Below are 65,611 nucleotides of genomic sequence, written 5' to 3'. Positions count from 1 at the left end.
AGCACGGGAGACCACCATTCTCCCCCAACCTGTGAATAGGTGATAAATAATGATTATGGGAAAAATCCTTTAAATCCGCAGTGAAGGAGTTTTTATGGAGCGGTGGTTGAGCATGCGCTCTACTGCTCCATACAAACTCCCACTCACCGTGGTCGTGTGGTAATGGGGGAATGGAGAGCTGAGTTCTAACAATCGTAACATGTCAACAAAATATTAGAATTGGGGAGGTTGCAGAGTCCAGTTAGGTCTCATGCACATGGCCGTGCCCGTAATCACGGCCCGCAATTGCGGACACGGCTGACCGCGGGCCACATTTTTGTGCCGTGCTCCCGTACAAAGTATGGGAGGACGGCCCGTAAAAATCGAAAATTAGGACATGCTCCATAATTCCCGGCACAGTTCTATGGCACGGACACCCTTCCGTAGCGATACAGAAAGGTGTCTGCGGCCAATAGAACCGGGCGGGTCCGTAATTGCGGACCGTATTGCGGTCCGCAATGACAGAGATTTTTCAGGGTCATGTGCATGGGGCCTTAGGGCTTTCAGAGCTTTCAATTTGTTCCCTTGTGCTCATTTTTGTAACCTCAATTTCATCATCTACAAAGTTTCAACACCTTTTATTGTGAGTGAAATAAACATACTGTAACTGACTGACTATAGAGTTGTGTAACTAAAGAAATACAGATTCCTGCTCATATCATCAGTCACCATATGCATTATATTACTAGTCCGGCCTGGAGAGAAGTTAAATAGCAGATCCAGTGTAAAAAGTATTGTGAATGACCAAAAAAAGTTCAGATAGTATACTATGAAGTGGCCTCCACGACTAGTTGATTGTAGGAATCCCACTTCCAGGCCCCTCCAGGGATCAGCTGTCATTGCTGGGGAAAGTACTAACTAGAAATTGCTTGGCCCCAAAGCAAACTTTGAATGCCCCCCGAGCATTTACCAGTTCCATGTATAAAAATTAGGGTGAGGGCACATTTTCAGGCTGACTCACTGTAAATAAGTACAACTCCCAGCATAGTCTGACAATTGATCATCATCCGACTATAATATCCCGGAGATATACTGTGCCATACATATGCTTCCAGGGATATACTGAGCTACAAAATGGGCCCCCAGAGATATACTATGTTGCCGTATGTGCCGAATATACTGTGCTGACAAGACCCCAAAATAAATTCAAACCTCAGACAAAACGTAAAAATGTATTTCGACCCCTAAATAAATTTAGACCAGAAACCAGACACTAAAATAATCCAGACTCCAGGTCAGTCCCCAAATTAATTCCGGCCCCAGAACAGACCCTAAAATTAATTCAAATTCCAAACAAGACTCCTGCAACCTCAAGACGCAGATACAAATGAATACTATAGGCTGCAAACCACATTAGGCCTGCAGCCTACAAGGCGCTGGGAAGACTCCCTGCATAGGCCGGTGTGATGACGTCACTGCATCACGCTGGTCTGCGCATACGTACCGCCTGGAGGATTGCGCAGCACTCCGTCCGTCGCGGGAACGGGACAAGGTAAGTACAATTTTTTTTGTTGGGGGGGGGACAATGTGGCAATATACAAGGGAGGGGCGCTGTGTGGCACTATGTACAAGGGGGGGCTGTGTGGCACTATGTACAAGGGGGGGGGGCAGTGTGGCACTATATAAAATGGAGGGGGGCTGTGTGGCACTCTATACAAGGGAGGAGGCTGTTTAGCACTATATACAAGGCAGGGGGCTGTGTGGCACTATATACAAGGGAGGGGGCTGTGTGGCACTATATACAAGGGAAGGGGCTGTGTGGCACTATATACAAGGGGGGCTGTTTGGCACTATATACAAGGGAGGGGGGCTGTGTGGCACTATATACATGGGAGGGGGGCTGTGTGACACTATATACAAGGGAGGGGGGCTGTGTGGCACTATATACAATGGGGAGGCTGTGTCGCAGTATTTACAAGAGGGGGAGTGCTGTGTGGTGCTATCTACAGGGGGTCTGTATGATGCTTTCCACAGAAGAGGCTGTGTGTGGCGCTATCTACAGGGGGGCTGTGTATAGCGCTATCTACAGGGGGCTGTGTGTGGCGCTATCTAGAGGGGGTGTGTGTGGCACTATCCACGGGGGTGGCGCTCTCTATGGGGGGGTTGTGTGGCGCTATCTATAGGGGGCTGTGTGTGATGCGGTCTACAGGTGGAGGTGTGTGGCGCTATCTACAGGAGCTGTGCGTGACACTATGTACATGGGGCTGTGTGTATGTGGTTGTTTACAGTGTTTGACAGATTTACATTAAGGGGCAAAATGTTTGGCACTATTTTATTCAGGGGCGCAGTGTTTGGTGCTATTATATTTAGGGGCACAGTGTGTGGCACCATGATAATTTTATCTTTGTTTATAGGTGTGGAAATGTTGAAAAAGTGAGGAGCGAAGACATCTGAGCAGCAAACTCTGCAGAAATGGGTCATGGCCGGGAGAAGTCCTCATGAAGTTTGGACCGGATGGAGAAGAGGAGAAAAAAAAACTACTAGAATATGAGAAGTTGTCACCTGTGGGTCACTAGATTTATAGAGAATCTGTCACTACTCCTGACATGTTTATTATAGGAAATCATAGTTGCATAGTTAGTACGGTTGAAAAAAGACACATGTCCATCAAGTTCAACCAAAGGATGGCAAAAAGGGAAGGGAAAAATGTCTACACATAGGAGCTAATATTTTTTTGTTCTAGGAAATTATCTAAGCCTTTTATAAAGCCATCTACTGTCCCTGCTGTGACGGCTCCTGCGGTAGACTGTTCCATAGATTCACAGTTCTCACAGTAAAGAAGGCTTGTTGTCTCTGCAGATTGAACCTTTTTTTCTCTAGACGGGGGGAGTGCCCCCTTGTTTTTTGAGTGGGTTTTACATGGAACAGGATTTCACCATATTTTTTGTATGTGCCATTAATATATTTATATAAGTTCATCATGTCCCCCCTTAGTCTTCTTTTTTCAAGGCTAAATAGGTTTAATTGTTTTCATCTTTCCTCATAACTTAGATTCTCCATGCCCCTTATTAGCTTCGTTGCTCTTCTTTGTATTTTTTCCAACTCCAGGGCATCCTTTCTATGAACTGGAGCCCAGAACTGAACTGCATATTCTCACTAATAGGCCTCACTAATGCTTTGTAAAGTGGTAATATTACATCCCTGTCCCGTGAGTTCATGCCTCTTTTAATACATGACAATATCTTGCTGGCCTTTGAAGCAGCTGATTGACATTGCATGCTGTTATTTAGTTTATGATCTACAAGTACACCCAGATCCTTCTCAACAAGTGACTCCCCCAGTATAGCTCCCCATAGGACATATGATGCATGCAGGTTGTTCGTACCCAGGTGCATAACTTTACATTTATCTACATGAAACTTCATTTGCCAAGTGGACGCCCAAACACTTGTTTGTTTAAATTTGCTTGCAATTTACGGACATCTTCCATAGACTGAACATTACTACATAGCTTGGTGTCATCTGCAAAAATAGAATTAGTGCTATTAATCCCATCCTCTATATCATTAATAAATAAGTTGAATAATAGCGTATTTCACAAAAAGTCCTTGTGCAGTCCAGGACTGATCAACAAATGGGAGTTACCATTCCCCTTGTGTCTCTGCACAGTGTGAAACTGTCAGCCGGGAGCGTAACTAGGAAACACTGGGCCCCATAGCAAACTTTTGACTGGGCCCCCCTTCCCTGGGTGCCACACACAGCCCGTCCTCGTAGATAGTGCCTCCTGTAGATAGTGCCACACAGTCCCCTCCTGTAGATTGTGCTATACAGCCCCCCCCCCGTAGACAGTGCTATACAGCCTCCTCCTGTAGACAGTGCTATACAGCCCCCCCTGTACACAGTACTATACCGCAAACCCTGTAGGCAGTGCTATACAGTGCACCCTGTAGACAGGGCTATACAGCCTCCCCATACAGTGCTATACAACCCTCCCTGTAGACAGTGCTATACTTTTAAGTATTACAAAGAGGAAGGCGCTTCATGGCAATTTTTTTTTCTTTTAAGCCACGCCTCTAATCCCTGCCCATACAAACCCCGATTCAGCCAACACAGTATCATGCTCCCATAGTGCCTCCCGCATAGTATAATGCCAAATAGCTGCCCCCACATAGTATAATGCCGTCTAGCTGCCACCATACAGTATAATGCCGCCATAGCTGCTGCCACCATAATTATACTGACCCATAGATGCCCCCATACAGTATAATGCCCACACAGATGCCCCATACAGTATAATGCCCACACAGATGCCCCCATACAGTTTAATTCCCACACAGATGCCTCCATGCAGCATAATGCCCCCATAGCTGCCCCATACAGTACAATGCCCACACAGATACCCCCATACAGCATAATGACACCATAGCTGCCCCATACAGCATAATACCCCCATAGCTGCCCCATAGGGTATATTGCCCCTAGCTGCCCTTTTACAGTATAATGCCACCTTAGCTTCCCGTAGTGCCAGTGCCCTTGTAGATAGTGACACAGTGCACATGTAGATAGTGCCCCTATATAGTGCAACTGTGTCTATGTAGATAGCGCCCCACCCCCCCTGTAGATAGCGCCATTGGGACTCCATCTAGGAGCGAAATCCCCAGCCAGAGCACAGGCCGGGGATTCCGATCCTGGAGGGAAGCCCTGATGTCACTGTCCATACACGGACAGAGACCTCAGAGGTTTCCTCTAGGAGCGGAATCCCCGGACAGATCGGCAATGGGGATTCCGCTCAAGGAGTAGCCACTGACATCACTGTCCATATATGGACAGTGACGTCAAGGGCTGCCCCGAGCACAGTGCTTAAAGTAGCGATGTGTCGGGGGAGTCCTTGGTGACCTAATTCTGAAGCAGGGAGCTGATGGTTCCCTGCTTCAGAACTGGGTTCAACTATATCTGTTCACAGCACGACATACCCCCGGCAACCCGGGACTGTCCCGTTGAATCTGGGCGGTATGTGTAGCCTATGGCAGAGCAGGGAGATACTAAGGACGCAGATACTATTGAATGTGGCGTCGCTACCGCTGTAGCAGCCATAGTGGCTGCTAGCTGAGCCTCCGGGCATGGGGGGGCCATGCCGGCTGGCAGCACGGGCCCTCATGCCGTGGACCCCGTAGCAGCAGCTATGGCTGCTACAGCGGTAGTTACGCCACTGACTGTCAGTATGTAGGGATACAGCCCTTTGACAAAGGAAATCATAACACCCAATTGTTAATGCTTGCACAAAAAGGTAGTGTTAACAATAGTTATGGTGCGATAGGGGGGCAGTGGAGAAGGGGAGCCCAAGTTTGGGTAACAGCCCAGGGCCGATGGTCTACTTAATCCGCCACTGAATTAAGGATACATCTTTTTGCCTTTGAACAGCCCAAAATGGTATTAAAACTTTATAATAAACCTTTTATTCAGTGTATCAATCAGAGAAAGGCACAAATACCAGACGCTCACCTATTGTATGTAGTTCTCTGTTATGTCTAGGCTCAATTTACATAACATCTGTGGTGTCCTGTTGGCGTATATAATAGGAAAATCTGTAGTATGCCCGAATGCCATACATTTAGCTGGGATATGTTAGGATCCTGACAATCATAAACACTAAAAATATAAAGATCCTGATAACTCCTTTATTTCTCATACATAGCTGACCTAGTAATGTGGAAGCCAATAATGGTTTAATTGTCCTTTCCGTAAAAGTGGCGAACATGCACTCCAGACACTCCAACTCAGCTCAACATAGAAAAAAGAAAATTGTTATCTTTTAGGATTTTTTTAAAATTTTATTTATATATATATATATGTGTGTGTGTGTGTGTGTTTTTTTTCCAACTGTTTTTATACCTACCATATATTCCCCCATAACTGTATGTGTATGTAAGGCTCTGTTCAAACCTGCGTCATTATTTCCATGTTTCTGTTCCGCCATAGGAACCAAAAAACTAAAATAATGGAAGTGCCGGATCGGTCACATGAATGACACCAGCGGCACCCTAGAAAACTCTTTTGACTTTTTGTGATCCCTTGGGTTTCCGTCATTATACCAGTAAAAATAATACTGCATGGGGGGGCCTCCAACGCAGATGTGAACACAGCCTGACATGGAGAAGGCAGAAATAGTAAAATACCAAGTTCCATTTAAAATAGAAAGGTGACAAGCCAACGTGAGGTAAGGTCAGAGGTGTAATTTAGATCTCCTGGGCCCTAACGTGAAATCTGTAATGGGTCCCACAACTACCATGTGCCATTTCTAATACTGATGTTTTATTATGTGGCTCGGGGGTGAATACTGTTTCTGCACCCACATAGCTGCGCTTCTAGATCAGGTTTATTGTCCCATCTATGAACGCAGCTGTCAGGCCTGTGGAGTTGTGGAGAAGCGTTGAGATCAGGCTCAGGCCAGGTATAGGTTGTATATGAGCAGCAGGTATAGGTGTATATGAGCAGCAGGTATAGGTGTATATGAGCAGCCTGCGCCTGACCGTGCGGGTGAGGAGGAAGGGGGAGCGAGCGCAGTGAGTGACGGTTGCCACAGCAACGGCCGGTCTTACATTCCAAAGTCCCCGCCCACCTCAGTTCCCCCAATGGTTCTCCCAGCTCCAGGCCAGGACGTTCCTGCCAGAGTTTGCAGTTGTGTAGTAGTCACATTGCTGCGATCCGTTTACACTTCAGGGGAGGGGGGGAAGTAATGATCGCTGCGTGGCCGATGGAAACCTGATCAGACTGGAGGGGTGGACTTTTTTTTTTTTAACAGAAGGGGGAAAAAATGTCTTCCCCTTCCAACGGGATCCCAAATGCAATAGAGATCAAGCAGGAAGATGCCTTGGACGCGGCTCCTTTCTCTATGGAGCATGCACAACAGCCCGGGACAGAGGAGGGGATCAAGAGCGAACTTGTGAGCGGCGGGGGGGCCCCGTACACCCTGGCGTTCTCCCCGGAGCATGTCGCCTGCGTGTGCGAGGCTCTGCAGCAAGGTGGGGACCTGGACAGGCTGGCCCGGTTCCTTTGGTCGCTACCCCAGAGTGACCTACTACGTGGCAACGAGAGTATCCTGAAAGCCCGGGCGCTGGTAGCATTTCACCAGGGCAGGTACCAGGAGCTCTTCTCGGTGCTGGAGAGTCATAACTTTGAGCCGTCCAACCACGCCGTGCTGCAGGACCTCTGGTACAAGGCTCGGTATAACGAGGCGGAAAAGGCCCGGGGGAGACCTCTGGGGGCGGTGGACAAGTACCGGTTAAGGAGAAAGTTCCCGCTGCCCCGGACCATCTGGGACGGAGAGGAGACCGTCTACTGCTTCAAGGAGAAGTCCCGCAACGCGCTCAAGGAGCTGTACAAACACAACCGCTACCCGTCCCCCGCCGCCAAGAGGAACCTGGCCAAAATCACCGGCCTGTCCCTCACCCAGGTCAGCAACTGGTTCAAGAACCGCAGGCAGCGCGACCGCAATCCGTCCGAGGCGCAATCCAAGAGGTGAGTGCGGAACTTCAGCGACTTTCTATTGTGCCTGCTGCAATATGGCGCTGCTGCAAACTTTTTTTTCCCCCCAACTGCACCCTAGGCTGTCTGTAGAAGCCCCAATGAGTCCATTTATTCAGTCAAACTGGGGACACCATGAAATATTGGTGCATGGGTGTCATTTATAGAGGGGTGGGTGGGTTGAAAAAGTTCTGCAATCTTAGTCCAATTGGGGGAACACTTTGTCTATGGCCAACCTGCTCAGAATGGAAAGATAAAGCATATCTCATCGATTGGTTGGTCTTTAGGTCTATAGCCAATCTATAGGACGGTCTCTTAAACAATCACATGTTATTTGGCGCAAATGTTGGTATCTGGGTTGTGTATTCTGTGTCTAATTTTAATTTTGACAGAGTAAATGATTTACAAAAAATTGATGTAACTGAGAGCATGGCAGATCAGGCTGCAGTGTTTTGAAATCTGATTCTAAACTCATTCGGCTCGGGTTTCATTGAAATCCTAGATGGGAGACGACTCCTTCTGTGCCAATGCCCTTTGATCGCCTTGCTCATTTGCATTGCCCATTTTATGATCTTGCTGTCATACTGATTCTTGCAGCTGCCAATACTTTTCCGGGGAAGTCTGGTTGTTTCGGTAAAGGATTGGTCATTTTCCCTTATGGACTGGGTTTAGATCATCTGCAAGGCGGCTACTTGTGCTGGTAAGGGGGGCGCTGATTTTCAGCCAGAGGGGGCTGAGATTGCTGCAAGCCCCTATGACTGCACAGGAGAGTGTTAGAACAGATGTGAGCTTGTTCCCCTTCTGCCACTCAGTAGTTTTTGCAGTGAGGAGGAAATCCAGGGGGCTTCACCGATGCACTTTTAACACCTTCATGCTACAGTGAATCCTTTTGTTACCTGGAAGAAGTTTTTTTTTTTTTCCTTTTTAAGGTGAAACATTTGAGCACCATATGGCTTGACGTAAAAAAGTTGTCACCCAACACAACCAATTCAAAGCCCCCATATCGATAATTGAGGCCTATGTTGTACTGAATCGATCGGATGTGATCAGCTGAGATCTTTAAAACCATGTGAAATTATTATTTTTTTAAAATATTTGTACTGACTTTATTGGCTCGTGGTAGATTATAAGGCTGGATTATGACGCAATTTACTGTCCATTTTACGGCTGCAGGAACTGGACCCCGGGTTTCTCGTTATGCGGTACTAGAGCTGGAAATTGTGGTTTCATAACAGCTGGAAAGCCGCAGGTTGTACGATAATCGATCCAATATTGTTAATTATAGTCCACATCTGATCAATATAAGGTTTAGATCCGGCTCCAAAAATTGCAGACCTTTGGTTAATTGTAAACAAATTAGCGTCCTATATTTTCCCTTTTTTTTTTTATTTTTTTATTTTTTTAAAATCTTCGACTTCATTTTTGCCGTTCTGTTTATTGCTATGGTTATATCTAGTATTGTGCATTATAAAACCGGTGGTTACATTGGACATGTAGCATACTTCGGTTTGGGAATGATCCAGCATGCATCACTTAAATTTTTTTCTACAGATGCCCAGTTTCTGTTGGTATTACAAATGACACTATTGATATGTAGGGTCCCGTAGGGTTTGTGACTTCTGTTAGCAATTTCCTGTCATTACAAACATACTCTCTTCATTATTACCCCTGATATATCTACAATTATCACCTATGGCTGAAAGATTGTCGAATATTAGATTGGTCATGTGACAATGATTATTTTTTTTTTCTTCCTATCCAGTTTCCCCCTGAGAGAAGTGGTGCCTGCAAGCTGCTTATCGCCTCTACTAAAATAACATGCTTGTTCCGCCTAGTTGTGTTAATGGGTAAATCGGGACTATAGACTTCCAGTTAAACAATAGTTTGTCCGCCACTTCTCCTGTGTCTATTCCTAGATTTGAGAGCAAGGTACAGGGTCGTAGAGTTGTCTCGGATGTCGAGTCTTTTCAGGGCTTAGTTTGTTGTCTTCAGAAATCCCTTATCTCTACAGGTTTGTGACTGGTTTGGCCTGCCAGGTGGAGGTGACCTGTTCTTCCAACAGAAAGTACAGCCCTTCCCTGTTCTGTCTCTTTACACCTCCCATTTGCAGAACTTTAATGAGAGAAGTTGCCCTGAGGTGTTTTTTTTTTCTTGAAAGGCGTGTATAATACTAACACCGTGTACTAGTTGCAGAATAATGTGGCGTTCTCCATATTTCTATATAATTATTCAGGACTTTGATCGAGGACGTTTACCACGGTTGTTCTGGCCTGAACACAGGTTATAACCTTGTCATTTACATTTTAGGCTAATGCAGACAAGATATTGCGGACCTTGACTTTATGGAGGGCCATCTAGTCCTATGGAGCCGATGCGTACATTGAAGTCTATAGACAGACTGTACGGGCAACCTCTGTACGGCTGTTCTCTCAGATCTTGCTGACATATGTCCATTGTGGTATATTTGGTCAAATGTTCTACAGCAGTACCGGAGGGACTATAAGATGTGTTGTCCGTGCAGTGCGGTTGTGTGTATTGCCATAGTGATAAAATGGATTTAATCCCATGATTTAAAGGCTTTTGCTGCTCAAGGGGGTCGGGTTCAAATATACTTTCACAAACTATTTATAAAATTGGCCCCTGGACTGATCAAACGGCCTCTAAATGTGTAGAATATTTTGGCCATCGCTGGGTGGAACCAATGCCCAATGGTTAAAACCCTCATTGCCGTGGACCGGAAGATTGACTTGACTAGTGTGAAAGGTAGAATAGTTTTTTTGCACCTGTAGGTTATGTTCACGTCTGCGTTAACGGAAACCGCGACGCAAGTGTGAACATAGCCTTGGACCTCATGCACATGGCTGCATCAAGAACCAGTAACCGCTTTTTTCAGATTCGAAAAATATCCCTATGGGTATGTTCACACAGGGCGTATACACTGCGTAAAGGTACGCGGCTAATCCGCCGGAGTGTCCACTGCAGGAAACCGCAGGTAAAAAATTTAAAAAAACTATACTTGCCTGTAGCCATGGCGATGCGTCCCTCTGACGTCCTGCAGGCCGGCCTCCTGGGATAACGTTTCAACCCTTGTAAACGCTGCAGCAGTCGCATAGGATGAAACCTCATCCCTGGAGGCCGGGCTGGACGCAGAAGCAGAGAGAGCTGGGTAAGTATAATTTTTCTGGTGGAATAACCACCACAAAAATCACAACATCTGCTATTTGTTGCGGGTTTTACCTCCCTATTGAATTCAGTGGGGAAACATGCAACCGAAAACCAGCGATTCTGCAACATAAATTGACATCCTGTGGATCAGAAAAAACACATTGCACGTCAATTTATGAACGTTTTTTTAGTCCGGTTCTATATGCAGAGTGTGGGTGAGATTTGTTCAAATCTCATCCACTCTGCTGCTCCTCTAATACGCTGCGGATTTAACCTAAGAATGGACAAACTGCACAAACTTATGGGACCGTCGTCCTTATCAATAGTTTTAAAGGAAAAAAAGGAGGTGACGTTCAGCCTCCATTGACTTCACAAAAACAACCTCCGTACAAACCTACACCAGCACATGGAGGTACATGAACGTCCATGGAAAAAACGTTACAACCATATTACCACTCAGAACTGATACAGAGCCAAAATATAGCTGGGCGTGTGGCCTCAAGATCGATCATATATTAATTAACATTACCTAGAAAATACCCAAGATAAACAAAGCTGCTTTACTTCATGCTGCGATATGTTCAGCAGTATCAATGGGAATGTCTGTCGTTCTTTAGTGATAGTATGTAGCATGCATGTTTCAAGTGCGGTATATGTCATAAATTAAACCTTTTCAGCTTGTAAAATATTCATGGGCTTTAAGTGCGCCGCTAGGCCTCTCCTTCAGATAAGACAACCCTGCACAATTTAGTTAATTGAGACCCTTTTCGACCATGTGCTGCAGAACAATTTGTGTCATTTGTGTTTGGTGTATGTGATTTCTAAGGCGAGATAACCATCTCTATAGCCCTGGTTTGCAGCATACAGATGTGGGGGCAGGGAAGCTTGATGGATGGGCAAACGTAGACAGGTAACATTCCTTGGGCTGTCTTAACTAATGCTTCCTGGTTAGACTAAAACCTCCCCCACTCCACGCTCTGAAGCTTTTCGCCATACATTCACACCTTTGGGGCATTTCAGCTTATTCTAGGCCTTTTGTGAATTGCAAGCCTGTGTGATCAGGAAGTATATAATTAAGGCAGAATACGGTCGCCCTTACTTCAGTAGGCTGGTTAGAATTATATGGTCCAAAATGACTTCTATTCTGCAATTCGGGATGAAGTAATTGTCGGAGAGAGAACTGGGTTCACTTTTCGTGCGTATGGTGTCCTGACGACACCGGCTTTTATAATCCTTGGTACGATGTGTTCTGCTGCATAACAACTGGTGTTCGTTTACAAATGCCACCCCTTGATTGGCATATGTTTGCCAAATGGCCCTTCTGTGTTTGCTTCTTGCCACTTCACAGGAGCTGAAGTGTCCATTAGTCTCATGACAAGAGGTTTGCTTAAAAATAATAAAGGGTAAAGCATACAGTATGTTGTGACACTTCCATTTAAATTGTACTTTCGTTAATAATTTCTCTTTTTATTTTCCATATTTAGTGAGTCGGATGGAAACCACAGCACTGAAGATGAATCGAGCAAAGGCCAAGATGACTTGTCTCCACATTCTCTTCCCAACTCAGATGGTGTCTCCAATATAAATCTTGCGGCTCACGCTGATGCAGTGTATATGCAGCACATTGGAAATAAGATCTCGCTAGGTTCCTCTGGAGTGCTGTTAAATGGAAGTTTGGTATCGTCCAATACTTCACCCGTCTTCTTAAACGGGGGCTCATTTATCCAGGGACCCAACGGCGTGCTCCTAAATGGTTTAAATTCGCAGACATTGACATTAAATTCTCCAAAAGTGGCCTCAACCATTGTAAGCAATGGTGCCCCGAACTCGGACATCTTAGTGTCCTCCTCTGAGGACGGAAAGGTTCTTCAAGCTGGTTTGACAGATTCTTCCTCAACGTACACTACAAATCTACAACCTTCTTTCCCAGGGTTAATACCTGCTTCAGAAGTCAAGAGTGAGACTCTCCATCCTGCTGTTTCTCAAGATGGCGGAACAGTTGTTACATTTACCACTCCCATACAAATAAACCCATATGGCATTGTCCAGATACCCAATTCAGGGACAAACGCCCAACTAATAAATGGAAGTATTGGATTCTCCACACTCCAGCTGCCTTCGGTTGCAGTGTCACAAGGTAAATACTATGTTTAGAGCGAAGCGTATGCGCATATAGCGGTCTTTGGCATCCTGTTACATTGTTTTCTGAAATGTTTCTTGGATTTTGACACCTAAACCTGATTTGTATTTGTTCTATGAGGTTATGTAAATCTGGATCTGTCGATTTAGTGTTTGAGCAGATGCCTAATAAACACTCAACATTTAAAGGGACTTTCTGTCCTTAAAAAATGGCTGTGGAACTATGTAAAATTGTTAAAAAAAAAAAAGAGAAACAGATATATGAAATAGTAGGGAAGTCAAGGAAAAAAATTTCGAATATGCTTACCTTAGAAATATGGTGCCGAAACAGGGCCCCGCCCCAATGTTTCCTGTTGTCCTTGCAGATCGTGGATGTGTCGGCCATCTCCATGTACTGTGGCCACTTGACTGTAGTATTCCCCACAGTATTGTCCATGAGGCTGTGTCTAGAGGTCAGTCCCGTTCAAGTGAATGGGGCTGAACTGCAGTACCAGACACCGCCATTGCCACTTACAGGCACTACAAAAAAGGGGCCATGGTTCTCCGGCAAGCACTGCGACCCTTTTGTTCGGCTGATTGGTGGGGATCTCAGGATTGGACGCCCATTGCTTATGTATTGATGGCCTATCCTGAGGATAGGTGAGTGTGAAAGCCCTTTAAAGGTAGTCCTGCAAGCCGGGCATTAATAAATACTTAACCTATCTTGTTGGAAGGACCTCGTTATACCGGTAAACATTTTAATAACTGAAAAAAGCGGAAGCCCCAGTTTCTCCCAGGTGATTTCTTGAGACATGTTGGGCAAAGTGGTACAATCTTTTATGACCTTACAGTAGTGTAGATGCATTGTCAGAATATCTCTTGGATCATAACTGTGCTGTCAACCGCGCAAAAACAATACTGGCTGTGGTGAGTTGCACTTGTATTCTGCAGCGGGGGAATTTGAAGTCCCCAGGGGGTTATTATCAGGAAAACTTCCATCCGTAATGGCAGCCAATAATATTATATTACAATTACTATTAAATTACGTTTAAGAAGATGCAATTGCAATGTATAAAGTAGCCCCACACCAGAGTTTCACGGTAATTTGTTTCTAATCTGCATGGTTGGTATATTATATTGTATATACTTTTAAAGCAAATTTCCTAAAACAAAATTTAGTCTTGCAAACTATGCCCATTCCATGTGTATGAAGTCATTGAAACAATGGTAAGGCTAGGTCTATACTTTTATGTTGCAGCTGTTCTGCTCACATCTATTATTAGCACTGCTACATATGAAGTAGTGCGCTCAGTATAGTTATTGGTTTGATATTTCCAATGGTCCAGATTTAACAGCCCATTAGTGGGACTTCTAAATGCATATAACTGTCTTTTGGTTAAACCAGAAATGCACAAACCATGGGGCATTAGTGTCTTATATACTTCCTACTTTCTTTTAAGAAGAGGTACTTCAGCAGCTGCAGTATGTATTATATAGTATTGTGCCACAGCTGCTGCAGCCATCATAATGCACTACACAGAGACCTTTGCTTTTTGAAAAGAATGAGGGTGTTTTATATCAATGAATAGTGGAAAGGAATCTTCCCCCCTACTTTTCACGAAGAAGGTTCTGAAGCAGCTGAAGTTTTTATATTATAATGAAAAATGTACCCCTCCCCCTAAATTATAATGAATACTAAGAATCACCCTTCAGTTGTGTGACGGCATAGATTAACTCTTCCCGCAGCATCAGCTTTTTTTATATGGTCATTTTACACCTCTGTGACTTCTAATCTTATAATGTACACTAGGGGATACAGTATTCAAGAGAGATATATATATATAATTTTGTGCCATAGACACAGCGATTATTGTTAATCTGACATAGATTAACAATAATTGCTGTATCTATGGTACAACATACACATATTAAACTGGATCATAACGATGGTGCGATGTAATTGTGTCTGAACTTTTGTTTCGATTTTTCTCTATTGAAATGGCTTTATAAGGACCTGTTCACAGAAAAATCTAGCTCCAAATTCCTGCAGGAATTTGAGGCACATTTTGACCTGCCTGCACTCTTTGTTGCGTTTTTCGGCCACGGCCATTGAGTGCCGGGGGCAAAAAAACGCTGTGAAAAACACACTCTACCTCCCATTTATGTCAATGGGAGGTCAGAGACAAACACCTGAAGAAAGGGCATGCTGATTTTATTTTTTTCCCCCCATGAGCATTTTTTCCGCTCGCGGGAAAAAATAATGCCTCCGCCTCCCATTGAATGGGAGATGTTTTCGGCCATTCTTTTGCGGTTTCCACGGCAAAAAAACGCACCAAAAAAAACCTCTGTGAACTGGGCCTAACATGTCAGAAAATGCAGTTTCTAGGTTTTCTCCAGCATAAAGCTTTAATAAAAAGGTTAACCGAGATGGCGTACAATGTATTAGAATGGTGACGGTAGGGCACAAGTGTTGCCCTTATGACCTTTGTGTAGTTTGATGGGACTCCCAAATAGAAATGTCCTACCTAATAAAGGGGTCTCCTGGGATGTAAAAGTATGCACCGCCTCTACACGGTACGTAAGGAGGTGACGTCACATATTCGCAGCAGCTAATTAAGGCTAGCCACGGTGGTGTGTTGTTCATGTCGACGTGATGTCACATTCTTACGTACAGTTTGTAAACCAGGATTACAGATAGATTCTGCACTGTTCCCGCACTACCGATCCTCACCACCATCAAGTGTGTGTGTATAATATATATATTTTATTACAAATTTCAGCTGGTCACACATGTGAAGGTTGCTCTTTGATGAGTATACCCATATATTTTGTTTCTTTGCATCTGCCATACTTGTTGGGAAAGAGACATACATCAAAGTTCCCATCATATGAGTGATTTTTCTATATAGTGAAGTCAATAAAACATTGGCGTTCACCACTTACGACCGGAAAAGGAGGTCCGAGTGCTCTAATGGAGCAAATTTCAGTACCGCATCGGTACCATGGCACAATCCTTGAAAAATGGAAGGCTAAATTATTTGCATAGAGATTTTTAAAAGCTGACCATACACATTAGCTTAGTCTTCCGAACCCAGCAATTTTAATAGGATCCTCCTACGATCTAATGTGTATTGGGACAGTCCCTCCTCCACCTCGCGCGCACGCTCTCACTCTTCAGCTTTCAAGATTAGGCTTCTGCCGAACTGGCAAGGGGGCATGTCACTGCTACGGACAGTGCAAGAGCCGTGGAGAGGAGAGCGCACTCTCAGCTCTTGCGAGAGATCAGTCTTGTATTGTCTGCCGAACTGGCAAGGGGGCGTATCTCTGCTACGGACAGTGTAAGGTAGCAGTAACACGCCCCCTTGCCAGTTCGGCAGAAGACTAATCTTGAAAGCTGAAGAGTGAGAGCGTGTGTGCACGCGCACACACTCTCATTCCTCGCTCTTGCTGTAACACTGTCCATATCTGATTGGACAGTGTCACAGCCATAGTAACATGCCCCCTTGCCAGTACACACCCCGTTGACTGTTCAGGGGGTTATTTAAATATCGGGCGCCAAATATAACGGCACCGATATCTAAATAACGGAGCGAGGTAGAAAAAAAATGTAAAGTGCCCCAGGGTTTGTTCAGCCCTCCCCATTACATGCTGCACTCAGCTGCACATATATGGGGAGGTGAAAGGTTCTCTTTAAATACAGCGGTGAATCTGAGAACATAGAGCTGCAGTATAAAGCATTGCTCCCTTCACAAGAAGAAGTATTCAACCCAAAAGCCCCTTGACTTCACATTAGTTTTTTCAATTGACCCAGACTGTTTTAAGACCGCCTGTGTATGCTTCTTTATAACCAGAATACTGGATGCATGGATTTTGAATGTCTTGCAGCCCTCGGATCTTATTCTCAACATGTATCCCCTTGTGGATTCTAATAAGAATATTTTAGGGAATTTCTATTGTCATTTCTATTAGTGTGTGTGTGTGTGATGTATTATAATATATAGATATCATTTCTTTATTTTATTTTTGCTTTATTTTACAAAGTAGTTGCCCATCCAACAGTCCTGTATTTTGGAACATGATCATCAAGAAGGAGTATAAATGTTTGTCAGTGTATGGCTTCTATAAACTCCAGTGCAATACAGTATGATTTTATGTCTAGTTGAAAAACGACATGTAAAAATTTCTGAAAATCAAGGAAATAAAGTAAAATTCCTATAATCCAGCATTGATGGGGGTTGAATTATGCTGTACAAGAAAATGATGCATGCAGATAAAATAGGACTTCCATTGCATGCTACATTTTCTTGTCCATTAGGACAACCTCTTCTCTTGTCACACGTCCCCCCAGGCTATCCGCTGTTATCATCAAGAAAGCTACAAGAGGTCATATATGATCGCACCAAGTCCTCCATAGCAGGAAACACGGTTTCAAGCAGGTCACGGCTCAGACTTGTCCTGACGGGGCTCCTTTAAGGCTTACTTCACACACAGATCTTTTCTGGTGTTTTAAATTGCACAAAAACACGCACGTGACAATGCCAGCGTTATTAAAGAGGACCTGTCACCTCCCCTGACATGATTTTTATTTTTTTTAGTAAATACTTGTATTCACCATGATATAACAATTCCGGAAGATGTTTTCTTAGAACGCTGTGTTGCGTCATTCTTCTGTTTATTCTTCCTAGAAATGTATAAACGAATTGACAGCTCGGTGCAGTCTCTCTGTTAGCACTGATTGGACATTGTCAGATTTTGTAGTGACACACCCCCAGTTGTCAAGTTATTAATACATTTCTAGGAGGACTAATAGAGGAATGGCACATCGCAGAGTTCTTAAGAAAATGATGTTCAGGAATTATTGCATGTGGAATATAAGTACTTAATAAAACAGACATGCCCAAAAAAATGATAGATCCTCTTTATAGAGAAGTCTATAGGAAAAACCGCCACACACATGAGCATCCTGCATTTTGAAAAAAATGCCATAAACCAAAATCGGTGTATGTAACACTTTTTATATTTAACTATAGACTTTAATGTAACATCTGGCTGCACAAAAAAACGTGAAAAAGAAAAATGCTGTGCGTGTAAATGCAGCCTAAGGGTATGTTCACATGCAGTGGTCTCGGACGTAATTCAGGCGTTTTACGCTTCGAATTACGCCTGAAAAAAACGCCCCTAATACGCCTACAAACATCTGCCCATTGCTTTCAATGGGAATTACGATATTCTTTTTCCACGAGCCTTTATTTTACGCATCGCTGTCAAAATACGGCGCGTAAAATGACGGCTCGTCAAAAGAAGTGCAGGACACTTCTTGGGACGTGTTTGGAGGTTTTTTTCATTGACGCCATTGAAAAACAACTCCAAAAATGGTTGTAAAAAACGCAGCGAAAAACGCGAGTTGTGAAAAAAAAAAACGTCTGAAAATCAGGAGCTGTTGTTGCCTGAAAATAGCTCCATATTTTCAGAAGTTTTTGCTCACTGCGTGGGAACATGCTGTCAGGGAGCCAGAAGGACCCCTTCCTGCTAAGTTGGTGATCATGTGAGTCCTGTTGGGGTCCTATTTTCATGGATCCCTATAGACTTGAGTCTATCTAGGGATCCGTGAAAACGGAAGAAAATAGGACATGTTCTATTTTCCAATGGACTCTTCAAACGGGTCCGTTGAAACAACGGCAGTGTGAACTGCCCCATTGAAATACATGCGTCGGTGTTATGGCCGTTGTTTTAACGGACGTATACTACGGTCGTCTGAATCTGGCCTAAGAGAGATCATCGCTTGACATGTGCTGTTTATTCTGCCCGATACCATAGAGGGAGGTACTTAAACAGGCTAGTTTCCACCGCCTGTCCGCTTGAGGAAACGGTAGCAATATGGCTTTGTGTATTGAAATATACACATCTTATGTTGTCTCAGGAAACAAGTTTACTTACAAGTATGACTTTACTCACAATGCGTGGAAGGGATTTTGATAATGTGACTACTGCATACCTCCTTTTAGTTAAAAAAAAAAAAAGTTGTTGTTTTTTTTAAAGCATCATAGACGACGGCCAAGCTGTTTTTTTGTTCAGACGTTACTATACTTTATCACCTGTCACTTTTACTGGTGGAACAGATGTATTGTTTGTGGCACTTTAAATTGCTTTTGGCTTTGATTCCTGTATTGCGTTCACTGCTTGTTATGTGAAGCCTGGGCTACTGCAAGAGAGACGAGAAGGTGTCTGAATATTAAGTGAATATAATCAAGAACATGGCAGCACTGGGGAGAATCACCAGCCTGTAAACAAGCTCTAGGTGCCCGTTAAGTTGGCCAATATGAGGAAGATAGATGATCTCCGAGTCCAGGTAAGAGGATTTTTTACATTGCTGTTAAATGAAATAAAATATTGCAAAAAATTAAATTTTACTTATAATTAACTAAAAAATAAGATTTTTGCCATAGTTATTGGCAAATTTCTCATATCTTGTTTAAAAAAAACAACAACATTTGTTTTAAAGGTCAGACCTAGAAGAGGTCAGCCAGATCTCCTCTTCGGCTCCTTTGCAGTAGCTCAGTCTACAGGACCTTTTGCCACAGAATGTGTAAGTATTTAACGTGATTTTTCCCTTTTAAAAAACACACAACCTCAGTGCTTACTGTTATATACAATCTTGTCTTCCCACAGGAGACCCAGAGAGTTATAAGAATCGTAGGCGGCTCTACTCTACTCCTAGAGACCACAAGACCATCCACCCGGAAGTATCTTCTCAGACCCAATTTGATTTGGAAACCAATGTCCAAATGAAACCGTTTCACAAAGTTGGTGAAGGTTCCCAGAAACATTCCAATTTTAAAACCAAAGAATCGGTGAAAAATTACCCAAAAAGTCCTCTCTTATCTTGCACCTATTTGGGTGAGGCAGATGGCATAGCATCCAGTTTGGAGCCACCTTTGAATTGTTCATCTGCAGAAGATCTTTACCTGCCGGAGAGAGATTCCTCGTCGGATAGCGGTGATCCTGTGTTACTTCAAAGGCCGAAAAGAATATTAAAGAAAAAGTTCAGGCAACGTTCATCGTTCGTTTCGAAGTCTACACCTTGTTTGAATTTTCAGCCTCTTCAAGTGATCAAAAAACTACCTGAGAAATCTCACCAGGAAACACGGGATCAGCCTGAGAGATCAGGTTCACATGTAGATCAAAGATTAAGAGATCTTTGTGAGCTCCAGAGTATGATGGCTACAGACTTGCGTGGTCTACGCACTGAGATGGCCAACATTGGTCTGATACTTGGAAAGATGTTGGGCCTTCTTGAGAAATCTATGAATTCCAATACAGATAAAACTGATCAAATGTAAAATAGTTGTGCTGTTGTTATTATTATTATTATTGTCTATTGCACTGTTTGTAATCTGTGACTTTGTATTTTCTGTGGGATTTTTTTTATTTTTACCTAATAAATAATGTTGAGTGTGGTGGTGTTGTAATATCGTGGCTGCAGTCTGCTGCTAGGGTTGAACTGCAGAGGTGAACAATGTATTCATTCATATTGCACCCATACCTCAGCGGAGATTACAATTTAAGAGAAGTGGGATTCTAGTATGGAATGGCACAAGAAATTATAGGCAGATACAAATCACATCATTGATTACTGAAGTTACCATGGACTTAAAAAGGTTGTCCAGGATTAACCCCTAGCCACACCACTGTGTAACTATACGTTGTCGCGGGAAGTTACTTAGCGGACGTATAGTTACTGTCATTCCCGGTGCACACTGTTGGCGACAGTGTGAATCGGGAGGTCAACTGTCTCCGACAGCTGCCACTCCACTCGTGCCGGCCAGCAGTCCTTTGCCGCTGATTTCAACATCAAACAGCTTAAATGCAGCGATCGCTTTTGACTGCTGCATTTAAGGGGTTAATGGTGGGGATCAAAGCTACTTTCTGTCCCCGCCATTACAGTCAGATGTCAGCTGTAATACACTGCTGATATCTGGCAATGATGGCACCGACTCCGCTTCTGAGCTGGTGTCCACCATTTGTTGTATGGATACTGCAAAATGCGGGAAGCACTGATTTTCCATGACGTATCCATACGGCAAATGTCGGGAAGGGTTTAAGATATATTTTCTGGGGGTTTGTGCCATTTAATCTACACAACACGCTTACCACTTTTTGCTCTGACACAATAATTAAGGCAAAAAACAGAACTTAATGTGCATAAGAATTCACCCCCTGAAATTCAATACGTTGTGGATCCACCTTTTGCTGCAAGTCTCTTGGGGTATGTCTTTTAGTAGTGTAGCACATCTAGACACTGGGATTTTGGCCCATTCTTCCAGACAAAACCGCTCCAGTTTCTTTAAGTTAGATGGGTTGCCTTGGTGTACAGCGTCTTGAAGTCATGCCACAGATTCTGCATTGGATTGAGGTCCGGGCTTTGACTAGGACGTTCCGAGACCTTTAAATGTCTCTCCTTACACCACTCTAGTGTAGCTTTAACAGGACGTTAAGGATCATTGTCTTGGATGAAGACAAAGAACACGCATGGGTATGTATCTATATGTCAAAAAGTCTATAGACACAAAGAATATATAATAAAGCGTTATAAATTTATTAACAAAAAAAAAAATCATAAACACGATAAAAACATTTAAAAAAAGCAGATGGCTGCAATAACTGGTTCAACTGGGAGATACTGCCCTGATAAGCAGCCCAATACTAACTCCCCCAGAAAAGAACCTCCCTCAAATAACCCTCATGTAATGATGACAAAGATATGGACACAGATAAAAAGAATATTGCATCAGACCATGTGAATAAATGAGTCCTGAAAGTGTAGTGAAGTGTCCAAACAGAGGGGTTATGGAGGTATAAAGCGCCCCACGCGTATCACCACAACGTGGCTTCCTCAGGGGTCATTGTCTTGCTGGAAGGTGAAACTCTATCCCAGTCTCAAATTTCTGGTAGACTGAAATAGGTTTTCCTTCAGAATTGCCCTGAATTTACAGCCAACCATCTTTCCTTCAATCCTGACCATTTTTATTTTTTTTCAAACCCTCCCAAACACCATGCTTCACTGTGGGAATGGCGCATCTAACCAAAGAACCATTTTCCGTGTGTTTGGGGAGTCTGCCGAAAGCAGTTTTTATTTTCTAACTGCGTAAACATCCTAAATGATGCTATAAATGTCTTACTACAGTCGCGATGATACCGAATATGTGTATATTTTATATATTGAGACTAATTTTAATGTTTATTGTAAAAAAAAAAAATTTGAATTTTTTATTTTATTTAACATTACTTTATTTATTTTTCAACTTTAACGTACTGGCATATATCTATATACTGATAGTACACAGGCAGTTGTTAGGACATACCTAAGTATGCCCTAACAGGAAATATGGTCCCTGAGCTGTCTACCCATATATGGTATGTCCCACGATCGTGTCACAGGGATTACCTGTGACGCGATCCATGGGGCATCCCCCTTTCTCATTTCCCTCTTGAATACCGGCGCCGACCTCTGATCTCCACCGTTAGTGCGAGGCTGCGGCTGTGTAATACTGCCCCACTCCTGACAATAAGTGTGTGTGCGCGTGCGCGCGCAATCAGCATAAGGTGATTCGGCCAGCGCTGCACTAGTGAGCGGCGGCACAGGCGCTAAAGACAGAACATGGGGGTGTTTTGCAGTGTGCCCGCCATGTTCTGTCTTCAGTGCCGGATTTGATCACATCATGCTGACTGCGCGCGCACTTGTCAGGACTCGGGAGCGGGGCAATGACAGTATTACACAGCCGCAGCCCCGCTCTAACAACCTTCATGTGTTACTATACTTAGCTGTGCGGCCGCACAGCTCAGTATCGAAATACATGAATTAACAGTGTTGAACCGTTTGAGGGTGCACGGTATCGAAACAGTATTGAAGTTTCGATGCATCGTGCAACCCTACTCCGTTGGATGTTCAAAGTTTTTTGTTTTTTTTATAACCCAACCCTGATCTACACTTCTACACAACTTTGTCTCTGACTTGTTTGGAAAGTTCCTTGGTCTTCATGCTGAATGGTGCTGAAGACTCAGGGGCCTTTCAGAACACCTGATATACGGACACTTTGATTGAAAGTTAATTTGTTTGACCGGACCTTATGTAGGGGTTTCATAGCTAACGGGGTGAATATATATTCACTCACAATGTTGTTGTTTTTTCAGGTGTTTTTTTTTAATAATCTCATATTTATGCCCAGCATTAAAGAGGCTCTGTCACCACATTATAAGTGCCCTATCTTGTACATAATGTGATCGGCGCTGTAATGTAGATTACAGCAGTGTTTTTTATTTAGAAAAACTATCATTCTCTCCATTCATTTACACAGCACATAGCTATATAGGTATATCGCTATGTGCAGACATCTTACACAAAAACAGTGTCCTGACAGTGAATATACATTACCTCCAGCCAGGACATGATGTCTATTCAGAATCCTGACACTTCGCTAACATTTCTGTGAGATTTACAGCATATCAAGTGTAATCTCGTTTTAAATGACAGTTTACAGCGATATCTCGTGAGATTACGCTTGCCTTGCTGTAAATCTCAGAGAAACGTCAGCGAAGTGTCAGGATTCTGAATACACATCATGTCCTGGCTGGAGGTAATGTATATTCACTGTCAGGACACTGCAGTAACGTTAGTGTTTGTGTATGTGGCTGCACATAGCGATATAGCTATATCGCTATGTGCTGTGTAAATGAATGGGGAGAAGTGTATGACGCTGATTGGTCACTGATTGGTCAGCGTCATACGCTCCTCTATACAACGCCCACTTGGTCAAAAAGTAAAACACGCCCAGTTGTCTATTAAGAAACTCATTAGCATAAAGCTAAAATAGGTCCTAACTCAAAAATGATTGTTTTTCTAAATAAAAAACACTTCTGTAATCTACATTACAGGTCCGATCACATTATGTAAGAGATAGGGCACTTATAATGTGGTGACAGACCCTCTTTAAATGCAAGGTGCTTTTGAGTCCGAGTAAGATTACTTCGTACTTCACAGAAGGAATTTTCCTTCACCGTATGAACGGTTAAAGAATTTTGTGTTGTGTTAGGCCTCATGCACATGTCAGTATTTTGCCTCTGTATTTGGAAGCCAAAACCAGGAGTGGGTCCAAAACACGGAGGAGGTGCAAATATTTCCATTATAGGTTTTCTCTGTTTATGTTCTACTACTGGTTTTGGCTTCCAAATACTGAAGTAAAATACTGACCAGAATACTGACGTGCGCATGAGGCCTTAGGCTGGGTTCACACGACCATGTTACGTCCGTAATGTACGGAACGTATTTCGGCCAGCAGACACGGACCGAACACAGTGCAGTTAGCTGGGCTCCTAGCATCATAGTGATGTACGATGCTAGGAGTCCCTGCCTCGCTGTAATCATGATTACAGTACGGGACAGTAGTTCCACGCAGAGGCAGGGACTCCTAGCGTCGTACATCACTATGATGCTAGGAGCCCGGCTCCCTGCACTGTGTTCGGTCCGGGTCTTCCGGCCGCAATACGTTCCGTACATTACGGACGTAACATGGTCGTGTGAACCCAGCCTTAGACTGTGTTCACACATTCAGAATTTAGCTATGGCAAATCATGAGGTCTACTCAATATAAAATGAGGCTGACACTGGGATTTCTGCTGTGGATGTGCTTGCATGAGAATTAGCATCATTGACATTCAATAGGGCTAACTTACTGCTTTTTCGTGGTGCGTAATTCGTATACTCACGATGTTCATTTTCATCTGCATGGACAATAATCTGCACAGACTTTTTCTGCTGCATGTGAATGAGTTACAAAATCTGCGCCTAAATTCTTATCCAATCCTGAATGTGTGAACTTAGCCAAGGTGTATGTCTATGCACGCGTGCAAGGACTGTGCGCCGGTCTTCTGATCATAGTAGAGGCAGATATGCCACTTAAATATATTCACTGTAAGTAAAATCTGCACTCCACGTTGCCACAGAAGACAAATTGTAGTTTAAACAAATGGCTACTCTGGGCCTGGAATTTAGTTAATAAATTGCATTTTAAGAAATGGAAAGTGGCATTTTAGTTTGCAGTTCTTTGTATATATAGCTGACCATACGCGTTAGAGGGGTTTGCCTACGAACCCTTTTTTCAAAAACCTAATAATGCCAATGAGTTTTCATGGTGGTAAATATAACTTGTAGCCATTTATTTTGCATTTCTAGCTATTTCTGCCTTTGACTGGTCCCCTGTGCTTTCGCTCCTTCTCCCTGCAAATACCTGTTCTGTGGGCGGGCATAGAGCGAGCGGTCACATGACCGCAACAATGCTCTGCAGACTACATTTACCATGATTCTTTTGTGTGCAGAGCACGCTCCTGGGCTCTGCCTGCTCTCGTCTTATTGAAGTGTACATCCTGTCCTCGGGTTGACATCCAACTGTACATCATTTTGAGTTACAATTCCTGTTACAGTTGTTGCTCTCTTTTAGTCTTTATTAGTCGTTCGCATTTACAATTGTGATTGGCCAGGAAGACGGGCAGAATCTGAGTTTTCTGAGTTCCCACGATCTTCTAATCTTGTCTATTGCGCATGCGCAGTATATCTGATGGGCTGCAGCTGGGCAGGGAAACGGCACATCGATGGAGAAACGGACCAATGACAGAATCTGTGGTCGGCATTTATACATTCATGTTCAAAGATAGGTGTCATGTTTGATCCAAGGGCAACAGAAAGACCCTATAGGACTCCTAACAGAAAAAAGTTTTTTTGAAACTCAAACACTTTTTTTTAATATCTATTTACAATTTAGCAAAGATGTAAATTACATTCCCTATACATTTAACGATGATCATGTTTGCGGGCAAACCCCCTTAAGGTTGGCTAAACCTGCTGATTTCTATGGTATTGGACAATGGTTTGTATATATATATAGGTAGCCCGACAGTTTCCCAATGTCTACCGTTGGGATAAAGAAGAATTGTCATGCTGGATTTCAACATGCCCAATGCTTTGTTCCCCGGGAGATTGATCAAAACTGGTGCAAAGGAAAAGTGGAGTAGTTGCCCATAACAACCAGTCATGATCAAGCTCATGTAGCATTTTTATTGGTTTCTATGGGCAACTACTCCACTTTTCCTTTTGCACCAGTTTTGATAAATCCCCCTTAGGCCTCATGCACACGACCGTAGCAATGTGCCGTGATTTTCGGGTCGGCCGGCCGCGGTGTGTCACCTGCCCGCAAATCGTGGGCTGTGCACTTGGTCGCGTCCATTATTTCCTATGAGCCTGGAAAACCACGGTCGTGTGCATGGGCCCATAGAAATGAATGGGGCCGCAATTCTCCCGTTGATTTTCGGGGGAATTGCGGCCGCAAAAGCACATTCGTGTGCATGGGGCCTTATACTGCTGGCAGAGATGTTTGGGAGCAGCTTATCACGCACCCCATCGAAATAAACATGCTCGCTCAGTGAGCCGAGTGTACGTGTTTATGCGGGATCAGGGGAAAGCGCAGTCTCGTTGGTCTGACATCCATCTAATGCAGATCGCCTGGGTTGGAAAACACTTGAGCTAGCCAAAAGGTATCTACGTGCTTATGTGACCCACATTTTACTTGCGTTTATAAAATTGAATGCCGTTGCTATGCTTCTTATAGACCTGGTTGCCAGTAGAAATGCAGTAATTAGCGCTTTCATTGAAATCTGTTCATTAATCTTGTAAAAAAAAAAAATTATTTCTCTGTTCTGAAAACACATGGTTATCGATAAGTTAGCAGATTTGCTTCACACTAGTGAACATCATCCGCCGCGCCGCGTTATTCTGGCTTCGTAGTTCATTGCGGTTCTCTGTACTTTTCGACAGCTGCTTGTCACAGACAAAGTTATAGTTTATTGCATAATGTATGCGTACACAAGGTTCATGTTAATAGCAGACCAGCAAAACTACAATGTTCTTTATTCTGAGGTAACTTGAACAACTCCATTAAATATTTACCGTGTACGCTTTGCCGTTTCCAAGGACCAAAGTGAAAGCGAACAATGTGAAAAGTAAAGCAAAAAAAAACGGAGTATTCAATTTAGTATTTACTAAATTTAATTATAACTGCCTGGTGATGTTCCTTTGCATACATTCATATGCATATATTTTAAAAGGGATGTTGAGGGTTCCAAAAACAGCACCACACCTGTCCACAGGTTGTGTGTGGTATTGGAGCTCAGCATCATTCGCTTCAGTTCAGCTAAGCTGCAATACCAGACAACCTATGGACAGGCGTGTGGCGCTGCTTATGGAAGAAAGCAAGGCTTTTCTAATCCTGGACAACCCCTTTAAGGCAGGTATTACGACTGTATTTTACCCATAGGCACGGGAAGCTTGTGCCTAGAGGTTGCTGTGGGGGAAGGATGCCGGTTTAAGGGACAACTTATATATGAATACACAGAACAAAGCGTATTAGAATGGAAATGCTGTACGTTTATATTATATATATATATATCTCTTATGGTGCTGTGGGGTGAGAGGAGGACACCCGAGACGGACAAGGGGAAGGCTGTAAAGGGCGTTAGATGTTGAGAGAGCACCGCTATGTTCTTTAGGAGCAAACAAACCTTTTACAGCCGTACCTGGTGGTGTGGCCTACTTGGGGGATGGAGTGTAAGGCGCCAGACAATCTGTGCCTTAAAGGCTATGTAAATCTTTTGAAAGGGTTTTTTTTTTTTTAATAAAAAGGTCAATCCGTGTGATTGGTGCAACTTTATAATTAGTTTTTATTAAAAATTATTTTTACTTTTTTCAGATACAGCTGTTCCGTATTCTTCATACTGAGCAGCTGTATCATTCGCTAAGACCTGAATCCATCAGTCCCACGGACCTGAGTGTCAGTGGGTCTCGCGTGTATCACGCAGGATCCGCCTGTAATCTATCACATCCAAGTCATAAATTTAGATGTGATAGATTACAGGTGGATCCTGTTTGTCCGAGACATGCAGGACCTGCTTTCACTGAACCCCTCAGTCCCGCGGACCTGACGAGAACAGGATTTCGCGAACTATACAGCTGATTCGTATCTCAAAAAGTAAAGACAATTTTTAATAAAAACAAATTACAAAGTTGCGCCAATCACACTGATTTTTTATTATTTTATAATAAAAAGGTCTTTCAAAGGTTTACATAGCCTTTAATACTCCTGAGCTACAAATCCTGTACGATCAGGGATTAAAGGTCCACTTTAATTTTATATGGAAATTTGAACATATTTTTGGAGAGTAATTTGATCTAGTAACTATTTCTCTTCGTAGGAAACCTTGGAAACCTCTCAGTCGTTCCTGGTACTTCTGATGGAGGGACATTTACAAGTGACACCATCTCAAGCGGTGATCAAGGAAAAGTATTCCTTAGCTCCCTGCCGCCCAGCACAGTTGTATACACCGTTCCACATTCAATAAAACAAGATGGCCTGGAACGAAGTCTTGTCTTTTCTCCGTTAATGCCCGTCAATCAAAGCACAGCACAAGTAAACATTAGCATGTCTTCTGAAGAGACCTTGCAGTCCGTTGCAGCTTCCTTAGTGAATGGAACACATGCTCAGAATTTTTCACTCGCTCCTACTTTAATAACTGCTTCTGGAAATCTCGCCTCTGTTACAGGGAACCATTCGATCTCCCTCAACCAGCCGATTTCCACACATGCCGCCGCCACCACAACCAGTGTCACAGCCACAAGTAATGCAAACTTTGCACATCTGCAGAACTGTCACTACATCGCTGCCCAGGACCTATTGTCTGTGACCTCTGCACAGTCAGACCTTCTAGAAACCATTAGTGCGAGTGGTATTAATGCCAGGCTTCCTGCCACACAGGTCCATCAGGATTTCAACAGTCAACACAACCTGGTTCTGCACCGTTTACCTGAATCTAAGGAGAATTACCTGCCCCTTGAGCAGAATACCACAATCAGTGGGAGTGTTATGTTGTTGGATGCAAAATCCAAGTATGTCATTAGTGGTATGCTCAATTCGGGGTGCGAAGAACTTGAAACGGGTAAGAAAGAGTTAGCCAAGCTTCAAAATGTTCAAATGGAAGACATGCAAGACATATAAAAGACGGTACAAAAATCATGTCCAACAGGGGATTCTCCCGGTGACCTTATTTGGTTTCATTCATATTTGTTTGAACTAGAACTTTTTAGTAAATCGCACTGCTTTTTTTTAAATTTACTTTTTTGTTGTCCCCGTACCACATTTAACCTTTTAATGAAAGGTAGGTAAGTAAAGGGAACACCATCTGAAATACTTTTTGTTATATTGTATGAAATTTTGGGTTTAAGGTAGAAAAAAAAAGAGAAAAAAAAACGCATTATTGGTACTTTTTTTGTATTATTATATATTTTGGGAATATGCTGGAAAAATTTCGATCACAAACTAGAAAAATAATGGAATCCAGTTTTGTGGTTTGTAATGTTTTGTGTTTTTTTCCGATTTACCCCAAAAAATATATTCTACTGGACATTATAATGAACATAAATAGACCGATTTGGAATGTTACTTGTAGACGTTGACTTTTTGTAGTTCTTTTCCACTGAATCACAATTGCTATTACTAACATTTACCAGCTCGGTTGTAAAATTAAAATGAGTGGAATATAGTTTGAAAAAAATGTTCAAATGTATTCTAGAGCATCCTATGTAGTCACGGTAGAGATCTATTATGTACTTCCAGATTTATTTTACAAGCTTAAAAAAAAGCTTAAATTATGCAAATGTTTCACTATTTTTCCCAAAAAAATGCCTGCTGCAAGTTTTGGAAAAGTGATCCCTATTGTCCTCCCCATTGTCTTATTTTGTTTAAATTTTTTTTGTCTAAATATAGCAATTTTAATAACTTTCCTGGTGCCTTCTGGCCTATGGGCCATTTAATTGTAGCAAAGCACATTATTAAAAAAAACAAACAGTAGATCAGTCAAATATATATGTATGTTTGTCTTATTACGTTATTGTACACTACAATTTTTCTGTTCACAATCCCCTTATCCTGAGGCTAAAGCTGAAATACACTAGAGACTTAGACCATTTTCTGCTGACGGTCGCCTGTTTTTTTCGTGATATGAACGAGTGTCGCATCTGACAATCGAAGGTTGATCTGCCATGTTGGATTTTTTGGGTCGTTGTCGGTGCAGTTTTACAAAGTCGTTCTTACCAAACGATAGATCTGCATCCCATCAATAGAAGCTCGGACCAGGTCACAGAGCAAGGTAGAGATCAATCGGCAATTTGTCATTTTATTTTATGGTTTTGTCGTCCAGAACGTCAACCTTCACAGACCATGAACGACATGAAAACGGCCAGTCTGAAAAAGCTGTGCGGCCAGATTTAACTAAACTTATCTAGTGACTTAGTTCTCATTTTTTTTTTAATAAAAACACATGGTAATGTAGCCCTGATTTAAAAGGGAAAGACAATCAATTCTTTATCCATTTTTGTCCCGAAATCTGTTGAAATTTCGTCCCTAGAATTTGAAACACATTTGTATGAATTGTTTTGCACTATTAATTTTAACTAAAAACCTATTTAGGCATTTTTCACTATTGCATGGAACCTGCATTAACAAATATATATAACGATGTGCAAAATGCTATTTATTCTTAGGGTCTTTGTTTCCAACACTAGTGAAAACTAAATACTTTTTTTATTTTATTTTTTGGTAAAGAAAAAATTCTTTTGAACTTCACAAGTTTTTGTTAGCCTTCTGTTTACTTGACTTAACCTCTTTTTGCATGTTTTACAATTTTTTTTTTCGAGGAGGGCTTGTAAACATTAGAAAAATACAACTAAGCAAGCACAAAAAAATGGTCTAGTTTATAAAGTGGGAATTGGTGGAATTTAGTTGTATTTTTTATCTATTATTTAACTTATATGCATGTCTCATATTCAGCCTTCTGTTCTAATTTTCAAACTTTTTCCTTGTGCATGTTATTTTTTTATTTATATTTGTTTCTTTTGTGCCTTATGATGATTTAAGAACAGAACACATCTGAAATGTTTAGTTTTTATTTGATGCATTTCTTGCTAATGGTACCAACCTCAAGTCAAAAACCATTTCTGTGCAGTTACCCAACCAAAGAGGTATCGTATATATAAATATATTTTTTTGTTTTCATTGTACTGTAATAGGGATTTATTCTTCCCAAGTTTTATTGTATTCTAAAATGATGTGAACTTATTTTTCTAAACACTATACTGAATAAACTTTTATATTTATACGTTTGTTTCATGTCAGTTCAGGTAATTTATGAGGCTACATGGAAATATCAATGGGTCGTTGGATGCCGTCTTGGTGCACATCAAAATTGAGCTCCAACAGTGCCATAGCCTTAAAGCCTGTGTCATATATTTGATTTAGGTTCCATTAAATAGATTTTAGTCTGTTAAAGATAGATGTTGTGTTATTTTTTAAATGTAGGCTATTTATTCTAAAAAAAGAAAAAACGTTCCTGGGCGCGGCCATTATAAAGGCAGACACTTCCTATATTGTCTATACAGGTAGTACAGCATGGTGTGTGTGTGTGTGTGCTTTATGGCAGCTGAAGTTATTTGCCTTCAAATGACAGAAATCTTATAGATTATGGGATCTCACGTCACTGTTCAGATGCTTTTTTATCTTGCATATGGACTCAAAATGGTGCGGTTTTGCTGTAATTTTCGTAAAATTGACGCAAAATTATGTGGAATCGTCGCGAGTCGGGGGCTAAAAACGCATTTGAACCGCAACTTTGAATCTTAGCCTTACAATCTCCAGGATGTCATGGAGTACAGCCTTCTTCCACGGAGACTGGGGAGTGTCAGGGAAGATGGATACAGAGCCTTTAGGCCGTGTTTACATCTCGTCAGAGCCTACTGTCAAAGGTATACATTGTGAGCATTCCCCTATGTATACCTCCGAGGTAAGGCTCCGACATCTGCCACTGTATAGCCATATAGTGGCATATGTCATCCATTGGCCCCAATGTTTTAAAAAAAAAAAAAGCGTACCATACACATGTCGACGCATACCAGTACAACAGAGGCCGAAAGGGACATTTTTAGGTGAATGCGCGCCATTGGTTACGTTCAGGATATGTGGCGGGAGCTTTTCCGGCATGTATGCAGAACGTGTTCACATAATGAGATGTGCACAGAGCCTTATCTGTGTGTGTATAGTGTTACTATCCTGCCTTGTCTAGGCCTCCAGCAGTACAATAGAGCTAGCATGAAAGCCCCGATTTTGGCCGATGCAGCGAGCGCTGATCAACGATACATCGTTGATTGGCGCTCGTTTGCTGCTGTCACACGGAGCTATGTATGGGGACGATGTGCTGCCGACAGCAATGATATCGTCTGCCCGATAATTGCCCAGTATAAAACCCCCTTAACGCACCCACCCGATAATGATCTTACTTTCCCAGTCTATACAGCAAAGAGGACAAGTGAGCTACAGAAAATGTCAGCCTATTGAGTTTGCCCTAGTGGCCAGTGTAAAAACTGGAATATTTAAAGATTATTATTATTATTTTTTTTAGTATTTTTTTTGTAGGAATATCACCAAAAAATAATAAAACAAATGCCACCTTTAAAAAAAAAAGAAAATATGCTTCATAAAAACCTGATTTAAATAACGTCCTCTTCTGATGATACATTCCCTTTAACATTGTGTAAAGGGTAGAACCCTATAGAAAGCCATTTACGATTTTTTTTTTTTTATATGGGTTTATCACCTCTTAGCTTATTTTGTGGCCTAAAATGTCTGATCTGTGGAGCTAAGACCGACTTGTGTCCAAAGGAATACAGGGCAGTGTCAGTAGGTTATGGGTGATGTAGCAGATAGAGGAAGTTGTTCTCCCTAGCAATAGACTACGCAATTCTAGTGTAAAATATGGGGAATAAACAAAGAAATGAAAAAAATAAAGAATCCTTTTTACAGATACAGAATACACGGTAAAATTCCATACTGAATGTATACATGCAGTTTACATAACCTCATTGAAATAGCGCTTTAAAGGGATATAAAAATCACCTTCGCACTGATTTGCGTCCATTGGGAGATCACCAAAGGATCAATGGTCCTCTACTTCTATTGCAGTAACAAAAAGTGTGTGGGTAATTGTCACTAGCAAGTTCATTAAAGGGGAATTAGAAAGTCCTAAATCATTACTATGCCATTCTTGTTCTGTTTTAAATATGTTCGGGTTATGCATTATACCTGCAGTAGCAAAATAACGCAACTTGAACGTTTAATTGAGCGTAAGTGCAGGAGAGAATTGTAATGTGTAGGTAAAGGATCATATATAAGAGGGTAGGAAGGAAAATAGAAGACATGCAGTAGAAATAGGTTGGTACGGATTGCCGGTTTTAAGATAGAAATAACTGGGTGGGAGGGGGGGCTGATTGGATATGTGCACTGCGTGAGCTCCTGTGAATTATATGGAGAAACTTGCTTATTGTCTACTACACAACACCCTGGAACACTTTTAGCTTTTGCCCCAATCCCCTGCGCTCAGAGGAGGCATGGGCCTTTTCTTCTGAGATGTGCGCGTCCACTATCCTGCCACCACTTTCTCCCGCCAGACAAATATTACAGCAACGGGTTTATCCTCCCATTTGAAGCAAAAAACTCACATCCAGAATGTTTGGGAGGATGCACTTCTACCTTTTTTGATCATATGAATGTAAGTTATGGGTCCAGTGGAAGACAAAAGAACTATACATTTTGCTAGTAAACCTATACACACCCACACCAACCTAATAATAACCTATATAATGCATGTACACTGAAAATCCCTTGCTTTAATGGATCATCATGAAATCTGCAAAGGAAAAGTGGAGACGTTGCCTATACCAACCAATCAGATTCCAGACTTCATTTTTTTATTTTTTTTTAATGAAAGAAGTAATATGATTGGTTGTGATGGGCAACTGCTTCATGTTTAGGGTATGTGCGCACACACTAATTACGTCCGTAATTGACGGACGTATTTCGGCCTCAAGTCCCGGACCGACCACAGTGCAGGGAGCCGGGCTCCTAGCATCATACTTATGTACGATGCTAGGAGTCCCTGCTACTCCGTGGAACTGCTGTCCCGTACTGGAAACATGACTACAGTACGGGACAGTTGTCCTGCAGAGAGGCAGGGACTCCTAGCATCGTACATAACTATAATGCTAGGAGCCCGGCTCCCTGCACTGTGTTCGGTCCGGGACTTGCGGCCGAAATACGTCCGTCAATTACGGACGTAATTAGTGTGTGTGCACATACCCTTACTTTGCACCAGTTTTGAAAAATGTGTCCCTATATCTCAGAATGCTGCTGTGAAACATTCGGCTGATCCAACATGCTATTAGATAAGAAATAGATTCACACAAACACACAAGGCATGTCATCTTAATGGTTGCCTTTTGCGAATACTTATTCTAGAATGGAAATTGTTGCAGTAGTGGATGAAGGTCTTTGCCTGTAAATTTGGTAACAAAACACTGACTTTGTGGCTGCTTTAGTAGAGGTCGTACATCGTAATCAAGTGTTATTGTATTTTTGTGTACAACCAATTTTTATACTGAGGTTCTTTTCCCTCCACAGATTTTTTAAGAATTGCTGAAAGATTGTGGCATGCCCCATCACATTCCATAAGACAGACCGGTAGGGACACAATATGTCACGACAAGGGTCTATGCGTGCGTTGTGCACATGGAAGGCTAAGTTCACTATGGTCATGGCTTCTGTTTATAATGGAAGCCACGACGCTGTGGTGTATTTTTTTATGTCGGATCCAAATGGTAACCAATAGATTTATAATGGGATCCGTTTTTTTTTTTTCCTCTCCATTTACGGGTCATTTACGATGATTGACTCACATTTGGCAAAGTCTGTAGATTTTGTGGTGGTTACATTGCTGGGACCATTGGGTCTCTAGTTATTTTTCCTGTCTATTTCTCTTTTTTGGATTTTGCTGATTCTATTTCCATGATGTGGAGTCCTTGTTGTCCTGGCCTGAGTCGACTCGCCTTCTTATCTTTGCTCATACTTGAGCTTGTTATCGTATACCTTACAAAACCTTAAATAAAGAATTTAAAAAACAAAAAAATAATGGATTCGTCAAGGTTTTTGTTATTTTGACGGCAATAATATCTCTGCATACTGAGATATACTTGATGCCTAAAAAAGACAGAACCCCCTACAGAGGCTCACAACGCATAGGTTTGGCTCTGTTCACATAAGTCATACTTGCATATAAAATCCAAGGCACTCAAAGGGTTATTCCCATCTCGTTTTATTTTTTTGCCCAGTTGCCATCCCTAATTAAAATTAACTATTTGCTTCAGTCAACTCATTTCTGTTACCGTGGTTTATGACATTCCGGTGGTCTTTTCTCCGCTCCACGTTCCCTGGAACCGGGGAATATGTGTGTGGTACATTCCCCCTGTCCCTCAAGCAGCACTCTTGATTCTGCTGGTCATTGTTTTGCAGCTAGGTGTCGTATGCAGAACTATAGAATTTCTCCAAGGCTACTGCGTATGCCTGCAGCCGTCCTATAGGCTTCAATGGAGCAGCAGAGCTGGCCGGCTTCAGCGCGCGCACACGGTGGCAAAAACCAAGTACAATGGCCATAAAATAATGAAGGGTACCTTGGGTGTAGTGGGGAAAAAAATGAATTCTAATATTTGCAAAAATACTTTTACATTAGCTATCACATCAATTGGGTTGGTGAGATGGGAGTACCCCTTTAAGGTCAACAATGCCAGTAAACAATAATGGAGCAAATTCAGTTCTAAGTGTTTGAAGAGGTTACATCTACAGATTGCATACATTGTACATAGACTGATGGAAATTTAGATTAACGCTAGATTCACAGTTGCAGTTTTTTCAAGCCAAACACAGGAGTTGATACAAAAGAGAGATGCAGAAGTCTTTCCGACCATGCTTTTCCAACTGTTTTGGTCCAACTGCTGGCATAGGCTGGAAAACAAAAACTGCATGTGTGAATTCAGACTAATAATAAAAAGCAGGTTTTGTCCAAAGCAAATAATCAAATCACAGCTGTAATTTCAAAGTAAATGCAAGTTCCTGATTGGTTGCTACTGGCTACACTTCCAATTTTCAATTTAAAAAGAAAACGTAGTTTTGCATCCCAAATATGCAGCCACATTCATTTTAACATACTGGTTGTGATGCTGCAGCTGCTACAAGACATAAAAATAACCTGTGTACTGAAGTCTGTAAGGTGACTGGTTGGAGCTTGCACAAGAAGGTCAAATAAAGGATCTGCGGTCCCAGCAAGAAGGATCCATACTTGGATAATGTACAACAAACGCAATTGGGAACGGACATTATTAACACTTGGCAGAAGGTAAGTCACTTCAGTAATTCCTGATTGTCGTCGTATATTTTTATTTGTTGCTTCAGTTCATGTCTCCAGCGTGCCGTCTGCTATTCATAGTATCTGACTATAAAACAAATAAAAAATAAAAAACTTCTTGATTTTTATTGTACTGCTACCTCCAAGATTTTATTAAGCTTCAAATTCATTCTAGAATTGACAACGCTGCACTGACTCTGAAAACGAGAAAACAAAACATATGGCAAGGCCAAGGCCCTCCACCTGTCATATATTTATAGCACTATTGTTCTTTTAGGGCCTGTTCACATCTGCGTTGGGTGTTTCCGTTGCTCTGCTCCGTCAGAGCTGGTTCCATTGCATGACTAAAACAATCGGCGCCCGTCGGAACCTATTGACTTTAAAAGTTTTCCAGCCACTAAAAATTGATGGGTCGGGGTGCAACTTTCGGGACCCCCGCCTATCAGCTGTTTTGATAGGGCCGCAGCGCACGTACATGCGCTGCTTCCCCTTCATTTCTTCTTGCTCAGTGTGTATGTTCGAAACACTTTTAGTGGTAATTCACAGGTATTGCAGCCTTTTCTCCCATTCACTTCAATGGCAGAAAAGGCTGCAATACCTGCGAATCGCCACTACGAGCATGTTGACGATTCACAGTGAGCACGAAGAAATGAAGGGGAAGCAGCGGCCAGACGAGCGTTGCGGCCCCTTCAAAATAGCTGATAGGTCGAGGTCCGACTTTCAGTACCCCTGCCAATCAGTTGTTGATGGCCTATCCTGAGGATCAATTTTTAGTGGCTGGAAAACCCCTTTAATGTGTTCTGTCAGGCTTCTGTCCTTGTGTCAGTCGTTTTTGCCAGAAAAAATAGCGCAGCATGCTGCGATATTTCCAGTATTTTTGACCAGATCTGTGACTAAGGCCCCCAACTGAGCCCCCAGCGCAGATGTGAGCAGGCCCTTATTTGGCAAAAGAGCCAGTGGGCCCTCTCGTGCCACGGCCCGGCTGCGACTACAACCTCTGCACTCCATATAGTTATGACCCTGCTTTTATTAGTTATCCGTAAGCCCAGCACCTGTATCAAACGTGGCGGATTTGCGGTGCAGGTTTCACACCACAAATCTGCAGCAATTTACTGCACAATACAAGTGGACGAAATCCTCAAAATCCCATCTACATGTAGCGGAAACAATCCACACGCAGCATGAACATTCTTGTGCAGAAAAGCTGCAGATTTGACCCTTTACAAAGCCTAGGGTGAAATCCGTGAAAAAGCTGATGCAGATTTTGGCGTGGATTCATCGCCAATGTGCAATGATACATTCTAAAGATTAATGTTCGTGGGCTTTTTTTTTTTGTTGTTTTTTGTGGCTTGCAAAAATATATATATTTTCTTTATTTTTTTTGCAGGATTAATTGAGCTTTTATTTAGTACCAAAAGGAAACCAATATATATATATTAGATTGAGTATTTTGGAACATGGTTTTTTTTTTGTGTAATTTTTTTAGTTTAGTGTCAGTGTACATGTGGTTTTTTTTCTGTAGTTTTTCAAGCCCTATAGAGAAACCTATGAGAAAAACACCAAAAATGACCCAGTGCGTTTTCAAAAAACTACACAACCCGAAAACACCACGAACCAAATTAATAATGCACTATAGAATTGTAAAAAAGTAACATCTGGCCGGATAGATTTTAAGGTTGTAAAAAGCGCCACGCGAAACGCTGCGTAAATTCAGCCTTACACAGTTGTCAGACTCTCCAGTAAGACAGATGCTTTGTAGCCGCTGTTCTTTCTGGCTAATAGATAAGGATACTGAACAGTGAGACCCCTCTTTTAATGCACAATTCCCTAATAGGTCATTTTAAAGGGTGGCTAAACATTTAAAACACATTTGACATATCAGAAGTTTTGATCGGTGGGGGTCTGAGCACTGAGACCCCCACCGAGCGCTAAAATAAAGGGTAAGAAGCACTGGGGTGAGAGCGGAGTCGCTTCGTTTCTGATCGACTTTTCTGAGCCGAGCGAGCTGTGTACCGACCCATAGACTTTCTATTGAGTTCATACACCGCTCCAAGGAATGCTGATCAGAAACAAAGCAGCACAGCGCTCACCCGATTGCTTCTGCTGCTTCGTTTTAGAGATCGGTGAGGGTCTCAGTGCCCGGACCCCCACCGAACAAAACTTCTGACATGTCACTATGACATGTTAAAATTTTAGTTACCCTTTAAAATTAATTTTCCAAACCAGACAACCCATTTTGAACTCCACCTCTGAAGCCATAAACAACATTTGGTAGATTAAAGCTATATAGAATAATGTTTGACATTGCCAATACTTTATTTTACTGCTTGTTCAGTTTATATGGTGTAATTTTCTCTCTTTACGCCTATAGCTGCTTTCACAATTCTTCTGTAGCTCTTAGCAATAGACTATGGTAACAGGAAACCAGCAGAATTCTGAATTTAGCCATGAATACGAAGGAACAAGAAAACATCATGGTAACTCAATATCAATGCAAGGTAAGGAAGTCAACATTACTCAGCATTTAATGTATAACTATTATATGCCATACAAATATTATTCAAAAATGGAGTTTTAAGTTTCAAAAACCTTGTTCTAACCTTTAGCAGACTATTATAGGCTGACTCATTATTTAAATGCCCCCAAGCCAAACAAATGCAGGTAATAACATGACCATTGTTTTTAAGAGTGATAAATGGGATGCATACCATAGCTTGCATTATTGTATATGTACCTGCCCTAACTAGCTTTTCTACATATCTCTCCTTCTGTTTTATGTATCCAATATGTTGTATTCTCTGTTTACAAAACAATATGTAGTCCATTACCTTCCTCTGATGTGCTGCAAACGTCAGAAGATGCTTTAGATGTTTGGTGGAGACGAATTTGCTATGATATGACGGTGATTTCCTATGCATTTAACTATATTGTATGTCAAACACACAGGTAGAACATGTTATCATCAAAAGCAGTGATGAGAAAATTGTTTTAGTTACAGCTAACATTGAAAGGGAGTATGCATGCCCAGAACATGGTGGAGTGCTAGTACTTCCATGCCTTCAGTAGTGGAGTTGTAGGCTATTCCAACTGATCGCCGCATGGTGTTTGGGTACAGTGGGTAGTCCACATTATCTGCACTGACGCTCTGTAATCCAAACTGCATCTATTTATCCCTGTCCATTGTTCTATGTATCTCCTGGCTAACTACAGTGGATGTAAAAAGTCTACACACCCCTGTTAAAATGCTGGGTTTTTGCATGTTCCAAAATCAGTACAATCATTTCAGAACTTTTTCCACCTTTTTAATGTCACCTATAATCTGTACAATTATATTGAAAAACAAACGGAAATCATTTAGGGTGGAAAAATAAAAATAAAGAACAAAACGAATGTGGTTGCATAAATATGCACACCCTTAAACTAATATCTTGTTGAATTACCCATTGACTTTATGACAGCATTCAGTCTTTTTGGGTAGAAGTCTATCAACATGGCACGTCTTGACTTGGCAATTGTTGCCCACTCTTCCTTGCAAAAGCTCCAAATCTGTCAGATCGCGAGGGCATCTCCTGTGTACAGCTCTCTTCAGGTCACCCCAAAGATTTTCACTGGGATTCAGGTCTGGGCTCTGGCTGGACCATTCCAAAGCGTTGATCTTCTTCTGGTGAAGCCAGTCTTTTGATGATTTGGAGGTATGCTTTGGGTCGTGGTTGTGCTGAAAGGGGAAATTCCTCTTCGGCTTTTTAGCAGAGGCCGTCAGGTTTTGTGCCAATATTGACTCATATTTGGAACTGTCCATAATTCCCTCCACCTTGACTAAAGCCCCAGTTCCAGCTGCAGAAAAACAGCCCCAAAGCATAATGCTGCCTCCACCAGGCTTCACTGTGGGTATGGCGTTCTTTTGGTGATGTGCAGTGTTGGCTTTGCGACAAACATACCACTTGGAATTATGGCCAAAAAGCTTTAATCTTGGTCTCCTCAGACCATAACATATTTTCGCACATGCTTTTGGCAGACTTGATGTATGTCTTTGTAAAACATAGCCGGGCTTGGATGTTTTTCTTTGTTAGAAAAGGCTTCTGTCTTGCCACCCTACCCCACAGCCCAGACATATGAAGAAAACGGGAGATTGTTGTTACATGCACTACACAAACAGTACCTGCCAGAAAGTCCTGCAGCTCCTTTAATGTTGCTGTCGGCCTCTTGGTAGCCTCCCAGGCAATTTTTGTCTTGTCTTTTCATCAAGTTTTAAGGGAGGTCCAGTTCTTGGTAATGTCACTGTTGTGATGTAATCCACTTCTTGATGACAGTTTTCACTGTGTACCATGGTATATCTAATTCCTTGGAAATTGGTTGGTACCCTTCTCCTGACTGATGCCTTTCAACAATCAGATCCCTTTGATGTGTTGTAAGCTCTTTACGGACCATGGCTTTTGCGGTCACATGCAACAAAGAAAATGTCAGGAAAATCAAATAATAGAACAAATGAACTTTATATGGGGTTACTCAGAATTACTTTAAATAATGGCAACTGTGTACTGACTACTATTTAACATGAGTTTGAATGTGATTGGCTAATTCTGAACACAACCACATCCCCAATTATAAGGGGGTATTCACACTTATGCAACCACATTATTTTTGTTTTTTATTTTTCTCCTCTAAATGATTTCAGTTTGTTTTTTAATGGAATTGTACAGATTATGGATCACTTTAAAGGTGGAAAAAGTTCTGAAATTATTCATCTTTGTAACATGACAAAAACTGGCATTTTAACAGAGGTGTGTAGACTTTTTATATACACTGTATGTACAGTCAAATTTCACCAAGTCCTACAGAGGTTCTGTTTCATTTCTACTTGTGTCATACCTGTGTGCAAGTTACTCATTTCGTTATTATAGCCCCTCACCATTCAGTCTACAGCGAACAATTATATTGTGGTTCTCTGGTACTTTTAATTCTATAGGCCTTTCTATAAGCGCAAGTTTTTCTATATATTTTGCTATTCTCATTCATTTCAACTTGGCTTGGTGTCCAGTTTATTTGACACTGGTGGCCGTGTCCACATAAAATTGTCATGGTAGGCACCATAGTTAGAACATTAGCATTGATGCACAAATCACCCACTTTTTTAATCCTCATATTTTACCCTCAGTAAACACAGAATCTGTTTTGAACTGGGGTACCTACCAAATATATTATTCTGGTAGCCCACCCTCCAACACACAGGACATGTGCACACCCATTTTTATATTACATCATTGCGCATGTAGGGCATATCATGAATAAAGTCTAATAGGTTATTTGTTAATTAGGTACCTCATGAGAAATAGACCTTAGTGGCAAATGTGGTTGTCTACTGCTTGTTACGATCAGCAGCAGGACTGCTGCTACTTAGTGATTTCTGTTATCTCTTTGTTTGGGCATCGCTAGGCAAAGCCTTTGGTTTAAGTCTGGATTTGGTCATGATTTAGCTTTGCCTGGTTAATTAGGGCAGAGTACTCTTCTTGGGCTTATACAGTATATACTTCAGGCCTGGATTACTCAGGTGCTGGTTATACTGATTCTGGCATGTGCTAAACTCTTTCCAGAATTTAGTTGGTGTTCTTGTCTATGTGTTTGTTTGTACTGTGGGACCTATTGGTCCTCTGAGAGATCTAGTTTTTGTATAGTGGTTTTATTGGTATTCTGGGATCAGTAGTTCAACTGGGTTGTTTGCTTCTACCTGTGCGTTTGGTGTTGTCTTAGCCTGCTGTGGGATCGTATTCAGATAGGGTCAGTGATTGCTATTAATCCTTGTCCACTGTCTATTCATCTGTTAACTGCCAGCATACTATTCATCTGCCATCCACTCCATTTATGCATCGCCCCCCTCTCTTCTACTACCTTCAGTATTCGGTTCCGCTCATCCACTGGTAAGTAACTTGTGCCTTTTGGTTTCTGTCAGTATTGATACGTGCTTCACCCATGTGACAGCAATTGTCTGGCAGTCTTGAGCACCACCAGCAGTGTAACTGCTACAACTTTGGTATCCTGTTGTATTAGGGGCACATTATTGTATCAAACCTGGGCCACTGGTGGATCCTCTGGCATTCTGATGGGCTAGTCCGACCCTGCCCAGATTACATTTGCTCACATAGTTCCTTATGCCCAGTGGGACTCAAAATCCTTATCTCACACAAATTAGTTTTATATGAAGTCAATTGACATTAGTAGTTTTTGGAATATGGGAGAAAACGTATGATAATACATTGAACACATACCAGTTCCGCGCACATTCTCTTGGTAGGTAGGATTTAAGCTCACGGTGCTGTAATGCAGTAGTGTTAACTGCTGCCCAATTTGACATGAGTGGTCTTCTGATGAATGCGGAGCTAAATGACTGAGGCAACTTTGTACCCCCCATCTAAAAGTCTTCAGGGGAACAAATGCCTTTCATGCTTAACATTCATAGGGCTTGGAATGAGGGGAAATTTATTTTAGTTCAATATTAAATTTGAGGAAACTTGAGAAGAATTGCTGTATTTTCCATTAAAGTTCACCACAAAAGTTGCTGCTTCCCTTGATTTATCCTCTAACTTTCCTGGAACATATAAAATGTCAAATAACTAACTTGTCTGGATCATGATCCCAGGCGAATAGCTTCACTGTATGTTGCTAACAGTCTTTCTAAGGTAATGAGTAAAGTCGTTTTTTGTTTTTTTGCATTCATATGTTTAGTTTGTTAAGGAATCAATGGAACAGATCGCTGAGAGTTGGCAGAAGGAGAGAGTTTAGGGAAGTCTATAAAATTTCTATGTTGGGACAGAACAATTGGACAGAAAGGGAAGGTGATGGGAGATGTAAAATTATACCTGCACACCAGACTCCAGACATTCCACAGCAAACAAAGAAGCCTATTCACAGACCGAGAAGACTACATCCTGATATTCAGGGCTGAGAGCATCATTTTTACTAACTGGTCAAACTACCACCAAGATCCCAGTATTTACTCAGCACGCGACTTCTGGCCAAGTCAGCAGCAAGCAATTCAATATAGGCTCAAGGAAAGTGCAACGTAGAATTCCAAAACTTTGGCCATCAATAGTCCAGAGCTTCTGCTGGCCCAGCATATGCCTGGTCAGAGAACTAAAAGTGGCATTTGACTGTCAGTTCCTGGCCGATTAGATTTTCTTACACGATTTCCTCCTTATTTTTCCCAGTTGTGGGATGCCCAATGGCCCCCAAAATCCTGGCATATGCTCTCTTTGATAACGGAATATTTTTTATGTATGCCAAAATCTCACACAGAATAGACAACACAGACAGATGAGATAAAGGCTAGACGTGGAATTACATGTTTGAGGTAGCACGAAATACACTAAATACCGCCTTGACTAGATGAGGTCTTTCTACCTTTTCCATAGTACATGTGATAGATATTAATCCTCCTGATTTTATTATATACTGTATCATGTATTGCTTAGGTCTTATTCACATCTGTGTTGAAGGCTCCATTACGGGCGTCTGTCGCATATCCGTCTGAAAATACCAGATACAATAGTGCAGCATGCTGCGCTATTGCTTCCGGTAAAACCACGGACGCCCCTATGGAACCTTTTAAAGTCAATGGTGTTCCGTCGGCGACAAGCAGTATCCGTCGCACAACGGAACCGGCGCTTCCGGTATTTCCGTTATGATCCTTTGACGCAGGTGTGAAACCAGCCACAGAGTCTTTTTTTTTGCTGAGAACCTTCATAATATTTTTAATACAAGCCTCTTGCTAAACCCAGCACATTACCAATGATGCTTGTTATTTCAATGTGTTACTATGCGACCTTGTACAATTTAGGCACAGTTTTTGGATGTTTTCTTTTTCTTTAAGACAACAGGAATGGTAACTAAAAAAAAAGAGTACTTTTCCCTTTTAGAATCCAGTCTCCATAAAAAAAATCCTTCAATCACCATGAAACGCACCATCTTGGGCATAGAATAAGATCAGAAGTAATTTCTTCATAAAACCATAGTATGGTAATCCAAAATTGGAGCAAAAGAAAGCTGAAGATTATTAGTTTGCTCAAAGCACTAGTTTACACACACTATTGTGGGTTGCTAACTGTTAAAAGGGCTGTCCGCTTTTGGAGAATTACATTTTGTTAGAAGGGGAAACCTGGCAACAAGTGATCAATGCCCCTGAGGGGAAATTAAGAATTACATGCTGGCCATTCACATCAATGGACTGTCTGGGTCCCCCAAAGGCAATTGTACTGGACCATGTGAAATACAGTACAAATACTGTTTGTTTCATGTTATTAATCCCTTCGTGCCTTTGTTGCCTAGATGTCCACATTAAAATGTAATCTTTTCAAAACAATACTTTCTAATATTTTTTATTTGATACTTTTGTTTTTTTGTGTTTTTTTGTGTTTTTGAATAGCGAAAAATAGGCAAAACTAGTAAAAATGAAAATGTTCTACTTGTTTCCATTTGAAATTCTATGTAATAAATTAGTCAAAACAAATTCAAACAAAAAAAATATTCAATATTGTATAACAATACCAAATATGTGTACTTTGTTTTTAAAAAAATTTGTTTAAAAATAGTAGTCCACTGCGCTATTGGTTCTGTCAAAACAACGGAACCCTGTCACAACGGTGACCAACGGAAACCATTAACAATGTTTCCATCACCATTGAGATCAATGGTGAGGGAAACGGAAGCTAAGGTTTCAGTTTGCCTTTCCGTTGAGGGGTTAATCCGACGGAAACCTCAGACGGAACCCCTCACCAGAAGGGCAACGCTGATGTGAACAGACCCTAAGGCATTCCAGATACTGACAGCTTTTAGTATATACAATGTTGCATTAAAGATCAAAAGGGGTATAAATGGGTCCGGTGTAGAGCCACCACACAGGAACCATAGTAGGTCAATAAAGAAAAATGTTCCTCTCTTTTCCTTATTTCCAAACAATCAACTTCCCTCTCAAAAGGCTCAGATTCAAGGTACCAGATGAGGCACACCATGCACCCCAAATCTTGTCAAATTTGTTAGGACATCCTCTGTTAGCGAATATAACCTCCATAACTTCCTAGCACTGTTGCCTTGCAGCACTGGCGTCCTGGGTTCGAATCAAACCAAGGACAACATCTGCATGGCATTTGTATGTTTTCCTTGTTTCCTCCGGGTTGTCAGGTTTCCTCCCACACCCCAAAAACATCCAGATTGTGAGCCTCAACGGGGACAGTGAGTGAACACAACCTCTGTACAGTGCTGCAGAATATGTTAGCGCTATATAAGTAACAGAAATAAATAAATTAAAGGAAGTACAAACTAATTTTCAACCTGCCTTTGCCATCAAAGAACTGGAGACTTGTCTTTATGGAGAATGGTCCAATTTCTTACTACACACAGATCAAAGGAAGGACTGAGGCTATAAAACTGTGACCTGATTTTTTTAATATTAATTTATATGGTGTATTTTTTTATTTAAAAAAAAATGTGTATGTTAGACTGACTCCCACTTATTAAATATTAGACGCACGGTTAGTCTCCACTGTAAGAACATCTGTCGGCCATAAGTGCACATTATGTGCTCTCATTTTACTTGCATCTTTAAGTGACAAAGAGCTTGTTCTGTCTGGGAAGGCAGAAGGAATATTGTTCCTATCAGACTTTCATCACATTCAAGCTGCTGATCTCCGTCCAGGTTCACGCAGGAGCCCGTCTGGTGCAACAAACTGTTCTTTATTATAATCGATGTTGTTGTACATGATTGGATCAGTGCTTTATAATATCCTGCGCTATGCATATCTAATATCTACATGCAAATTTCTCTTGTCTGGCTCGCAACCCGTTCTCACAATTTCTGCAGCAAATCCATTATACGGGTGTACATAAAATCTAAAGATATTTCGCTTTAGATGCAACACTGCACCAAACAGAAATTCAGAAGTCCTCAGAATCTCTCGGTAGTGCAGCTGCATTGGACCTGTAACTGTAAACACACACATATATATATATATATATATATACACACACAGTATAATGACGAAATCTCCAAGTTCAAGGGCTATATCCAACGCCACAATAATAGTTGGATCAGGCCCCTCTCCTCGCCCACTATACAATCCGAGAACGCCCACTTTTATGCACATATGCATAAGCCCATCCGCTTTCCAAAGCAGAAGGGTGGGTGGTATTGTGTTCATGTGATGTTTCAGCTCTTTAAATCAGTTTACGTAGGTTTTCTTTGTAAACTGAGCCCAAAAAAGTTGCAAATGATGGTGCATGGCATTTTGCACAAAAATTTGTGTCTTTTCTCAGCACCCACCAGTTTTAAAAAGTGCATAGAAAAGGTTGGTGTGGTTTATCGGAAGTTGGCGTGGCCTACAACTTTTAGACAGTATTATTAATACGAAAGTCAGAAAACGGCACTTTTTTCTACGCCTGCTCATAGTAGGCATAGATTTCATATTCTAACTTTAGTGAGTCCAAATTGCACCAAACGTAGGACTTTTAATACGTTTGATGCAATGCATTGCAACAATTTTTTTTTTTTTAGATTGGCATATGCAATGCCTATGTTTATGTGAGCCTATTGATATACGTAACTTCAATCAATCATAGCTCAGCATAGAAATAATATATTAAAACATGTTTTTCACATTTTTATACTCTGAAGAGCCTTACGTATTCTCCTCGGATAGGTCTCCTTTACTAACTTCTTGAAATTACTTCTGAATCATAATATTCTCTCCACATTGTGTAGAATTACTGAAAAATAGAAGTCTGCTCCAATGTCCTATTGCTGTCCTATTGATCCAAACAAATACTCATTGAGTAATTGGTTTCCTATGAAATTGGCCCTAGTGTGTGTGTGTCTGACATTAGATTGTGATCCCTATTGGGGACAGTGAGTCATGTGTATGATGATCCCTATACAGTGCCATTGGATATGTTGGTGCTATATAAGCAACATGAATAAATAAGTACATGTTACATTAACCAATTTAAAAAAAAATAGTAGAGTACTTTGAGTGCCTGCAAGTTTCAATTTAAAAAAAGTAGAAAAAAAATTGTGAAACTTAACAAAAAGATTTCGAAAAATATTCAATTCAATTTACCTGTAATTTTTCTAGCGTTCCTAGAGTTTTCTTTAATAAAAAAAAAAAAGAAAGAAGGAATTTAAGACAACAGCTGTCCCAATGTCTTTGTGGGTCCCTCTGGGATGGTATTGATGGGGCCCTCTGTAAATCCCTGGCTGATTAGTAGCCGGGGAGGTAAACATTTTCTAATTGACCTCCACATTCCTGATGTGTTTTTCTAAGATGGGGATTCTTCTCTAGGTCTCATGATAATTGTTACAAGGATCCTAGAACATTGCAAATTAAATGGATTCAATGAAGTCTAACAGTATACGTTCTAATCTATTCTATATCTATATAAGAAGGATTTGCCAAGTCACTGACCAGCCACAACAGGAGATAGAATTCCAGTTTGGCCCCGGTTTAGGATTGAACATAAATGCTAATGAATACACCGATAATTCAGTACATCGGTGTAATAATCCAGAAAAGAAATTCAAGAATAGATCAAGTAATCCAGAATAACTTGAGCAGAAAAAGAATTGTAATAATAGATGCAAATATGGGAGAATATATGGTATAATATAATAATAAATATATTACCGCAATAGATTATGCAGTAATCAGCATGATATTCTGGGGATAGATAGAGAAAATTTTGGGCAGCATGTGCACTCCTCTTATTGTCACTGTCTTTGGGAGTTACGGGAACAGCCGTTTCAATGAGTTCAGCTGTTTATGTAACTCTCATAGACTTTAATAGAGAGCAGCGCACATGCCCAGTCTGCTCTCCTTCGTCTTCTCCTGTTCTTGGCCACCACCGGTCACTATGGATTGTTGAACATACAGATACACCATCATGATCCTAACAACGGAAGTCAGATGAGAGTAGTGGTGCAATCTGCTAAATTTGTCTTGGGCACCAAATATGTTGGGCACGTAATGATCATGTTGGTGAACACCTCAACTTAAGAAGTTCATCAACGCCCCTGAAAGAAAAAAAAAATGTTTCAGAGGAGAACTATCACTGAGACATCTCCACAGGGAGTATGGGATCATTTATAAGTCCATACATAGAAACTTTTGTTGAATTGTCCCCTTTGCTGCAGATGAGGGTGGGTTGAATGACAGTACTTGAGTATTCGGGTCTCCTACAAAGCTATGAGGGAGGCAGTCTAGAACTTTACTTTCAGCAAATCAGTCTCTGGAGAGACATGGGCCCTAACATTGCACATACACAGGGGCCCTCTGCTGTCTGCACCTCCACATATCACATTTACAATATCAAATTGAAATGTTTTGTTGGGGTTTTTTTTAATTCTCGCTTTGCAGCCTTATCAGCCTGGCAATCTTCTTTCCTTCAATCTCATATGAAAAATACTTCTGCTTTGTTTTATTTAAGTGTGAATATTTTACGCTGAAATTTGTTTGTACAGACGTAATATAAGAAGCCGATTGTAATCTTCTACAGCATAACGCTGAGAGGTGAGACACTTCTCCAGAATGAACCAATTTTGACACAACACAAAATGTTACTCTTATTTTATGAGATGCAATATGACATTTGACACTATATGAATGGTTAAGGATTAGCCTGAAGCCAACTCTAAATCGGGGCTTTTGTTTAGTGTTCAGTCAGTCCTCATGTATTCTCATGAGGTATCCAGTTGTCTTCATATGTAGGGAAGTGGCACAGAAAACATGTTACATTTCTGATAGCAATTTTATATCTATCACATATCAGTGCTAACAAGTTGTAGAAAATAAAGAGCATGAATGACAAGAATATTAGAAAATCTCCAAATTTTATTATCATGTCGTTTTTTCAGTCCAAATTCTGTGCTGATTTAGTTTCTTAATATATCTGTATAGCGATCAAAGCGCCATTTATTTTTTTTATACAGAGCTCCAAATCCCCTGCATAGACAAGAAGACTTTATTATCTCTCCTGAGATGTCTGTTTTAGTAAATAATTGCATTCCCATGAAATAGTTCCAGAGAATATTTTTTAGAACTTTACATTGTACTCAGTTATTCCTCCTAGGAATTTATGAGTAAATAGACAACGGTGTGTTACCAGTTGGGGGTGTGTCCCTTCAAAGTCTCACACTGTCCAATTAGTGCTGACAGAGTGAGACTGTGTAAGGACACGCCCTTTTGATAATGGGAATGGTAACACCCAGTTGCCAATTTATTCACTCATTTCTAGGAGAAATAACAGAGGATCGGTGCAATGCAGAGTTCTATGAAAATATGTGCCAGAATTGTTATTTCATGGGGAACACAAGTATTTACTAAAATAGACATGTCAGGGGACAGTTCCTCTTTAAAGGGAATCTGTCACCAGAAATTTGCCTATCAAACCAGCAGCACAGTAATATAGTGTAGCCTCACGTGAAACGAACGCTGTCTTCACTTTTCAGCTGAGTGCCTCCGTTGCAGCGATAATCACTTTATTCCTTATATGCAAATGAGCTTTTTGGGGCAACGAGGGCATCTAGTAGGACCATTGTATAGAGAATCCTGTCAGTCAGCATTGGAGTCCACTACCTGTTTAATGGAGCTCTCATCCCAGTGCCAAAGACATAGTAAGAATATATATAGAATTCTTTCATCTTTTTGTGTCCATTAACTAGAGGTCAGGGTCGGTTTTAGGGGGTGGCAAACTGGCCCAGTGCCTCATTTCCTAGAGACCCCCCCCTGAAGACTTGAGAAGAAACCTTCCACTCCACCGTCCGTTCTAGCAGTCCAGTGAAATAGAGCTTATATGCTATTATTTGGATACTGTCTAAAGGTATTATTTAGGTATTGTGTGGCGATATTATTTAAGCACTGAATGGCTGATTTGTGTGGGCATTGTATAGAAATATTATTTTGCATTATCTGAGTATAAACTGTAAGGCCTGATTTACACGAGCGTGTGCGTTTTGCGCACGCAAAAAAACACGGCGTTTTGCGTGCGCAAAAGGCACTTAACAGCTGCGTGTGTCATCAGTGTATGATGCGCGGCTGCGTGATTTTCGCACAGCCGCCATCATTATGACACTCTGTTTGGATGTTTGTAAACAGAAAAGCACGTGGTGCTTTTCGGTTTACATGCAGAGTTTGACAACTGTTGCGCGAATCACGCAGTTCGCACGGAAGTGCTTCCGTGCGGCATGCGTGGTTTTCACGCACCCATTGACTTCAATGGGTGCGTGATGAGCGAACAGCGCACAAAGAAAGGACATGTCGTGAGTTTTACGCAGCGGACTCACGCTGCGCAAAACTCACGGACTGTCTGCACTGCCCCATAGCCTAATATAGGTGCGTACGACACGTGTGAAAAGCACGCGCGTCGCACGCGCATATATTACGCTCGTGTAAATCAGGCCTAACAATGATGAGTAGGGCCCTACTTTGCTTGTTGCCTTGGGCCCCATTTTCTATAAAAAAATATATATAACCCCGCTAGAGGTGAATGTAACTCGGCACTAAAATGCCAGCTGTAAGCCTAGACTAGAACAAAATTAAAAAACCAAAGTATTTACAGTTACTCAACTTTTTAGGCAGATTTGATATATTTATAAACAGTAAAACTACATTCAAAGGTAAAGATATTCTTTAATATTATATATCATTTACATTTTATTTATTTTTTGCTTTTTCAGGACACTAAGAAATTAACACATTTTTTATTTTTTTAAATGTGCGTCATTTTTACAGTATTATATCACTATACGTTTATATATTAACTATTATTATCATACTTATTATTATTATTTTACTTAGGCCTCATGCTCAATTCAGTTATTTTCTTCTGGATGCTATCCGTTTTTTAACGGATAGCACACGGACACATTCATTTCTATGGGGGAATGCACACTTCCGTTATTTTAACGGTTCCGTGAGTCTGTTCCCTCAAAAGTAGAACATGTCCTACTTTTGTCCGTTGTTCAGTGTCCGTCTCGCCCATTGAAGCCTATGGGTCCGTCAAAACAACGGACGGCAAACCGGAAGGCATCCGTGTGCCTTCCGTTTTTCACGGATCTGTTGCCAAGCAACGGTAGGGCGTGCCAAAGTTCCCTGCATTCAACACATAAGATGGATTTTAACAGATCGTGAAAAACGGAAGACAAATGGAAGCACAATGTCCTTTTAAAAAGAAACAATGGAACGGATGCAGAATGACAACGGAAACCACACGGATGTCACAATGGACATGCGGATCCGTTTTAAACGGACGTGAAAACAGTGAAGAATGTGTGCACGAGGCTTTAGTTGTTGTAAAATGTACCCAAAATAAAATATAAAAAGAAAAATTCCAAATGTTAATTGGTTTTATATTCGTAGCGATGACCATGCTGGAGCTGGCAACAAATGTTTTTTATTATGTGAACAATCAGCTTAGCAGTGAAAAGCAATGAAGTACAAAACTTCTGGAAGACTTTACAATAAACGAACTTGTGCAGGACGTAACGTAGAAAGGCCTGACAGACATTAAAAACTGATATAAATGCAGCACTAATAGAAATCAGTGGGTTGATGAGGGGAAGCTATGAATAGGTTTGGACAGCAGAACTGGACACCCACACAGCAATACTGGAGTTTGCAAGAGATCATTGAAACCCTTCAAACTTGAGCTTATTAAAGATGACCTTTGACTTCTCTAAAATTTCAAAGCTGATGTTAAAAGTGCTGAACAGACTGTGTGCCATATGTAACATGACCTCAGCTCTTGCTTGCTGGAGCATTGATGGCTTCACTAATGAGAGGTAAAAGGCTCCATTCTTCTCACTATTTTTCCCAACTCACTCATATAGGAGCATATGATTGTTTTTAAGGTTATTTTTTCCCTCTATATACTCTTGTGCTTCTTCCGTTTATTTTCTAATATTTTATGTGTGTTATATGTGTATATTTCTTGGTATAACTAATTGCAAAATTATGGGCATTAGTTTGCACCAATTTACTTGAAGGTGTAAATATTATCTATACTAATCCTAAAAAAAATACTATGTCTAATTATTTTATTTTTAGATGGACTGTATTCTTTAATAAAGTTCCATATATGACTAGATTATTGTTTATCACGCAGCAAGGGCAGTATATGCCACTGCCATGGTGCTTAGCAGGGGAAGGGGGAATGTTTTAACATTGGGGTCTCCTTCAGAGTTGTGCAAGCCAGACTGATGCAGGTTAGGGATGTGCAGTTCTGTGTGCGTTGGTGGTGGGTGATGGTTCAAGGCTGCGGACCTGTGGGTTGGATGGCAATGCAGGTTGTTGACAGTCATAAATACTCATAATGTATTACTATGTAAATGCCTTTGTGGCTAGATAGATAGATAGATAGATAGATAGATAGATAGATAGATAGATAGATAGATAGATAGATAGATAGATACATATGACATTTAGATGAGATTCATAGTTATAGGTTTATATATAAATTTTTCACAACTAAAAATTCCTGAGTATTTTATGTCAATTAAGGGAAAATGTTAATGGTGTCGCTTCATTTAAAATTTTCCCCTTGCCCCAATAAAATGTTAAAACCTGAGGAATGTAAATATGTTGATCCCTAGAATTAGGATAGGGGTCTCTTAAACAGATCTGCTGAGTGAAGCTTCAAAGGAAAGTGTTCCCATGCTATGTTGTTCTAACCCCACTGGATCAGATTTCCTGCAGGTAAGTCTCCCCTCACACATTATACACAGTGACTGTGTGGCCTCACTGGCCTGCACACACTCTGGGAGTCTGGGATAGCCTGTGAGATAATTCTACAGTTATAGGACCTACAGGAACTCCTATTCAGGACTTGACAGCTGGATATATACTAAGGCCCAATTTAATAAACACATATTGTGGCAATTCATACAAGCAATATCATTCTGCTAATATCTTGCAGGGCTGTAGAGTATTTCAGATTCCCACTGTTGCACTAAAGATAATAGAATAACATTTCCGGTGCAGGGCCTAAGGGGGCGGAGCATGACACAGGGATTCTCGCTTTGGTGTTCTTTGAATCCCTGTGTCAACCCCTCAGGCCCTGCACTAGGAATAACACAGTGTATCAGTTTTTCCCGGAGTGTTCCTTTAACTTGATATTTGACTAATTTGTATGTAAAAAAAAAATGGTAGGAACATCCTATACCGAGCCAACACGCTAGCATGGAAGCCACAGATATTTTGAAATCCCCCTGGCTGTCCTGCTCATTATATTCATAAAGCTATTGCTTCCATTACTTACGATATATTGGGGATTTGCTGTATATCTAGTTCTCGAATACCTTATAGAGCTGGATCAGGGCATTAAAAGGTTTTCCTCATAATCATTATTTATCACCTATCCACAGGAAAGGTGAGAAATATGTGATCGATGAAGGTCTGACTGCTGGGACCCCCACCGATCAGGAGAACGGGCTTACCTTGTCGTTCCTGGGAGCCCCATATGAATGGAACGGTACTGCACGTGCTCGGCCACCGATTCATTCATTTTTAAAGGGCTGCCAAGGATAATTTAGAGGTGGCAGAGCATGCGCAGTACCGCTTCATTCCTATGGGTCTCCCAGGAACGACGAGGAAAGCCCCTTCACGTGATCGGTGGGGGGATCCAGCAGTCAGACCTTCATCGATCAGATATTTATCACTTATCCTGTAAATAGGTGATAAATAATGATTATGGGAAAACCCCTTTAAGTAACCATGTTTAGCAGCTATGGAGCTATAATCTTGTCACACTCAAAGACACTTCATTCACAAGAATTCACAGTCCCTGATATCTCCTTCTTCTCCTTCCCTTCCCCTCCTCTTTCTATAGATCCTCTTAAGTAAAATTTTACACAGAATTTACTGCAGTGCGTTATTTATCACAGCCTGGCAATAAAAAGCTAGAGACATTAGGGAAGTCATTAACAGCAGTGTTATAACAGTGTGCGATCTAGGGGACATCTCCACATGCTTCACTAATATATATATTACAAAGCACTTTTTATTCAAACGTTTAGTACTATTTTTCATTATTTAGAAAATACGGAAACATAAAAATGGGTGTAGTATAAGTTAGGGACAAGGCTATAGAGGCAAGAAAGGAGTGACTTACATGTTTATTTTTTGTAAGAATATTTTTTTGGGTAACCATCATTTCTGTTTAATCCAGATCCTGGGGAAGAATTAACAAGTCATTAAATGTATTATAGGGTCCTGAATAGTGTAAACCAGTGTCTCTCTCACTGGTCAGGCGCCTCCTAGTTGTTGGTGAGGTGCAACTGGGAGGCAGTTTTGGCAGAAGTCATCATATGCTACACAGTCTTTTCTATGGTTGCACCAATCTCTGGTTTAGTAACATTACTGACTCCTATATTGCTTATTTTAATGTTCTTTTTTAAGAAATTAACGCTAAGATAAATTGAGGTACTTAAAGAGGACCTGTCACTAGGTCATATAACTTGACTGATTTACTGACCTGAATAGCGCTCTCTCCCTGATTCCTGCACTGTTTTTTTGTTTTTTTCAGGACCATCTAATGTCAGAGATATGGACCACTGTTGTGTTGACTCCCTATATGCTAATTTGCTATAGTTAGTCAGTGGGGTGGAGCTAGCTCCTCTGCCTCTGATGCTAACCAATCAGCACGAGGCAGCTTAAGGGTAGGTTACGCCCTGTTGGCTAACTACAGCAAATTAGCATAGAGTGAGACAACACAACAGTGGTCCATATCTGTGTAACGGGGGGGGGGGGGGGGGGTTGTCCAGTAAAAAAAGAAAAACATCACTGGAATCAGGTAGACAGCACTATTCATGTCAGTTAACAAGTTTAATCAGGTTATATGACCTAGTGACAGGTCCCCTTTAGAATTTTGGTAAGGACTACGACCAATGATGAGGCCCAGGTATCCCCATATTCTGGCTGGTGAGGTTCCAGTAAAAAATGAATACTGGGAACTCCTGGTGTAAACTGCTCTCTGTGCTGTGTGGCACCCCATAATTAACTACATGCATCTAAGGCTAGGGCTTTTGGTTGCATTCTGGTTGCAGTAAAATTTATGTGCAACCTCAATGCTTCCCTAGGGGAAAAATAGTTGTGAGACGATGGTTGGAATTTTTGCAATTGTCCCACGTAGCCTGCAACTTCTATTAAATGGAAAGTTATAGGTATTTGCTGTATTTATAAATGCCGGCGTCCAGTCCAGCATTCTATATTTTAACAGTCAGTGAAACCAGAATCATTGAGGTCTTCATGCTGCTGTTATGGACTCCTCATTGCTCCGCAGCTGGCACCTCTGAACTATCTGTAGATTATAATATAACAATCTGGAAGCATTTACATAGTGGTCTCCTACAGATATATAGGCAGTGTGTAACCTGGTTATTTTCACCTGATTTAACCTAATGCCATTTGGGGTCAAGTTCCAGAGAGCGGAAGGATTATATGAGATGTTGTTCTATTAAAACCTATTGTTATTCTATAAATAATTTGTCAATAGGAAAATGTTACATCCCCCAGAAGTTTGTTGTAATTTCTCAATTTTAACGTGCAATGTATTGCAGTAGTGTCTAGCATAAAATATAGGCTTTACTACTAATATAGCAATATGGCACTTAACTGGAGACCAGAGACAAGCTCCTGGGTCCCAATGGAAAATCTATTACATGCCATTTAGAGTACTGGTGTGCTTTTATGCGGCGAAGAAGTCATCGGGCCCCTGCAGACACAAAGGCCCGGGTGCAACTGCAACTTCTGCACCCCATATAGTTAAAGAAATAGTCCCATCACAGAAAGGAGAGCATATATCGCTAGGATATGCCATCACTTTCTGCTGTGGGGGCCCCTTCATTCTCAGCATTGGTTTGGGTTCTAGCTGTAGGACCGCCGCCACCAATTATGTGTGCCCTTAATGACCACCGTAAAAAGGCGCATTGGCGGATTATGTTGTACAGCTCTAGTTACAGCACTACCTGCTGCTTAGCTCGAAAGTCACTTACAGTTCTCATTACCATATTGAATACTACTCCAAAAAAACAAAGGAGAGAATGAAGGTTACAATAACACAATGTGTTAAAAGCATTTGTGACCTAATTATCCTTTGAGGTACATAGATGATTTTACCACTGAATTCCCCCTGCAGTGTTTATTGTAATCAGTTGCTGGTTTTGTCAGCAGTAGAGCAATAGGGTGTCTTACAACTGACAGGATCATGGGTCCCCTTCCATTTTCACCTGGGATGTTTACTTAGGTAGGTAGAGGGGTAGTAGACATAACCGCTGCAATGGGGTCCAGCAACCGAGGGGCCCCTGTTAAATCACCATCAAAAGTGAGGTAAAGGAGGTAGGTCAAGAGTGTGCAAGGGAAAGGGAGTAAAGTATCCAAAAGATATCTGTCAACAATTGTATATGCTTGTTAAATCGCACAAAATAACTACAGCCCTACTATATGCCACACATGGCGCTGGTGATAATTGCTGCCAAGTGATGCCCCATTCCACATGTTTCTATGGGAGCCAAGACAGATATGTAACATGAAGCTCATGTGTCCCAATGTAAAATCTGTAACAAGCCCCCGACCTGTCGTGTGCCATTTACAATACTGATGCCCCTAGACATCAGGATCTGGAAGCGACAGCTACTTCTACATCCCCTATAGTTACTCAGAGGTTGTACAGAGACGTAATATTGTCATTTACATAAGCACTTCGGTTACTGCTTTTTGGGGTCTTTTGCTTCCCAGCTAGACACAATCTGCATGGATTTTGTATACTATCCTTCAGATTATTTCAATGTATTACCACAGGACACATTCATACTGACAGGTTTATTGACGCTTGTATGTATTTACATTTTCATTTACTTATCTATTTTTGCTTTTGCATTATAGTAAAGTGAATCTCAGCACACCAATATGAATTATAAAAGCATCATATGAATAACATTATACTATAATCATCTCTGCTGAAATAAAACATATATATATATATATATATATATATATATATATATATATATATATATATATATACACACACACACACACACTACCGGTCAAAAGTTTGGGGTCACCCAGACAATTTTGTGTTTTCCATGAAAACTCACACTTATATTTATCAAATGAGTTGCAAAATGACTAGAAAATATAGTCAAGACATTGACAAGGTTAGAAATAATGATTTTTATTTCAAATAATAATTTTCTCCTTCAAACTTTGCTTTCGTCTTGGAATGCTCCATTTGCAGCAATTACAGCATTGCAGACCTTTGGCATTCTAGCTGTTAATTTGCTGAGGTAATCGGGAGAAATGTCACCCCATGCTTCCAGAAGGCCCTCCCACAAGTTGGATTGGCTTGATGGGCACTTCTTGCGTACCATACGGTCAAGCTGCTCCCACAACAGCTCTATGGGGTTGAGATCTGGTGACTGCGCTGGCCACTCCATTACAGATAGAATACCAGCTGCCTGCTTCTTCCCTAAATAGTTCTTGCATAATTTGGAGGTGTGCTTTGGGTCATTGTCCTGTTGTAGGATGAAATTGGCTCCAATCAAGCGCTGTCCACAGGGTATGGCATGGCATTGCAAAATGGAGTGATAGCCTTCCTTATTCAAAATCCCTTTTACCTTGTACAAATCTCCCACTTTACCAGCACCAAAGCAACCCCAGACCATCACATTACCTCCACCATGCTTGACAGATGGCGTCAGGCACTCTGCCAGCATCTTTTCAGTTGTTCTACGTCTCACAAATGTTCTTCTGTGTTATCCAAACACCTCAAACTTCGATTCGTCTGTCCATAACACTTTTTTCCAATCTTCCTCTGTCCAATGTCTGTGTGATTTTGCCCATATTAATCTTTTCCTTTTATTAGCCAGTCTCAGATATGACTTTTTCTTTGCCACTCTGCCCTGAAGGCCAGCATCCCGGAGTCGCCTCTTCACTGTAGACGTTGACACTGGCGTTTTGCGGGTACTATTTAATGAAGCTGCCAGTTGAGGACCTGTGAGGCGTCTATTTCTCAAACTAGAGACTCTAATGTACTTGTCTTGTTGCTCAGTTGTGCAGCGGGGCCTCCCACTTCTCTTTCTACTCTGGTTAGAGCCTGTGTGTGCTGTCCTCTGAAGGGAGTAATACACACCGTTGTAGGAAATCTTCAGTTTCTTGGCAATTTCTCGCATGTAATAGCCTTCATCTCTAAGAACAAGAATAGACTGTCGAGTTTCACATGAAAGCTCCCTTTTTCTAGCCATTGTGAGAGTTTAATCGAACCCACAAATGTAATGCTCCAGATTCTCAACTAGCTCAAAGGAAGGTCAGTTTTATAGCTCCTCTAAACAGCAAAACTGTTTACAGCAGTGCTAACATAATTGCACAAGGGTTTTCAAGTGTTTTCTAATCATCCATTAGCCTTCTAACACAGTTAGCAAACACAATGTACCATTAGAACACTGGAGTGATGGTTGCTGGAAATGGGCCTCTATACACCTATGTAGATATTGCATTAAAAACCAGACGTTTGCAGCTAGAATAGTCATTTAGCACATTAACAATGTATAGAGAGTATTTCTGATTAATTTAATGTTATCTTCATTGAAAAAAACTGAGCTTTTCTTTCAAAAATAAGGAGATTTCTAAGTGACCCTAAACTTTTGAACGGTAGTGTGTGTGTGTGTGTGTGTGTGTGTGTCTATATATATATATATATATATATATATATATATATATATATATATATAGCAGTTTAATAAAGGCTGTGGAAATGTGTAACTCTATATTCATGTCGGCGCTACCAGTGCTAATTGTGGGTTGTCATGCTATATTACCCCATATTGTAGTGTTTTCTATACTGCAGTCTGGTGGAGTCTAATAAGTGTCCCTTTTTTAAATGTCAGAGGCTCTAGGTAATGGGACATATGGCCAGACATGAATAAACAAAAGAACGGTATTATATGTTGACCTTCTTTGTCTGTAAGAGAGCGCCCTCTGTCAACAGTAGAAGGTGATTACAACAAAGCAGAATCAATGATTCGTGAGATTTTCCACTACTGTACAGCAGTTCTGAGTGCAGTTTGGCTCAGAGAAAAGTGCTGAGCGCAGCTACATGAACCTGAGATGTACTGGAACCGCCATGAGAGTCTTAATTACATTTTTGGAAATAAGAAGCTAAAGGAACTTTCTGAGGCTGCAAACAAATGAGAAGATCATAATATGTTTCCAAACAGAGCAAAAAAACAGTGTGGATTTGATTAAAAATCTCATCCACTCGCTGCGTAAAATTTCCGAGCAGGAATTCACCTGCGTTGTGTATTTTTCTGAATTGCTGCGTTTTTCAGAGGAGATATCACCATCTCCTACCATTGAGAAAAACGCAGCAAAATACGCACCATTTTCTGCAGGAAATGGTGCGGTTTTTCCGCAGCAGAATGTCTGCTAGTTTTAAAGGAAATGCTGCAGAAATTTTCTGCAGCACTTCTGTTACGTGTGGACAAGCCCTATGTATAAAACTGTTTTTACATGTGTTTTTTTTCAATGCTTCAGCACCCTTGAAATGAATAAGGAAAACCACTGCAGAACCACGACAATGCAACCCAGAAAGCTTTATTTACTACAGTGTAACATCTGGCTGTTGCAGTAATTCACTAAAAGTATGCAGAAACTGTACTATGTGAACAAAGCATAACGTCAATGGGAATGTGATATTTTTATGCACCAGTATCTAAATGTATTAAATTACTTTTAATTTGTGTGCATTGCAGCATGCATAGCATACATCCTTATTGTAGAGCATCCAAGCTTTTCTATTGGCACCTCAAATGTGAATTCATCATTACTGTGGGACCACAAGCGTCAGTGGTTCATTATACTGGGACCACAAGTATCAGTTTTCAGTTGTCCTTGATACAGAGCTTCCCATACGCTTCTCCTCTTCACACAGCTCTAGAATTAAATGATACATTTCTTGCTGCCTGCTTCTGCCACAAGGAGGAGTTTACCGCATACAGCTTACGAATGAGTTCAGAGTATAACACTGTATAAAGTAAGCTCCTGAGCTCCACCCAGTGGTGGGTGCAGGCAGACAGAATTTTAGCAATTATCTCTATGGCTGTGTGAAGGGAAGAAACATATGTGGAGCTCTGTATCATTAAAAAAAGAAGAGCACCGACTTCTATAAGGATATGTTATAAAATAAATCAGAAGATACTGTAGGTTTGATCCTATTTAGAATAAAATAAAAAGTTCAATATGTCTTCACACAAGAAGCATCATTGTAAATTTTATCAATGCATGAAATCTTACAGGTTGGTATGGAATTGCAGTCGTTGGAACAGTAGAATGTCTTTAATTTGCCCGGATGGAGAAAATGTATTTCTTGAATTTCTTTTGGACTCTTGAGCTTGGCCAGTTTTTTTTCAATTTTCAGACTAGTTGATAAATTTATGTGCAAGAACCTGAGACTAACCAGTTCTCCAAGAAGAGGCAAACAATGAGCCAAATTATGCACCACCATCTATATTTAAATGATTCATATGTGTTTTTAGCATTAGGGATAAGAAATTGACCAAAGTTAAAGGGGTTGTCCCATCAGAGACAACCCCTATCATATTGAAGCCGCCGTGGCGTATTAATATTACATGGCAGTCTTTCAGTTAAATGGTCGTACATGTGATACATGGACGGCCGGAGTCTGCCAGAAGAGGTTCCGCTCTTACAAAGCAGCCCTGTATGATGTCCATATGCTCTAACAGGGGATATGGACAGTTTGTCTTCATGATAACCCCTTCATGGGCTCATGCACACATCAAAGCCATGTACATAGATCCTGAATGGTGGCACACAGACTCCCAACAGGTATGTATTACAGATTTGTAGCCGCTGCCTTCTACCCTAGGAGCAGTGCTTTTAGGGGAGAACACCTCTGTAATAAAGCATGATGGAGCAGAGGAACACAGAGATACAGTATGGACACCTAGCAGTCTATGACTGGGTTCACACACCCTATTTACGGACGTAATTCGGGCGCTTTAGCCTCGAATTACGTCCGAAAATACGGCTCCAAAGCGTCGGTCAAAAGACGGCGCGTAAAAAAGACGCCCGCGTCAAAGTAGTGCCTGTCCCTTCTTGAGACGTAATTGGAGCCGTTTTCCATTGACTCCATGGAAAAACAGCTCCAATTACGTCCGTAATGGACGCAGCGAAAACCCTCTGCACTTGCCATTATGTCTGAAATTCCGGAGCTGTTTTCAGGAGAAAATTTCAGCTGTAACGGAGGCTGCCGTGTGAACATACCCTAAGGAAACGATAGTACAGATATGTTCAACATGGATCATGTGCTTAGAGTCCAAAAATCAAGAAGTGGAAACCCTCGTTTTGATTTGTACCAAGCAGAATGGATTGAGTTCTTTACACTGATGTATTTTTATTTTTTATATATTATATTAGGCAATGGTCGCTCTCCATTAAAATCTATGTTGCTACAGAAACTAGTTTTCTAAATTTTTATACATTTTGGAAAAATACATACCAGTTTGACAGAAACTTAACAGCAACAAATACAGCAGAGAGAGAGATCAGCAAGTACATCCTCCAGCAATGCACTGTCCAGTCTCCAGGACCTGGGAGATCCAATTTGTCTACAGCACTTTCTAACGTAATTCGCATGCATTATCTTATTTAAGGAGTACTGTGGCTTGGACATTTAAATTACTTGTGTATCATGTTACAAATCACTTTATCCTGAGAAACCAAAAGAAACCCAGCAGAACATTTACTTGACCTTAAAAAAAGAAAGAAAAAAAAGAAAACAAAACAGATGGATAAGTGCATAAATATGAAATTAAATATTTTTAAATATGTAAAATAAATGTTATACTATATACATGATTTTTGAAATAATTTATATGTTGCATAATATAAATTCCTATTTCCCTAGATTCGTCAAATTTTACATTTGGAACACAAAGTCTATAAGCTCAGCCTATAATAAATGATTTAGTGTTCAACCATCTCTTGGTTGAACTTGATGGACATATATATATTTTTTCAACCGTGCTGACTATGTAACTATGTAATATGTGGGAAATATAATAAAAGATATATAATAAACAGTTTACTTTTTTACATTTTTTTTATTTTTTATATTGCCTTTTAATCCTTGTATTTTCTCTGTGTTCTACCTTCTATTATTTCATCTTGTCTTTTTTGGCATTATTTTGTCAGTGTTTTACTCCAAATGAGAGCGACATCTTGAAGTAATCAGAAGCTGAAAAGGACTCGTCCCCCTGGCATCTCAGGTTAAATAAGGCGCTCTAGGAAAATATGGTAGGCCCATTACAAGAAACCTGATCTGCCTTCATCAAGACTCCAATTGCCATTGCATTAGGATTGATTAGAGACCAGCAGTACCGTAATGACCCAGGGAGAGGGGCAGCATGGGACCTCTAATGGCAAGATCTCACAAGGGCTGATAGTTTTATGTTACCATGAGAATTTATATTTGTGTGCATATTTATCTACGCAAATCAGATATCAGGGGGATAGGGGAATCAAAAACAAAAATCTTAAATGAGGAGGGGGTGAAATTAATTACTAGACGCTCCCAACAGACACTGTATAATGAGCAATATATAATAAATAATAACAATAGCATAGCACATGTAACAAACACTTAAAATAAACATAGTAAACTAAACAAGTGTTATTAGCTACAAGTGGCACAGATAATACCCTGCAACATTTGGGTCACAGACAGAATAGCTGTGGCTTTTAGGCCTGTAATTTAGTATTTTACAACCACTGCAAAAAAGTGCAGAATTCTAGTTTCTTTCTTAGGCTCGCTGCTCTGAGACAGGGTGTGACCACAGAAAATGATTTGAGGGGTCTACTGGAGGGCAAGTCAGAGCTGAATTTTTCTCCTAGAGAGTCAACAAAATGTGTTTTATTATAATGTGGCTAAGCTGCAGATATTATGTGCTACCCCAGAGATTGTGGGGTCACCCCCTACCCCTTAATACCAACAGAAGGAAAGCAAACCCTCCCCCCATTCAGATTGCCCCTATGCTGTGAGTCACAACATATACACCTCATAGTGGGGCATTCAGTGAAGTTCACTGCATAATTAACTCCATCTTTCCAAGCCAACTTAACTGTTTATTTAGTGTCACATACTATTACCATCAGCAGCCCTTCTCTCCGAGGAAAATTAGCTTGCAGACTTCACCCTGCAAGGGCAAATTCTTCCTTCCTCTACTGCTGGAGGGGTTTTACTTTGTCCAGTAATTAAACAGTTAAAATGACTATGGAGCGTGTCTTTTGAATGCACCGTGCCTGCAGATATTTAGGAACAGATCTCAATACAGACAATGTCTGCCAAATCTAATTTTTTTTATTTTCAGATACAACAATATAGGTTTATTCAGTAGAAAATATATATATATATTTTTGCATCAGGTTCAAATGTGAATAATCTTAATGATAACTGATCATGCAAATGAGCAAAATGATCACAGATATACAATAAAAATAGGGTCACAGATATACAATAAAAATAGGGTCACAGATATACAATAAAAATAGGGTCACAGATATACAATAAAAATAGGGTCACAGATATACAATAAAATTACAGACATACAATAAAATATTGTTCAATGGCAACTAAATTGATTGTCCTTGAATAAAACCTTATCCTTTACATATGTCGTATTTGTATAGTCCATTTATTTATTTCCGATTATTTTGTAGAGCCAACATATATACTGCGCTGTACATAAACTGTAAATGTATCAGTATCTCCATGAATGCTAACAAATGTATTATTATGTTCATCGGGATAAAGATGACGCTCTTTAATGACGGCAATGGGTAAATGGACCTTAATGAGCTGTGACTGTGGTATTGCAGCTCAGTCTAAACTGAGCTGCAATACCAGACACAGCCTGTAGACAAGAGTGGTGCTGTTTCTGGAAAAAAGTTTACCTTTTTTTTCAAATCCCAGACAACCCCTTTAACATAGATCTACCATCCTGTTGTCATTTTCTCCTCTTTCCATGACTGATTTGTCAGTGGAGATGCTATTAGTAACTTATTAGTTAAATTCTACTTGTACAGAAAGATGGCTCTTTGGACAGAAGGGTATTAATATATCCGTTTTTGCTGTGCTATGCTATTATTTGTTTGCTACATTCTATTTTTCAAAATTTTTTTCAATATTTTTTTTTTTGCCTGCAACTCTTGTTTCAGTATGTTCTTTGCTCTATGAATCAACAACAGCAATCGTTTATTCCATGTTGCTACTCTCAAAGGCCTCCTCTCTAATGCATTTTCACATTAAAAATGGACACTTTAAACAGATTATTAAAAACATTTATTTCTTTATATACTGATGTAGCAGAGCCGAGTATGTCATTTGGCACAGAACACTAAGATATGACAATATGGCTTTCCACAGTTATCACAGGGCACTTAAGAAATATTTTAAGGGAAACTATACTATAACGAAAACTGTGCCAAAAGGCTTTAACTTTCTAATATCCTACCCGTCTGGATTCTTCTTATGTGCATTAAGGGCGGATTTACACGAGGGCCATGCAGACAGTCCGTAATTTTCACGCAGCGTGTGTCTGCTGCGTGAAACGCACGACATGTCCTATATTTCTGCGCTGTTCGCGCATCACGCACCCATTGAAGTCAATGGGTGCGTGAAAATCACGCGCACCACACGGAAGCACTCTTCCGTGTGACGCGCGTGATTCGCGCAACAGCAGTAAGAAGTATGATTGAAAACAGAAAAGCACCACGTGCTTTTCTGTTTACAAACATACAGAGTGTCATAATGATAGTGGCTGCGCAAAAATCACGCAGCCGCGCATCATATGGTGATGACACACGGAGCTGTTAAGTGCCTTTTGCTTGTGTAAATCCGCCCTAATAGTGGGGCTTGAGGGGAGGTGTAAGTAGGGTTGATGTGTAAAACATAAATGTCAGATAGATAGTCCCACCTCCGGGACCCACACCTATCTCCAGAACGGGGCCCCCTAAACCCCATTATGCCACTCTGTGTTGCGGCTGAACCAGGTGAATTCCGACAATGCAACCCAGAAAGCTTATAGGTGAAAAAGGTTATATGGTCGGGAGTTACAAAAACAGTGTAGCTTGCTGAGCTATGCTGTTTACGTAAGTCCCATAGAACTGAATAGTAGTTACGGAAACCGTAGCTCGCATGCTACACTGTTTCCATAACTACAATTCACTACTATAGGAGTTACGAAAACAGCGTAACTCAGCGAGCTACGCTGTTTTCATAACTCCCGAACATATAACCAGGAAGTGGCCGGGAGGCAGCGAGAGCACAGAGCGGCAGAACGGGGTTTATGGGCCCTGTTCTAGAGATAGGTGGGTGTCCCAGAGGTGGGACTCGC

General features: G+C 41.1%; 1 protein-coding gene across 2 annotated transcripts; it reads left to right on the top strand.

The window, feature by feature from the left end:
* Window positions 1-6,606: 6,606 nt before the first annotated feature.
* LOC142664539 (homeobox protein SIX4-like) lies at window positions 6,607-31,041 on the top strand. 2 transcript variants are annotated; one of them, XM_075843699.1, is made up of 3 exons: window positions 6,607-7,497; window positions 12,153-12,805; window positions 28,084-31,041. In XM_075843699.1, the coding sequence occupies exons 1-3, from the start codon at window positions 6,794-6,796 to the stop codon at window positions 28,881-28,883; spliced, it is 2,157 nt and encodes a 718-aa protein (XP_075699814.1). In that variant the 5' UTR covers window positions 6,607-6,793; the 3' UTR covers window positions 28,884-31,041. The 2 variants fall into 2 exon arrangements, with proteins under 2 accessions (XP_075699814.1, XP_075699815.1); XM_075843700.1 differs by lacking the exon at window positions 28,084-31,041 and adding an exon at window positions 19,456-20,180.
* The last annotated feature ends 34,570 nt before the right edge of the window (window positions 31,042-65,611 follow it).

Source organism: Rhinoderma darwinii, chromosome 12 (genome assembly GCF_050947455.1).
Source record: "Rhinoderma darwinii isolate aRhiDar2 chromosome 12, aRhiDar2.hap1, whole genome shotgun sequence".
Lineage (NCBI taxonomy): Eukaryota > Metazoa > Chordata > Amphibia > Anura > Rhinodermatidae > Rhinoderma > Rhinoderma darwinii.
Note: the sequence above shows the minus strand (reverse complement) of the source record. Positions and strands in the feature narration are given on the sequence as shown.

What these genes read in the sequence shown, in the direction of transcription:
- LOC142664539 (XM_075843699.1), top strand. Translation starts at nt 6,794, where the DNA reads ATGTCTTCCCCTTCCAACGGGATCCCAAATGCAATAGAGATCAAGCAG. An exon ending in TCCGAGGCGCAATCCAAGAG is followed by an intron (nt 7,498 to 12,152) that starts GTGAGTGCGGAA and finishes TTCCATATTTAG; the next exon opens with TGAGTCGGATGGAAACCACA. An exon ending in TTCGGTTGCAGTGTCACAAG is followed by an intron (nt 12,806 to 28,083) that starts GTAAATACTATG and finishes TTCTCTTCGTAG; the next exon opens with GAAACCTTGGAAACCTCTCA.